Source organism: Pantherophis guttatus, chromosome 3 (assembly GCF_059756535.1).
Source record: "Pantherophis guttatus breed Tessera chromosome 3, ASM5975653v1, whole genome shotgun sequence".
NCBI lineage: Eukaryota > Metazoa > Chordata > Lepidosauria > Squamata > Colubridae > Pantherophis > Pantherophis guttatus.
Window position 1 is genome coordinate 23,368,582 of NC_142065.1, and position 72,089 is coordinate 23,440,670.

General features: G+C 38.1%; 1 protein-coding gene across 1 annotated transcript; it reads right to left on the reverse strand.

Annotated features, from left to right (window-relative positions):
- Positions 1-846: 846 nt before the first annotated feature.
- On the reverse strand, positions 847-54,033 carry SLC9A8 (solute carrier family 9 member A8). Its single transcript, XM_034413806.3, has 16 exons — positions 53,923-54,033; positions 47,346-47,524; positions 39,278-39,358; positions 36,378-36,436; positions 34,609-34,692; positions 33,472-33,573; positions 28,796-28,830; positions 27,812-27,955; positions 26,419-26,557; positions 20,279-20,384; positions 16,225-16,341; positions 12,810-12,892; positions 10,720-10,831; positions 9,405-9,625; positions 4,063-4,209; positions 847-1,603 (listed from the first exon to the last, which is right to left on the reverse strand). Exons 1-16 carry the CDS (start codon positions 53,934-53,936, stop codon positions 1,496-1,498), a joined length of 1,731 nt encoding a protein of 576 aa, XP_034269697.1. The 5' UTR covers positions 53,937-54,033; the 3' UTR covers positions 847-1,495.
- Between the last annotated feature and the right edge of the window lie 18,056 nt (positions 54,034-72,089).

Consider the following 72,089-nt stretch of genomic DNA (forward strand, 5'->3'; position numbering starts at 1 on the left):
ACACCTTTAAATTAAGAGTTTTGTTATGATCTCATCTTCTTGTCAGCACAGTGAAGGGTTACTTAAAGATAAGATTTTAAAATTTATCTGAAGTGCACCTACTGCAGCATTCCTGCTCTCAATATTACACAATGTTAGAGAACATGTTTGTCTGTGCAAGCTTTATCAGTCTGCCATGACAGCATGGCAGAAAAAACAAGGTTAGGATTAGTTACATGAGGAATATTTAGTTATGTTTGTTTTATAGGGCTGATAGGCCACTCCAATCACAACCAACTGAGGATAGGGGACTGTCTCAACTCTGTATTCCTTTCTATCTGCAGTGAATCTTGAGACAGTTTTGCGTATGAGGAAAAATCATGTGGCATAAGCTTTCAGAGGCTGTACCAGTTTGGTATACAAATGGGAGTTTATGTGGTTTGCAAAAATATCTCAATTTTCTTCAGGTGGAAAAAAAATGCATAATTTTTCCCTCACTTTTAGTGTGATAATATTCCATCAACCAATGATACATATTCATGGCAAAGTTCCAGTAATGTTCCCCATCCAGCTTTTTAAAAAGGTACAGTCATTGTATGATTGATGTTTTGCATGAGCACACATGGTTCTGCAAATCTAAAAAAAAATTAGATAGTAAGTAAAGACCAATAGTAAAATAATAATATAAATATGAATATGAATAATAAAAAAGCAGCTGAATTGTTTCCAGCCTTAGGGATTTCCTAGAAAAAGGAACTCCTTGCTTATTTGCTTCTTCTATGCTCTGGCTTCAAGCCACCCATCCAGAGTTGTGCTATGGAGCTGTTCTCAAAGGAAGGGAATGAGAAGGGTGTAAATTAAGCTTGATAGATTTCAAATAAAACTTTATTCTGTAACCAAATGATCTGTAGTTATGGTATGGAACTGTGTGTCAACTTGTTTCAAACTTAGAAATAACAAATTGGAACAAACATTTCTAGAAATCCCAAAGGCCAAGGGGCTTTAATTAGCTGCTTCTGTCTTCTGTCACTCTGTACCCTGAGTTCATTAAATATTTAAAGAGCATTGTAAAGATAGGCCTTAAATAATCACTTACTTGCTCACCATCAATATAAATTCACAGCATTGTCCTTCCGGTACAGGGCCAGTATATTGGCAAAAGTACAGTAAAGTGCACTAAAAATTTTTTTAAAGCTCTTCTACAGAATTTTCTTTAACGTACATTTACAGCCGAAAATCACAGACAGTGCCACCCATGTTTCTAATTATCCTATTATCCATTAATTATCCCAGTGTATTTGGGATAATTGCTGCCTGAACAGGTGCCATAATTTCAAAAGAGTTTTAAAAAATGGCATTAGAGATGATCTTGCATTCCAGCACAAGACACAACTTTATACTGGACAAAGAGTCACTTGACAACAACCTTACCAAGTTGTACATGGTATGTGTGTGAGTGTCTGCCTTAAAATTAAAGTTGGAGATGTCAGCAGAAGCGTGCACACCCAAAAGCCTGCTACAGCAACTCCTGCTCATCATCTTCTGATCCAGAAGGTCCTTGTCGTACCTCCTCGTACCATTTGTTGGTGAGGCTTTTCATCTGTATGCGCCCGTGATGTAGGTCCTGTGGTAAAGGGAAGATGCAGCCCCTTTAGAAAGTTAGAATTGCAGTCTTAACATTTTTTAGCAAAAATGTTTAAAAATATGTCCACCAAATGTTGAAAATGTAATAAAAAACCAGGCGTATATTATCACCTGTGGTAGACATGCCCAAAACCAAAAAATTTTTGGATGAAAATGCATACTTGGTTAGGAAAAATGTTAAGACAGCAGACAGAAAAATATGATAAAGGGAATGTATATTTGATATTACATGTTTTAACAGCAGCAAGAATTGTATTTGCACAACATTGGAAAAGCGAGAAAACACTTATGGAAGAAGATATAATTAAAAAAATATTGGACTGTGAAGAAATGGACAGATTAACACTGAAGATAAAAGAAAAAGAAGACACAGAATATTTTTGAACTTGGGACTTGTTTTATCAATGGTTGGACAACAGGGGTAGAAATTAGGAATTTAAGAAGTAGTACTATGTAAATGAATTGACCCAGATAGTACGCTGTTCATTAAGCACATATTGCATGTAAAGAGAAAACAAATAAAAAAATATAAAAAAGAATGTTATACTTGCACTTCTCCCTATGCCTGTGCATAAGGCAGTACAACTTCAATTCTGTAGCACGCACGGAATTAAATAGATCTGATATGCTAGGTTTAAAAGAAGAAAAAAAAACGCTATAAGACAGTACTATGATAACATTAACATGGATAGATGATGAGGAGTGCCCCTGAAAAATCTCAGGTCTTTCTCTCTCCATGTATATTTTAAAGCGGGAAGTCACAGAGAAAAAAAAAATAGAAAAGCCCCTCATTTGAAAATGTCAAATGGTAAGACAAGTTCTTTAGAAGTATGTGAATCTTCACATTGCTTGCTTGGTTTCCTAGAATCCCTGAATAAGATTTTGTCCTTTTGTTACAGCAATGTTACTTGCAAAAACTCCCTGCAAGGTAGCTTAAAAGGATAGGAACAAAGCACATGGTTTGCTTCATGCACAGAGCATATACATATTGTAGTTCAGACTTTTGGTCAGACTGTTCCAAGTGGGTCAGGATACGACGGAAGAAAAAACATTTAGACTATTCCAGATTTCAGCTAAAACAAATCCAGAGAAGTCACAATGGACAAGCAAGGCAAGGCTGGTGCACCTCTCTCCCTACCTTCCTATGTCCTGACCATCAATCTTGTCAGCCTTGCGCCCAACCCTCTGAGCTACCTCTACACTTGAATTCAAGTACAGCATGAGGACCACTCGTGAGGAGCAATTCAAGATCTGGGCAACCTATTTTTTCCAACATCTTCCTTCTTTACTGCCCCTCCCTACCTAGCCCTACCGAAGTGCTAGCTGCTGACACCCATCCACTTAGTACACCCGACTCACCCACCCTACCTCTCCTGTCACTGCTTGCCTTTCTTCCTTGCTGCCATTCTACTCACCTGCCAAACATCCCTGCAACCAAATGCTTGCTTTATTTATTTATTCATTTATTCATTTATTTATTTATTTATTTATTTATTTATTTTATTTATTTATTTATTCATTCATTCATTCATTCATTCATTCATTCATTCATTCATTCATTCATTCATTCATTCATTCCAAGCTATTTCTGTTGAAGCCTATGCACTCTAGATCTGTGCACAGATGAAACATGAAGTACCAATTTTGACTGGTGTAGGGAAAATTTTGTACATTTCAATGGCCGTAAAATACCTAAAGCAGACTCAGACTGATATGTCTCCTTTAAAAAGGCATTATATGACCACACATAGTGTTTCAATCATTTCTGTGCACATGCCAGGAAAAAGCATAAATAGAATCTACAAGGAACCACAGGGGCCTTTGTAGCAGAAAACTATGGTTAAATGTTTTGACACAATCCTAGATATTAAATGGCTACCTATTCTGGTGGGTTTGATAATAATTCACCATAATTCCTTGAGTTTCATGAACAAGAAACATATTTGCATGAATTTCCATTGTGCTAAACTGAAATGTTTTTGGTTTAATGTGAATGGGTTGAGGTCCATGGATTTTTAGCTTAGCTGATTTTCAGCCTAATTTTGGTTTAGATTGCAACTGTTGTTTAAGATGACATGTGAATAAAGATATGCATTCTGTTATTCTTGTTGAGGTTTTGTTCATTTGTTTTTTGCTTCCTTTATCAAGATTCCAATCAATTAAAAGGCACAAAGCAAGAAGAGCTCAAGGGAAGGACTATAAGCCAGAAATCTGTCAACAGGCTATGATTATTCTAAGCAATGCTTAGAACAACTCACGGCAGAGGTTGCCTGAACTCTAGCCAGTTAAATGAGGTTTCTATAAAGAGAAAGTCAAAATGTTAGTGCAGGAAACTTGTTTTCCTGGGTTATTTTAATACAAATAGCAGTCATTGTATTCTTGGACATCAAATTAGATTGAAAGTCAATCTGCTGTAGGATTTGTTTAGGCTAAACCTACCTCTTGGGTGAGCCGTCTGGTAAAGAAAGGATTCAAATATTTGACATCAAGCCACATAAAGCCTTTGAGATCCTGCCGCTTTATATAATGAGCTTCATATTCTTCCTCTGTCAGTTCAGATAAGTGTTCAGATTCAATGGTGTTTCCCTGAGAGGAGGTGATTATAAGAATAAAAAAAGCAATAGTTTTCTTTGAAGTTTATTTATTTATTTATTGGTTCGATTTATATGCCGCCCTTCTCCGGAGACTCAGGGCGGCTTACAATGTGTTAAGTTCCTTACACCCTACCAATTTATTTACTGTCTTTACATGCAATTCAATAAAATTGTCAATAACTTTATAGTTATGATGGAAAAATTAAGAAAGCCACTACAGAAAAGTAATATTCAAAAATTAAGGATCATAAAAGAAAGAAACCTTGACTTGCATTCAACCATTTTAAGAGCCAATTTCTGACTGCTACAGACTTTAAATGTGTGCTGTTTTATGATTTTGGCAGTTCACATTGCACCAAATGTGATAGAAAAGAAAGCAGCAAAGAACCTGCTAGGAACCAGTATTTCATTAGTCAGGTCATTAACACAAAAATGGCTTGTCTGTTTTGTGACTTTACCTTCCAGCTGCCTTTTGCCTGATCTGAATTTATACCAGCCACCTCAAAACAAAAGGTGGTTGAGGAAAACGCTGGCAGAAAATGTCCACATTGCAAAATGACCAGCGCTGTACATTCTGCAACTGCATTGCAGCACAAAGTAAAAAATTTAAATATTTAAAGGGTCTGGGTGGAATTACATCTGAGGATTCCGGCACAAATACACATTTAATATGAAGAAACACTTAAGTGAGCCTTATACAGACTGACATGCTTTCATATTACATTACATATTAAATATTACATATTAAACCTCCAAGTGCTTCAACGACCCTTTAAAAGGATGCAGATTACCAGCGGCCTGCACAGAATATAAATCCTTCCATTCCCCACTATCCTGTCAGAGCTGAAAGAGTTTCTTGGATGAGAAACGAAATGTCTTCAAAAGAAAAAACAAGAAAGTCCAGTTGCCTCCTAAAAAAGCACCTTTGGGACAACCATGACCTGGATGACTGAGAATCTCTACAGACTTTCATATTACAGTTTCAGAGTAACCAATGATTAATTTAACTGAGATTTACTGAAAGACAATACTAAGTGTGTGGTGTGGCATGATAGCGCTCCATTTGATTGCCTGCTAAGAGGACTGAAAAGATAGAACTCAGCTCTTTATTTTTCCAATCTCTACCATGCAGACAGCTGGTCATTTGCATCCTTTTAGAGCAGAGGTCTTCAAACTTGGCAGCTTTAAGACTTGTGGACTTCAACTCCCAGAATTCTCCAGCCAGCTTTGTGAGAATTCTGGGAATTGAAGTCCATAAGTCTTAAAGCTGCCAGGTTTGAAGACCTCTGATCTAGAGTCATTAGGAAGTTGGGTTTAGACTCTAGATAACTCTAAATTCTGGTTTAGTGCCAAAACATCAGAGATGCAGCATATTCCTTGACTGAGCAAAGCAAGAATCAGCTTCCCCAAAAATGCTGCTTTTCATTTGTTCCTCGCTTACTATAAAACTGGAGAGGAGTTCTCAGAGGCGAAGCAAGAAAAAGGAAAAGAAGAAAGAGAGAGCAAGGAAACCAAAAGACCCCTCTACAATCATCCTCTCTGCAGGGAATATCTGCCAAATGCCAAGATCTTATTGTTAAGATGTAAGAGGGAACTCGTTTAGCTGAGCTGAATCTACTGATTCTATTTACAATTCTGTATGTGTGGCTATTGCCTTCCCCTGTTTTCCATATACACCTCTTTCCCAATTAATTCCTTTTATAGAGAGAGATATGCAGCTTGATTAGTATGGATATTTAATGGCATGTATAACATTGCACAAAATTTAGGTACTAATGAAATCACATCAGAAGTAAAGGCGGGCAGCTAATCCTGTGACCCTGGGAAGGAGACAGAGAACAAATTAGTTTTATAAGGGGGTTTCTCATTAAAACTTTCCTCTTAAAAATGTAGCACTGCCTTTGCTTCTAAATTGGCACTAGATTTGTTATATTCTATGTTTCTGAGCTTTGGGCACGAAGATCCAAAGCATCTTTCTTTCTATTTGCCTAGAGCTGGGCTGAAGAAATCATGGGTAGAAGATAAGCCCTCCCCATTGGACAGACTAGGCAGTATTTTAGAGTTCTAACTGACTGATGGGTCCCCGTTATTAACTTTTACTGGGAAACTGTTAGAAAGCAAGATCTGCCAGGGAGGTTTTTAAATGACCCTCTCCTCCCAGTTTGTAAGACTAAGCCATAAACTGTGGTCTATAAGACACAATGGATGGTTTACCCAACATCAGAAACTAACAAGCTATGTAATAACTGTAGATTGTCTGTGAACACTGCAACTGAATGCGTGCAAACATAATGCTAAATAGTACTATTAATGCTACAGAAATAAGTATGAATGAACCTTAAATCTGCAGGCTGATTCTACTCCTTACTTCATATAGTATAACTACAGAATTAGAAGCTCTTGTTCCCGTTTTCAATTAACTGTCATTATGCATTTGGCCCACCATAAAATAATGATTACAGATAGTCCTCAACTTACAACTGTTCATTTCTCAATGGTTTGAAGCTATGGCAGCCTTGGAAAAAAGGACTTACAAGTCATCCTTGAAGTTACAATCATCATGCAACTTCCACAATCACATGATCACAATTCAGATGCTTGGTAACCATTTTTTATTTTCAACGGCTGCAGAGTTTTGCAGTCACTGGATCACAATTTGCAACAAGCCAGCTGGCTTCAATAAACAAAGTCAATTCTGAAAATCAATCCACTTAATGGACTGCTTGATTCACTTAAAAACATGATTTGCTTAACAACTACAGTAAACTGGTTGCAAAATTGGATCTGATCACACAAAAACTTGCTTAATGACTGCATTATTTAGCAACCAAAATCCCAATCCTAATTGCAGTCATAAATCAAGGACTGCTTGTAGCATTACTTATGGATTAGGAATCTAATTATGCTAATAAACCAAAGCTCAAAGATCTTGGGTTAACTTTAACCATGATTTATCTAGCTTCAAAAAGGGACGTGGTGGCTCCAGTAGCTAAGATGCTGAGCTTGTCGATCAAAAGGTCAGCAGTTCAGCGGTTCGAATCCCTAGTGCTGCGTAACGAGGTGAGCTCTCGTTACTTGTCCCAGCTTCTGCCAACCTGGCAGTTTGAAAGCACGTAAAAAATGAAAGTAGAAAAATAGGGACCACCTTTGGTGGGAAGGTAACAGCATTCCGTGCGCCTTTGACATTTAGTCATGCCAGCCATATGATCACGGAGACGTCTTCGGACAGCGCTGGCTCTTCAGCTTTGAAACGGAGATGAGTACCGCCCTCTAGAGTCGGGAACGACTAACACATATGTGCAAGGGGAACCTTTACATTTACCTTTATCTAGCTTCAAACATCATGAATAATGCTGATACGTATAATATTTCTATTATAATGTGCATCTTTGGAGTACAGGTATGGAATCAATTTATGAACAGCAAGCTGCATAAAACATATATTTGCATTTAGTTTACAATACAAATTTTCAGTACAAAGTCATTTTTCCAGAATGCTAGCTTGCTCTGAAAATCTTGAGCACTCGGTAAAAAGCAAGAGAGTGTCTCAGGTAAGGCTGATTGTTTCACAGAGCTTCTGCTATGCCAAGATAGGGGCTTTAAATAAGCATAGGCCCCCTTCCCAACTTCTGAATATAGATATGCATTTTTTTTTCTTATTTTTGACCTGCTTGGCAGTAATTTACATCTGCAGCTTATCAGTGAAGTACACCCTATCATCCTTTTGAAAAATGTGTGACTCACCATCTGTATGTTATCGTCGTCCACTTAGATGTGGCTCAGTCCAAATGGTAGCATTGTGTCTAAATTTCAATGGGAAGGTTATTTTACTTAAAGGTTGCAGACTGATCATTACACTGTGCTACGTTCACGACCTGCCTGCTGAAACAGTGCTATGTGTTAGGAAAAAAAGAGAAGCTTCCTGTGCAATAATATTCCGAAGACTCTCGCAGTTCTGTATCCCTTGCCTCTCTTCTGCCTCAATCTACAGAAAGCAGACTCCAAATTGGAGTGCTTTGGATGTACTATGGCTGCAATCAAAATCCTCAGCCAATAAGAAGAGTTCTGGTAGCTACAGGTAGTCCTCGACATACGATCGTAATGGAGCCTGCCCATTACAGTTGTAAGTTGTGACAGTTGTAAAATGGGTCAGTCACAGACTCGATTTTACAACTTTTTTTTTTTTGCAATAGTCGTTAACTGAACACAGCAGTCATAAAGCAGCTAATATGATTGGTAAGTAAACACTGTGGTAGTTAAGCAAACCCATGGTTCACTATTGGCACAGTTTGGCTGAAAACTAGATGTGCCTGTTTTTGGCAAAATTGTTGTAAAACATTCTCATGTGACCATGGGATGCTGCAAACAGACATAAAGGAGGCTAGGTTACCAAGTACCCAAAATTTGGTCACATGACCATGGAAGGGGCCTGACCATTGGGACCTCAGAACCAGGTCATAGGTAGCCCCAAGGTAAGTTCATCTTAACTTCAAATAGTCACTAAGTTGATAGGTTGTAAGTCAAGGATTACCTATATTACCTCTTAATAGTTTTTAAATTGATTTTAAATTGTTTAATTTGGACTTTTTAATTTAATAGTGTATTAATGTTATTGTGTATTTTACTGTTGTGAGCCGCCCTGAGTCCATTGGAGATAGGGCGGCATATAAATCACATTAAACTTATATAGAACCTAACGAATTTAAGGTAAAGAAAGGTTTCCCCGCACATGTGTGCTAATTGTTTCCGGCCCTAGGGGCGCTGCTTATCTCCGTTTCTAAGCCAAAGAGCTAGCGCTGTCTGAAGATGTCTCTGTGGTCAAGTGGCTGGCATGACTAAACACCGAAGGCGCACAGAGCGCTGTTACCTTCCCACCAAAGTGGTCCCTATTTTTCTACTTGCATTTTTTATGTGCTTTCGAACTGCTAGGTTGGCAGAAGCTGGGACAAGTAACGGGAGCTCACTCTGTTATGCGGTGCTACGGATTCGAACCGCTGAACTGCCGATCTTCTGGTCGACAAGCTCAGCGTCTCAGTCACTGAGCCCCCACGTCCCCATCTAACGAATTTAGAGGATGCCAAATCAGGAAAAGCAAATATACGAGCATGAAGAAAGGCAAAGAGGTTTATGCAAGACTCACATATAAAAGCATCTATCTCATTTAAACACGGAACCCGCGAAGCTCACCATTTTCTCTGTTTTGCTGAGATTGATATCCTTCTTGTTCTTCCGCCGGGCTTTAGAGTCTTCAATGTCAATCAGCCTGATTAAAGGCATTGTTCCTCCACCCAGCAATAAGATTGTGAACAGCACAATGATGATTGTGGTAGTGCCAATCAACTGCCGCTTCTCAATTGGTTCCAGGCCCAAGTGGAGGCTCAAGGCATACGGAATTGCCCCACGTAAGCCTAGTTAATGGGGAGAAAGCATATAAGCATTCCTCAGTCCCTCTAGAAATAATATTCTTCAAAGCTATCAAAATAATGGTTTTTTTGTTTGCTGTTTCAAGATTAAGGGACAAGCATCCTGGTTTAGGATAGCCTACAAGGAATTGCTTGCAATAAAGTATTTATTGGTACAAAGCTATGTCACTTCTACCTTCATAACCATTCATTCCTCCGCTCTGTCTCATCACCATTGAAATCTGAGGTTGCCTTATACTGCTTTAGACTTTTGTTCCTTGTATACCCAAGATCTATCTTCTCCAGAGATGGCAGTCTTTTTGCCTTAATGGCTCTATGTGGCATTCAGCAATGGACTGGAAATAAACTTATATGCAAATATACTGACACATAAATACAGAGATATCTGCCTCCCATTTAAACTGAATTTCCAACTGCCTGCCAAGATGTGTATAAGGTGTCTGCGTGCTGGGCAAAACCTGGGAGGAAATGTATCCTTACACATGCTACCAATGGCTAAGGAAGTACAGGAGAAGAACAATGGTGGGCTTGAGAAAAAGACAACATGTGGCTTTAAGGACAACATGTGGCTTTAAAGATAACACGTCGCTCATGAGTGGTCATATGTCCATGTATGACTTGGGACAAAAGTTCCATCTGAGACCAGCAGAAGTCACTCTCATTAGACTTTTCCCTCCTTGAAATTCCATATTCTTGGGCTTAAAATTCTGAATTCCCAGCTATTTTTGCAAATTTGCTACCTAGGACAATATAGAAATTGTTTTTACATTACATCTAGATAAGATCATGTGGAGGAAAGCTGAACTACTTCCTATTTTATGCAAAACGGCCAATACAGAATTAGAAATGTGCAGTGAAAGATTTATCTCTATCCCAAACATTTTTCTCTCCTGAAATGTTGGAGACAATTCCTTTATATAGTGGGAAATAGCAATAAATCAAATAGTCAAAAATAGAGAAAATGAAAGTTTCTTATGCAGAAACTCAGCATATAGTTTTAACATGATCTTATGAAGACCCAGTTACAATTATGACGCTATACAGAACAATAACCAGGAATGAAAACAGCAAGAACTTACCACTAAACCACATGATGAACATCATTTTGGGAGTGATCTTGTGATCACGGAAGAAATTGAGCAAATAAGAGAGGGGGAAAATATTGACTGCTCTACCAAAAAGGACAAGCACCTGTCAAGAAAAGAAGCAAAACTGAGCTTTTAATAAGAGAAGTAAAAATGGGAAAATGGGGATTGGGATTCATTTATGGGTCACCTCTATATTAGCATCAAGGGCTAATATAGAAACAGAATGCTAGCTTAGGTAGCCCTTAGGTTGGATTCAATAGGACTTTATGGGTTGAGCTTAGTAACATACCCATTTTTCTTTTCTCAGATGTGTTGCATCCCTTATATACCTATGCTTATCTTTATTTTATTCTTATTTGGAAGGGGAGGGGCAAACCCTCAATTTGCTATCCCAAAGGTGCTTTTTTAAGAGGCAACTAGACTTTCTGGTTTTTCTTTGAAAGATATTTTGCTTCTCATCCAAGAAGCTTCTTCAACTCTAAAGAAGCAGAAAAACCAGAAGTCCAGTTGCCTCTTGAAAAAGCATCTCTGGGACAACCATGACCTGGATGAGTGCGAATCTCCATAAACTATGACAGAAAGCTTAAAGCATGGTTAAGCAATTATTAAGCTAAGGCTCTGGTCCACTGTAAATTCGCTTAACAGCAAATGAAAACAGGAGGTTTTTATTTCACAGACATATATGAGAGTATACTATATAATACAGAGTATACTATATAATAGAGGGAAGAAAAGAAGCAAATTCATAGCAATCAGGTTGTATTCAGCTCGAAGAGTACAAGCAATATTTCTTTAATTCTGGGTGTTTTATACAGATAGTCCTCGACCTACAACCACAATGGAGTTCAAAATTTCTGTTGCTAAGCAAAAAGTTAAGTGAGTTTTGCCCCATTTTATGACCTTTCTTGCCACAGTTGTTCAGCGAATCACTGCAGTTGTTAGGAGTAACAGGGTTGCTAAGTGAATCTGGCTTCCCCATTGACTCGGGACACTGCAACCGTCATAAATATGAGTCAGTTGCCAAATGTCTGAATTTTGATCACATGACCATGGGGATGCTGCAACAATCGTAAGTGTGAAAAATGGTCACAAGTCATTTTTTTTTCAGTGCCCTTGTAACTTCAGAAGGTCACTAAACAAAATGTTGTAAGTCGAGAACCTGTATTGTGTTTTAAATGCTGTGAGCTGCTCAGCATCATGCCTTTAAGATGGGTGACTATATAAATTGAAACAGATAAATAGAATATGTAGGGTAAATAAATGCAACATCACTTTTACTCATTACTTATGAGTTTACAGTTAATTCCTAACTAGGAAGTCCTGGAAGTAAAATGCTAGACCAAATTAATACTAGCCTGATTCTATGAGGTAGTGTTTGCACTCCCCTAGCAATTAGCCTCTTCGTACTGAGACCTTTCTTTCTAGCCTTGACTGTCTCAGAATGAATAATAAATAAAGTGGAAATACAAAGTTGCCTTGTAACTGAGTCAGACCTGAGTTCACTGAATACTAACATGTCAGGAGAAGAATTTATGCTAGTCTACATTAACCAAAAGTTTAAAAAGAATTTAACTCTTAAGATTATCAAATGCTGTTATAAGGATGCATGCAATTCAATGTCACACAGCTGTAGGGATAACCCGTCCTCTTAAATTTTAAGACTGCTATGCAAATCAATGATAACAGTGATAACAGTGACCATTATATAGTGTACAAGCCCTTTAATCTCAAAACCCACCACTGTTCACCATGAAGACAGTGTCCAATGGCAAAATAATGTCCTATGCACCCACCGGCTCTTCCAGAAGAATCTAAATCAACTTTTAAGAGTCATTTTCATAGATCCTTTAGAAAGCTATTGTCTACAATGAAGGAAGAGATGGTCTAGTTTGTGTTATTATACACACACATTGCGTTGTTTTTAATACTGTAATCCAGATAGAGTCCAATAAGAAGGCAGCATGCAAATTGTTGCAATAAATTATAAATAAATTGGAGTTCTCTGTGACACATTATATAGCCCTTCTTGCCAGACTGGGATCAGGTGAAACAAATAAACTCTACTATAATTTGATACCTACTATGCACCAGATGACAAAGGACATTTCAAACTTGTGAGGGAAGCTAAAAATTGACAGGCCCAGAAATGCAAAAACACATGTTTCTGAAAAAGAAAAATCAGAAATGAGTATTCACAAAATACCATACTAATCATTCAAGTCCCTATGTTTAATTTTTTAAAACTTCAGTGAAATGTTTGAAGCAGATACAATCTCTTACATTCCTAAATGACAGAAAAAGAAGAAAAAGAAAGAAAAATAAGAAAGAAAAATGTTCAAAATGGCCAGATGCATAACCTGTTTCTTCCAAAAGGAAAAGGACTGACTAGGAGATTCTTCTCTCATTAAATTATTGCTTTCAGAAGGTCTGGGCCTAGTCCAACAGAAACTGAGCTTCTTCAACAAGGTTCTATTAAAACCCAGCATTTGATACATAAGGTTTAGCAATGGAGCACAGACTTTACAAAAATAAAAGACAGAAAAAACACACACACAACATGTAACTGGCTAACAGTGATGATTGGGGCCTGCAACAAAACACAGTATGATTTGTCTTGCCAGCAAAATTTTTTTTCAGGATCTCCTATTTCCCCCAGCTATTTCCTCTTTTCCTCTCTTAACAGATGTTCAATCTTCAGTGCCCCTGCATTTTAAACATCAGAAAGCAACATTCAGATCCAATATTAATTTAGCTTTAATAGCTCAGTGAAATGCCCATGTTCAAAGGACAAGTAGCACCCTTAATGATGGGACAAACCACAAGTCTGTTTCCCACAAGTTCTGGTCATGTGTCTCTGGTAGTATCTATTGTGGCTATTGCTGGCTATTGTGAAAGAACACAGGTAAAGAAAGGATCAGTGAAAATGTGATCTAGTCTAGCAATGCAGGTTTTGTGCTTGCGTTATCTATTTTTGTGTAGCACTGCCTCAGATTCCTGCATCCATGAAATGGTAAGAATTTTTTTTTCACCTCTGGCCCTATCATTAATACTATGTTTAGCTTAATATCTTCTAAATAATAAATAATTTTTTAAAAAAATGCCAGCTAAGAAAGGACAGAGTACAGAGAACCACATGAATTTATTGCCTGTAATTTTCCCCCCTTTTCAAATAGCTTCCTGGTACTGTATCTATAATCCTTTAATGGAAATGAAGGCATGTTGCCTCTCTATCATCTAAAAGTACCCTAGAGGCGAGAAAAAAGTCAAAGAAATCCGTTTTGTTATTAATCTTTTGGCAAGACTTAGCCAGAGCTTGGAGGAGAAGAGAGGACAAGATTTACAGCACATTTTATCCCCCTTGTCAGTAAAGGTGACTTTTCTGCTTGGCAGACTCTATATTAGTAGGTCTGTTCTGAGAACTGAGGTGAAGAAATGCTCCCACAGTTAAAGGAACAGCTCTGCTTCCTCTTACCTATAATTCACATTCTGAATGTCTTTGAAATCACAAAAAATATATAAATCAATCAATGATTACAAACGGTAATGTTTAAGGCTGCAATGGTATACATGCTTAGTTGGGAGTCCTATTGGATCAAATGGGGCCTACCAAATGTCTGAGTAGCTATACAAGTCATAATGTAAAATCTCCTTCTGAACCAAAGCAAGGACAGCAATATGCTGCCATCTGCTGAGACAAACTCCGCAACCTTCAAAACTATTTTTAAAATACATTTATCTGGCCAGGAGCATCTGAGACAGGGGTGTCAAACCCGCGGCATGTCGTCATGTGACGTATCATGACTTTTTCCCCTTCGCTAAACTGGGGATGGGCATGGCCAGCACGTGATGTATCTGGCCCGCGGGCCGCAAGTTTGACACCCCTGAATTCTGAGACATTAGACTAGATGAGAGAGGAGGAATTTGAGAATGAGTCACCAAGAACTGATAGGCATCTTCCAGAGTGATACTCCCCAGTCTTGCAGGTATTGCTGACACACTTCCCAAATTCTTTCATTACTGACTTGGGCAAGTGCAGGTTTACTATACTTCAGCCACACCTGCAGAATTTCAAGTGTCCCTCAAACATGGACCAGGAAAAAAAATCATTTGATTTTATCCATAAGCTCATGTTAACATACTGCCATTCCTATGCTTTAACACTGTTAATAAAAATAAAACATACTATATTATATGCAATTTATTGGCACATACATTGTTTGATGACTTTATGAGAAAGGGTCAGCTTTTCCTATAAAGTATAGGTAATAATATGAAATCAAATCCAATCAACATGGTCAACAACAATTTACTGATTGCAATAAAAATATTGATAAATAAAACTGATTGCAATAGGGGTCGGAATTTCCATTGCTTAGCAAGGCAGTTGTTAAGTGAGCTGTGTTTGATTTTACAACCTTTTTTTTTTGCCACAGTTGTTAAGTGAATCACTGCATTTGTTAAATAAATCATGGATTGTTAAGCAAACCCAATTTTTCCCATTGACATAGCTTGCAGGAACAAGCTGAGAAAGTCACAAGTGGCAATCAATGACCCCAGGGCGCTGTAGTCAATATACATGCATGCCATTTGCCAAGGGGGCCAATTTATTTTTCCCAAGCACCTGAAAGCAGGACACGAAACAATGGATGGAAACTCATCAAGGAGAGAAGCAACCTGGAATTAAGGAGAAACTTCCTAAAAGTGAGGACAATTAACCAGTAGAACGTCTTGCCTTCAAAAGTTGTGGGTGCTTCATCACTGGAGGTTTTTAAGAGACTGGACAGACACTTGTCTGAAATGGTATAGGGCAGTGATGGTTAATCTTTTTGGCACCGAGTGCCGAAACTGGAGCACGTGCACCGCAGCCCGGAAGAGAACAGCTGGCCGGTGCACATGCGTACGGCGGCCAGCTGCTCTTCCGGGTTCCGACGCATGCATGCGTACCGCCAACTGGCCAGGACGCATGCGCACAACGGAACCCGGAAGAGCAGCTGGCGACAGCACATGTGCCCATAGAGAGGGCTCTGCATGCCACCTTTGGCACACATGCAATAGGTTTGCTATCACAGGCATAAGGTCTCCTGCTTGATGGAGGACGCGTAGGGGGGGGGGCTGGAGTGGAAGACTTCCAAGGTTCCTTCCAGCTCTATTCTGATTGAAGTACCCACATTTTGATCACATGACTGTGAGGATGCTGCAATGATGCAAAGACCAGTCGTAAGTCCATTTTTTCAGTGCTGTTGCAACTTTGAATGGTCACTAAATGAATGGTAGTTAAGGAACACCTGTAGAGAGAACTCTCAACTCCATTGACCATAGTTCCTGGTCAACTGGCAGGACAAAAATGTGCAATCATAATTGAAACATATTTGATGTTTAAATTAAAGTATTTCACTTATGTAGTAGATTGCCACTGCAAAAACTGGTAGGATAATCAGGAAGCATTTGGAAAAGTCTGCTTTGATAGTAAGAATCCAAGCAATGGACAGCACCTACCACACATGAATGCAACAGTTCTCAGAGTCTGCTGCATTAGGATCTGTGTAACCGGAGAAAGATTATGATGGGTGTAATGAGACATTACGATGCCGGAAAACAAGATAGCCATGATACCTGGAAGAAAAAATTCACCATTAGATATACCTATATATAAAATCAGGTTTTTCCTTAAATTGTTACTAATTGCAATCCAATAAATAATCAGAACTGTTCAAGAATGGGGAAAGTAGTGTTTCAGGTTGAAAGCTCAGGTCTAGCAGCTGCACAATTCAACAACATGAGTTGGACCAGCTGCCCAGAGTAGCTCAACCCTTTCGCTCAACTGCTGAAGGAACAAAAGCACTTAAATATACATATGTAATATTTTCACAGTGTACTTCAAAATTGGGGACAGCTAGCACCTTGGAAGGACTTGGACTGCTTACACAGGAATTTTCTATTTGCACTGGGAGTAAGTGCTTTCACTTAAGTCTGATGAATATCGCTACTCTATGTGAAATATCAAATCTATATTTTTCTACTGTAAATAAAGACCCAACCCTAAAAATTACAAAATAATTACCCTCCCAATTACATAATTCCAGTTATCAGAAAAGCAATATAGTATATATAAAGGACCCAAAATATCACCACACTTTGAAAGTTGTTTCCATTAGGCCAACAATAGGCAAACAAATACAAGTTAACAGAATCAAGGAGAATAGACAAACTGAGGCTTAACCATAGATTATAGATATTGGTTTCATCATAAACAACATTCTCATTCTTTCAATATGGAGAATGTGGTAATGTTTGCAGGAAAATAATGCTAGGATTGAAAAGGCCTCTTTGCGACCAATCTTCCTCTCGCATCTATTGAATTTCAGCTTCTGAAGAAGACTATATTCTCCTCTTCCAAATTATACTCACACTCCCATATGACTAAGGGCTACAACTACTTACTATTACTCTAACATACTAAATAATTGGATCTTTCTGATACAGTAGAGCTTAATAGTTCAGGAAACCTTTAGAATTTTCAATATGTAGGAGATCTGATGCACTGGTTAGAATGCAGTATTGCAGGCTAATTCTGCCCACAATCTGGAGTTCAATTCTCATAGGCTCAAGGTTGACTCAGCCTTCTACCCTTCTGAGGTCGGCAAAATGAGGACCCAGATATTGGGGGGCAATAGGCTGACATTGTAAACTGCTCAGAGAGTGCAGTAGAGCATATATATAAGAATGTATATAAGCCTAAGTGCTATTGCTATAAAAATAAAACCTGAAAGATGATCTGTTCTCCACACAAGTCCTAAAACTAGATAGAGAACCCAATTAAACAAATAATTCAAAAACATTATACTTGATTTATTGAGGGAATTGATCCAAAGCTACTACTTCATTTCACATGCACTTCCTATATATTCTGTTCAGGGCTAGAAGAAATTATTCAAGCTACTCCAATGCTGCAGAGACTGAATGGAGATTCCATGGAACCAGTATCATATGGATCATACTACCAGATCCCAACTTGATGTCATTTGACACTGCTGTTTGTTTATTCCCAGAATACAAAAACAAACTTCATGCATAGAAAATGAAGAAGTCGTATTTGATATTATACCAAAAAAGAGAGATGGCAAAGCTGCTATAAAATGAGAATACAACTGTGATCTGATAACAGCTGACAGATTCAGTGAACCTCAAATTCATCATAATCCTTTTAGTTGCTGCATTACATAATTCATTTTATCCAATTCAAATCTAATATTCCATTGAATGATTATGATCCTATTAGTGAAAGTGCTCCAGAATTTTAATTACTAGTTCCATTACAATTCCCAAGATGTTATTTGGAATGAAACGGCTATAAAAAAACAAAAAACCAAGCGTTGGCTCTCCAGAGGTTACTTCAGGACTAGAGAACAGCTGTAAAATCCACTCTGAGTTGCATACGCAAAGTTGCAAGTGCTATCATAATTGGACAGAAGTGGTTATAGCTATCAAAACAGATGCTTTCTGATAAAATCAGCAGGCATACAAATATGTTTAGACTTTACAGTTGTCAGTAAGTGCCCATGGTGTTTCTTAACCAATGATACAGCAACAACTAGAAAAACAGGGGACAAACAGCTACTTGCAGGACCACATATATTTCACTCTGTGAGATGTTTGAGATTAATGATAGGCACAGTGTACTTATGGAGAGGCGTATTTGGGACCAAATTCTCTCTGCACCTGCAGATATATAAGGCGGCTTTAAATCATAAACACATAGTTTAAAATCTTGCTCTTTACAAGATATCATAGTAAATCTCTTTTGACTGAGGCCAAATCACAACATCAAAGGTTTACTTTGTAGAAATGGTCTATTATCCCAGACTCTAACATAACGTACAGTGTAGATTACTAAAATAACCACACTAGCTACTTAATTTAGCATTCTGTGCAAAAGAGGTTGTTTCTGATTGTGAGAAAACTTTGGTCCTTCAAAATTGTTATCGTCTTCTTCCTTTTCTCCTCTTCCAGTCCAAGCAATTTGATATACTTTCCAGATCACTTTTCTTCTTTTCTGGTTCAAGCAATTTGATATACTGCTAGTGTATCCAATTAAAATAATTACACATTTTTCTATCTACATACATTACTGAAGTAAACATTCCAACTCCAAAAATACAAAAATCCCAACCAAATAAAGTGCAGTGAAAAAGATTTATGTACCTGGATTCTCACTAACATTCAGGCTTCGTCTTCCTTTAATGTACGACTGAACAGTATCTTTAAATACAAGCTTAGTACAATTTTATTTTAGCTTAGTTTCCAGGCTTTTATGCTGCTTCAATTGCAAACTGGCTCTGAGCAGCTTACATGCCTGAGTTCAATAATTAAGATTAAAAACAACTTTTCTCTGCAGGAAGGACAAATTCAACACATTAGATCCCAGGTGTACCTGTAAAAGCGAAGTCTTAACTGTTTTACGGAACCGCAAAGGTCAGTGTCAATTCAATCTCTAGGGCAGTGGTGGGATTCAACCGGTCTAACAACCGGTTCGCTGAGCGTGCACTTGTTCTAACTGTCAGGAAATTTCTCCTTAGTTCTAGGTTGCTTCTCTCTTTGATTAGTTTCCACCCATTGCTTCTGGTCCTGCCCTCAGGTGCTTTGGAGAATAGCTTGACTCCCTCTTCTTTGGGGCAGCCCCTGAGATATTGGAACACTGCTATCATGTCACCCCTGGTCCTTCTTTTCATTAAACTAGACATGCCCAGTTCCAGCAACCGTTCTTTATATGTTTCAGCTTCCAGTCCCCTTTGTTGCTCTTCTCTGCACTCTTTCTAGAGTCTCCACATCTTTTTCACATTGTGCCGACCAAAACTGGATGCAGTATTCCAAGTGTGGCCTTACCAAGGCATTATAAAGTGGTATTAACACTTCACGTAATCTTGATTCTATCCTTCTATTTATGAAGCCTAGAACTGTGTTGGCTTTTTTCGCAGCTGCTGCACATTGCTGGCTCATATTTAAATGGTTGTCCACTAGGACTCCAAGATCCCTCTCACAGTTACTACTATTGAGCGAGGTACCACATATACTGTACCTGTGCATTTTGTTTTTCTTGCCTAAGCATAGAACCTTACTTTTTTCACCACTGAATTTCATTTTGTTAGATAGTGCCCAATGTTCAAGTCTGTCAAGATCCTTCTGTATCTTAAGCTTATCTTCCTGAGTGTTGGCTATTCCTACTAGCTTGGTTTCATCTGCAAATTTGATGTGTTCCCCATCTATCCCCTCATCCAAACCATTGATGAAGATGTTGAAGAGTACTGGGCATAAAACAGAGTCTTGGAGTACCCCACTGCATACTTCCCTCCATGTAGATGCAGTTCCATTGAGGACTGCATGTTGACTGCGGTTGGTCAGCCAGTTACGAATCCATCAGATGCTGTCTAACCCACATTTTTCTATTTTATTTAGTAGTAGGTTATGGTCTACTTTATCAAATGCCTTACTGAAGTCCAAGTAAATGAATATATATATATATAACTTCAGGGGAAATTGTTTTGCAACTTACCTGAGAGAGAAATTCCTTCTGCAAGTCCATAAGGAAGATATGCAAAGATAATCATCATTCCAAACTCAAGGGAAGGAGTTTTTCGTAAATCAATATGTTTCAGTACGTTAATTACAAACGGTTAAGTAAAATAAGAAGATGAAATGGAAAAGTCAGATAATTAGGAAGTTCTCATTTGTCATTAGAGCCCCATTAGAAAGCTTAGCATTTCATGTTGAATCATACAGTGCAATTATTTTTCTTCATACTGTTTAGCTGATGGACTTTTTCAAGTGGAATAAGGGAAGCTACCAGGTTATGGTGCTCTGTGCAACACGGAATTATTTTTAGAGGATTTTTAAAACTTCTAACAAAGTGCATAGAAAAAAGATTTTATTATAAAAGAGGGCCTTTAACTTTATAATATTAGGTATAATTAGCTTTATACCTAATAATTATATTTAAGAACTCACTTGAAAATAATGTTGTAGTTGTTAAACTTCTTAAATTTTGCAGACTTCAACAAAGTTTAAATATCCTTACATACAACTGTAACTCTCAGTATATGAGATGCTGAAAATATAATTAACAGTGATCATTTTCTAACAGATTAAGGTTCTAATGGCAGATGGGTAAGTGTGTCTGGACTACATATTTTTTAAGATAGAAAACAATTCCACAGTGAGTTTCTTTGTACTCTATATATGTGGTTTTAACTTATTTGAAAGCATTATCTAAACACTTCAATGGAATGAAAGTCAACATTAATTTAAACATCTAAAGACAACAGGTTGTCTGATCCTGCTGTGATCTAAAATCTTGATAATACATGAATGTAATTTCTCACACAAATTTCTAGTTACCAATTTGAGATAACACATAACACCTTTTGTGTTTTAACAAAAAGTTAAAGTTCTAATCTGAGATAAAACACAAAACACAAATAGCTAGAACAAGCTATGATCTCAGAACACATAAAAATGCTGACAACCACCATCAAGATTAAACCCTTAACAGAAGCTAGAAAAAGGAAAATAAAACTCCAAACCAAAATGTTCAAGGTGAACCCTAGAAGCAAAGAGGTACCTGAACAGGTTATAAAAATGTCCAGTTACTCACTATCTACCACATCACACAAGATCGCACAAAAAGGCCTCAACTTTAACATAAATTATGCTGGTTGATTAGAATTTGAAGCCTTAGAAGCACCATTTAAAACCACAGGTCTTGCCACAGAGACCTGACAAAACATAAGGTAGACAATTAGACCACCATCAAACAAAGAATCAGAACCAACTCAAAGTAGAGGACAGAGCAGCCCTCAAAAAAACCTAAAGAAGGACCCAAAGGTGCTTTTTCAAAAGGTAACTGGACTTTGTGGTTTGTCTTTGAAGATGCTTCACTTCTCATCCAAGAAGCTTCTTCAGCTCTGACTGGATGGTGGGGAATGGAAGGATCTGACCATCCAGTCAGAGCTGAAAAAGCTTCTTGGATGAGAAGTGAAACGTTTAAAAAAAAAAAAATAGAAAGTCCAGTTGCCTCTTGAAAAAGCACCTTTGGGACAACCATGACCTAGATGACTGAGAATCTCCATAGACATCTAAAGAAGGACCAAACCATCATCCTCTCAGCAACAAAAGTTATAATGGTCAGATCACAATACATACAAAAAACCAAATTACTGGAAGTCAGAAACCTACATACCAATAAACACCAACCCAGTACAGGCAGTAGATAACCTAATCAAGAGAACTCTAAATACTCCAACCAAGGTCAATCAGAAAAAAAGAACAGTGGATGAAAAGCTCTCATATTCCTACACTTCTATGGACACCCCAAAATATACAAGACTGAATACTTCTTTGTCCAATTGTATCATTTACCAGGGACTCCAAAATACAATATAGCTAAAGAGCTTACAAAAAAAGTTTGGAAGTTCGTAGAGGGGAGCAAATATTCTATCAAGCCACCACAGTGCCTACAGAAAATCAAAGACATAAAAATAGAAGATGAAATTGTGATTTCATTCAATGTCACAGCACTTTTTATATCTGTAGACAAAGAACAAGTGAAAGAATCCATGGCAGCAGACAAGACATTCAATCTAATCAAATATGCAAATATCAAAATACAGAGAATCATGGCATTCATCAATCTCTGCCTCACTCTCTATTTTCAATTATTGGAGAAATATATCATCAAATTAGAGGAACACCTTATATACAGAAAAGTGGAAGGTCTTACAAATACAAACAATGGAAGAATGGATGATTAAACTGAGGGATTGGCGGGAATGATGAAATTGACAGCTTTGATTACAGAAAAAGACTTCGACCAATTTTATTTTTACCAGGAAATCACTTTTGGACTTTTTGAGGAAAAAGATGAAAGAAATTAAATTGCGATTTTGGAAATAGAACATTAGAATTATATATTAGAATCACATAGCAGTACAGAAATAATGTTTGACTGTTGTTAATTTTAGAGTAAGAGTTTGAAGTATTCTTCATCTATATCTGTATCAAAAAAAGTTGGAAGTCATTCTTTTTCTATTGTCTTTATTTTTTCATTCCTTTTTGTTTCTGCACTTTTTTCTTTTAAAACTTTCCTTTTAATTATTTTTCTTTTTGCCTGTCTATTTTTACTATTTTTAAAAACCTCAATCTATATTATGTATATGCATATGCATATGTATATATTATATATATACAAAAAAGAAGAGCTGTGTAAGAACATTATTTAGATGATCACAAACGCACTGCAGCAATTCAGAACACCAGAAAAATTTAAACAGACTGCCTATACAACTTCCAACGAACAGGATAACCTCACAACTTTATAAAAAATTGGTTGATGACTCAACTCACAACAAACTCAAGCTATGAAATGCTTAATACTATCATACATCAAAAGCATCTCAGAAACAACAGACTATCGCAACCACATGGCATCACATAGCGATAACAATAGCATTTAGACTTATATACTGCCCCACAGTGCTTTACAGCACTCTCTGGGTGGTTTACAATGTCAGCTTCGTTTACGTATTGCCCCCAACAATCTGGGTCCTCATTTACCGATCTTGGCAAGATGGAAGGCTGAGTCAAACTTGAACCCTATCCAGATCGAACTCCAGGCTGTGGGCAGAATTTGTCTCAAAGATTGCACTTAACCACTGCGCCACCAGGGCTCTTTATCACATAGCTAACTATGTGACACCAACTAAAACCCTCCAAAACATTTGAAGTAACCCAAGACCCAGTAACCCAAGAAGTAAAAACAGGAGCAATCTACAACTACAGTATAAGGACTGTAACAATCTATGTATGTAACAAGCTGAAAACTAGCAAAGTGCATCCATGAATGGTAACTAAGAGTCAGAAGACATGATGAAAACTCCATAATTTCACAACACATGGGTAGACCTAACCATAGTTTCAACTCAAAAACTGTGAGCATCCTAGACCAAGCTAAATCCAAAACAGCTTGCCAGTCAGACAAATCAGCCAACAGGTTCATAAAGATAAATAAAGTTTACATGCCATTCAAAAGAAACAATAAAAAAGCTAAACAAGAAACAAAAGAACAAAGTAATCACCACCCACATAAAACGGGATTAGCAAAATTAACACTAGACAAACAATGGATCAATAATCAATACCCTAAACCAAGAAACTCCAACTCAGACAAACAATCAAGCAGTAAACAAATCAAGTTACTACCAAGGAAAAAAACAACATGCCCACCAACTCTGATAGGGCAAGCTATTGTATATAGCAATAGCACTTAGACTTATATACCGCTTCACAATGCTTTAAAGCCCTCTCTTTAAAGTGGTTTACAGAGTCAGCATATTGCCCCCAACAATCTTAGTTCTCATTTTACCGACCTCGGAAGGATGAACGCTGAGTCAACCTTGAGCCTGTTGAGATTCGAACTGCCAAATTGCAGGCAGTCAGCAGTCAGCAGAAGTAGCCTGCAGTACTGCATTCTAACCACTGTGCCACCAGAGCTCATATAAACAGAGCAAACCCCATTTCTTTCTAGCAGTGAAAATGTTATCTAGTTCGGTAATGAAATATCTGCAAGAAAACAACAAAATTCAGAGAACATCAAGGTTTACACAGTTCAACCCTGAGCTACATATAAATATTCTTTAGATAACAAGACAATGTTATCTATTGAATCCACAGAAATAAAAATGTTTTTTACTGGCTTATCATGAAAAATAAAAAATAAAACTCACCAAATTGTCCATTGCATCCCTATTTGCTCTCAACCAACCTCCCAATGTGAGATACTCTGTTCCAAATGTTCCAGATGTCAACTATTACAATCTTTGACTAAGGGCAATGGTGGTTAAAAGGGGAGCTGGACTGTAGTCTAAACTATTTGGAACTGTCCAATTAAGGCTTTCCTTTGTTAGACATAATGCATTTTGTCTAATCGATGGAATGCATAAAGCACTAAAATGACCAAAAATAAACATGAATTTCTCATAGGCACAGTCCAGCCATAGCAAATAACTTTACGTCTACTACTATTTAATACTCCTGCTGGTCAGTTATGTGGAATTTGGACTTATATAACATTACTGGAGGCTTTCTTTAATAAATGTAAAAACAACAAAGATAATTGAGAGTATAATTAAATGGGAGGTGATGAAGCTGAAGTCTGCCTCAATCTTTGATGCCTACAAGAGAAATCCTGAGAAGTGACATAAAAGTCTTCATGGCCTCAAGCATATCATAGCCTAATAGTTTTCTGTCAATTTTCAGCTGCTAGTCAGAAAAAACGGAAAAGAATTCATTGCTTAAAAGGCTAAGCAATAATAGGTTGAATCTTCATGAGAAGATGTCCAATGTCCTTAATATACTAAGTAGCCAGATTGTGGCTCAACAGAGAAGTATTAACATTAATCATTCACCAAATAATAAAAGACTGATAGGAAGGCATGTTCAGTGACAAAAATAAATCTGAACAATGAGAACAGTTCACGATACAACCAATTAAAGCAGTGGTTCTCAACCTTTTCTTTGCCAGGGACCCTCTTTAAATACCCTTTGTGGCCTCAGACTATGGCCATGACCCCACCCCCCCTGCAAGAATTAACTCAAGATTTAAATCATAACATTTCTTCAAACCTCTAGGGACCCCCTGTGACAACATCCCTCCCCTCCCGGGGCCCGCAGATCACAGGTTGAGAAACACTGACCTAGAGACATTGTGGGCTTCCTTTTACTTTATGTGACGCTGAGGGATATTTTAGTGTCAATGAATGACCCAGCCAAACTCTGTGATTCTATTATTTTCTATGTTTTCATACTGCTTAGCAATTGTCATAATAAAGATTACTCTTGTGTTGCTGGTGCTGTTATTATTATTCCTGTGTTCCTACAATTCCCCTTCCAATCTACACTGTAGAAGTAATGTAAGTTTTGTTACTTATCACTAGCATCTTAACCATTATCAACTCTTTGCACACAAAATAACTAAATTAAACATATATTTCAACAACAACAAAAGAATTATGGAATTCTATTGTTTATAGGAAAAGAAAAACTCAGACCATAATGGAACAATGCTTTACTTGACCAGATACTACTGGAACAGGAGAAAAGATGAAATATACAGTACATATTATAACAGAAAATCAATTCAAGCTGCTATGAAAAATCAGACCCTTTGTCTGACATAAATTCTACACTAAAGGAGCCAGGCCAATTAGCCGAATAGACTAATTAGACTAGGATAATTTCAGGATTCAATTCTAAAGCTGCCAACATGAAAATAAAAGCAGATATCTAATGCATTTGAAAACTGAAACATGCACTAACATGTTATTGAAAATATAATGACTGTACTAAAACTACAGCTGGAAAATCATATATTAGTCTCATCCATTAGCATGGTGTTTCTCAACCTTGACAACTAGAAGATGGGTGGACTTCAACTCCCAGAATTCCCCAGCCAGCAACACTGCATCAGCATAAATGATGAGTTATTATAGAGCAACTTGGGCCTTAATGAAAGTCTTGTACAAATATAAGTTTCATGCAAATCTGAAATTGTTACTAGCTAACACTTGCTATGAAAAATGTTATGTTTTAAAAGAATAATCATCTTCAGAAATATTTATTTTATCTAAAAGCAAAGGATATTAATGCAGAAATAAGACCAGTCAGTGTCCCCAGTGCTGCAGAACCAAAGAACATCTTCAGAAAGTAAGCCAGTGCTTGTAAAAAGGTTTGCCATCCACTTACATCAGATGTATGTTCTCTCGTCAAACCTTCTGCTGTACTGAGAATGATAATAAAAAAACAAAGACAACCAAAGGAATTAGAATCTTAAGTCTGGGATATGGAATGCAGAATCCATAATTACTTTATTTTTGGTGTTATTGTTGAAATTGCTCTTAAAATGCTTTCACTGTAATATGTCTAGGGGAATGACAAAAGACATTCACTCAAGTCAAGATGCACTATTTTTCAAAGGGAAACACAGCTGTTCTAAAGATCTGGATGCCTGCACTTGCTTTTTCTATTATTATTAACAGTGGTACAAAATAAGCCAGGAGGGTACCTACTTACAGCAAAAGAAATGAAATCCTTCTAACAGATCTTTCACAGACAAAGAAAAAAGGCAGAAGGTACAATATTACAGAATCGAAAATAAGATGCTTGCTCTTCTGATCCTCAAGCAAATGAGAAAATGGGAGGGAAATAAGCTTATATTTGGAGGGAGGGAGGGAGGGAGGGAGGGAGGGAGGGAGGGAGGGAGGGAAGGAAGGAAGGAAGGAAGGAAGGAAGGAAGGAAGGAAGGAAGGAAGGAAAGAAATGAATGAATATACTTCATTAAAGTACTTCCAGATCCTAATATGACTAAGATGGGAAGAATTAGATCCTTGACAAATCAGACAATATTAATATGTATGCGTGGAAGCCATCTATAGAAAGCTTTTAAAAATAAATAAAATATAATGATATCCTTAGGCACAGCATCCAATTAATCAAGAATATTTACTTTCACCTACATGACTTTCAAACCAAGCAATCAGAAAGTACCCATTTTGCCCAACATATCCTACTGATTTATTAAAAACTGAGCTTTGTAAACATCTACAAAATAACTCCATTTCTGGTCTCAAACCCAGAAACTAATACTGAAACAATTATAAGCCATGAAAGCAGAATGAATTTACACACCAGCTTCTCATAGAATTTTTAAAAGGAATTCATAAAGACTATAGTGCTGAAGAATGTCCCCAACACAAATTCCTGCCCTTATGTGTAATTAAATATAGGTTGTACTTCTGTAGCTCCTAAGAGAAAGAATAATTGGGCTGTTTTATATGAGAGTGGGTGGCAAGTATCAATGTGACAATTAAGGAGGAGTGATGGTTAAAAAGCATGCTAACCAAAAGAGCATAAGTGCATATTATGCATGTTTACTGCATTAAAATAAGTAGTGTTTAAAGAATCACATTACTCTTTGTCTAAATGAGCATTAATTTCAAAAGATTTTTTTTTGTTCCATATACATGAATGTACTTACTTTGTCAGGACAATTGAGACTGCATCATTGAGAATGCTTTCTCCAAAGACCAGCATGTTAAGCACAGGGTCCACATTAAGAGCATTAAAGATAGCAATAGTAGCTACTGGATCAACAGCAGAGATCAAGGAGCCAAAGGCAAAACTGTTAGGAAATACAATAAATACATTAACTTAATGTCTGAATTATTAAATGCTATTGAGGTTTGAGGCTTACTCAGCAAGCCTGAAATGCATCAATGGATTTAAATCATCATTATCCTGGACTGCATTAATGTTTTTTCTCATTTTAACAGAAGATGAATGTAAACTAACAATTATCAACAAGAAAAATAAAAATAGCATATTTTTTCCAAATATTTAAAATCAACCTGCTCAATGGCATATATTCATTATAGCAATCTAAATTTTTAATTTAATATTTATTATTAACAGGTTGCCTTCTTTTCTGGTTTAACAGAACATCCCAGACATCTTTTGAGAACTTTTATCATCACATGTATCCCTTCTATTTAAGCATAACATTTAAACAAACAATACACAACATAATATATAATTACAATGGTATCTGTCTAATCATTGCTGTTAATTTGTCAGATCCTTAAAATATAGAGGTTTGCTCTCTTCTAGTAATCTTTCAGACATTCTCTAGGATTTTTCAAAACTAATAAAGATTTAGACATGTGATGCAAGTCATCTGGTGCTGTATATTAAAATTAAGAAACAATGACCTCTTCTTTATATTTAAAAGGCTGAAGGCACATTGCTATGCCATATCCTCTTTGATTCACATTTCCATCTACCCTACTTAAACCCTAGTTAAGCATTATATCATCACTGAACTTAACATTGGCCACAAGTATAGCAACCAGCATCCTGTCTAACTATACTGCTCGATAGATAAATGCAGTCATTGTGTTCACTGCAGCAGCTTGAAGACTCTTACAAACACACGAAGATTATATAGATTTCTCTCAAAACTTACCTGTCAGTCATATTCAGTTTATAAATTACATCAGCCTAGAAAAATTGAGAAAAACAGAAACATCTTATAAATGTTAATTCTCCTCTTTTCCATCTATTAAGAAACTAGCGTATTTGCTCAAGGATCACAAAGTGAGTTTGCTTGTTTGAGTTTACAGATGGATTCTGTGTTTTCAAAAATGAGGAAACTGTCAGATTTACTTCCCATGAAAATTTTCTTGGTACGTAAATCTTCCATTCTCACCAAGGTATTGCCCTGATGTGGATTTTTGTATGTTTCAAGAAAAGCTGCCTTTTGGTCTTCCTCAAGAGCCTGGCGTTCAATAAAGCTGTGGTGAGCATTCCTATGACCTAACTCAGTGATGTTAACCTTTTTGCCGTTGCGTGCCAAAAGCAGGGAGAGTGCGGGGGGGTTGCACACGCATGTGCCCACACCATAATTCAATGTGCCCCGCCCCCTGTGCATGCATGCACAACCCCCCGCGCTCCCCCCACTTTTGGCACACGATGGCACGGTGGGCACGGTAGGTCTGTTTTTCGCCCTCCCCAGGCTCCCCAGGCTTTCTAGGAGCCTGGGGGGGGTGAAAATGGCCTCCTCCCCCCCGGAGGCCCTCCAAAGGCAGGAAACGGCGTTTCTCAACTTCTGGTGGGACCGGAAGGCCCAAAAATCAGTTGTCTGGCACGTGCATGCGCGCTGGAGCTGAGCTAGGGCAACGCTCACGTGCCCACAGATATGGCTCCGTGTGCCACCCGTGGCACGCATGCCATAGGTTCACCATCATGGACCTAACTAATATAGTATGCTGTCATCAAGAAAGGCTGAATTTCTCATAAAATATTGAAGATACTCATGCATTCAGCATGAAATGCAAAAAATCCTAAAGTTATTAATTTATAGCTCAATGAAGCACATATCTGCTCATTGCAGCAATTTCATTTTTATAAGATCAGATATGGAATTAAAGAATGGAATTAAATCATTGTAATTTATGGCCAGACCAACAAATAGTGCTTTCAGCACATCATGTCATCTTCAGTCAGAACTGAAGAAGTTTCTTGGATGAAAAGTGAAACGTCTTCAAGGAAAAACAAAGTCCAGCTACCTTTTGAAAAAGCACCAAACTGCCAAGTCTGAATATCGAAATTTAAAGATTATGGAATTAACCAGTTATGGTGGTCCCAGTGGTTATTAACACACTGGGTGCCATTTCCAAAAATCTTAGACAATACTTAGAATTTCCATCTGTCAATTACAAAAGGCCACACAGCTTGCATCTGCAAATATATTACATCGGTACATTACAATACCCTAAGTTCTTGAGAAGAACTTGATGCATATAAAGGCCAACACAGCTAAAGTACTGGCAGCTATGATTTCACATTGTTCTGAACAGATAATCATAATTTTTAAAATTTATATGCCACCTGACACTCAGCAATTATAAGTGGAGGGGACAATTTAAATTTAATTACAATATGTCTACAAAACAGTAGCAATAAGCATACACAGTTAAAACATGAAGCATAAACTAATGAAATGAATGAGCGAAATGAAAACGAAGATCAGAGTCATACTTGAAACAATAGCAAGATGATGTAGGATCCTTTACAAACTTACACTACTTTTCTAAGAAGACTTCTCCAACTGCAGGCCATCAAAGTAGTTATCACTCTGATGACAAAAGTGCTTATAGAATGAAGTTTCAGTAATAGATTTCAAGAGACAGGTGTATTTGTGCAAAGAAACCAATCTTTTAGCAACATCTTTCCATTTAAGATAATCAATCTGAGGCCTGCCTGGGGCAATTATTTTGTTTCATTTTTTAAACTGCTATTTTCTTCTTTTTAAATAATTACAGCTTTCTTTTAGCTAACCAGAATTTAATTGATCAGAATTCCATATAGAATTTGAATACATATCACAGCTCACTTTTCTGAACTTCTGTATGTGGACTTCAGTTCCCAAAATTCTCCAGCCTGACTGGCCATAGATGAGAATTCTGGGAATTGAAATCTACACACCTGGTACTTGTCAAGGTTGGAAAATACTGCTTTCAGAGCAGACTTTGAATAAATAGATATTAAAGGGGGGGATCGTTAAATATAAAAACCATTTCTAGGTGATTCTGTCCATCATATGTTCAAAGGCTGGAAGCAGTAGTCTCAATTGCAGATCCTAATCTCAGCTGAACTGTAGCTCCCAATAGTCCTAGCCAACATGGCCAAAGTTGAGAAATGCTGTGACTTTGAAGTCAGCAATGTCTGGTTAGTCATACTAGTCCCCAGTATTGAACTATCCTCCAAGTGACATGCAGTTCCCAAAATTTTAAGTCCAACCACAATATTACACTAGACACTATCTTTTAATGAGACAAAAAGGACAAAATCTTGTGGGGAGGGGAGTCATATTATCTGCATTTAATTGATTTTACTAAATATGCAGTACAAATTAAATTTAGCTTTTGTGCTAGTCTTGTCTCCTTTCTTGTCCTGGCTCTTCCCACTTTTTAAGAATGTAGCTCTTACCTCTGAAAAGCTCTACACCTCTGGACTAGATTATTTTGCAGGTCCTTTCCAACTCTTACCTTTCTAAAATATTACACGAACTCTCAGCACAAACAGTCCTATCTTAAATTTAAGTGCCTTCTTATTTACTACAAATACTAAATGCTGGTGCTATCACCTTGCTTTGCATTATGTTTGATAAAGATACAGTCTCTGCTATGGCAGTAATTAATTACCTGGGAGTTCCCCAGTGAGGATACTCTGCCTTTCCTCTGCTGCTCTGGGATTTAATTAAAACCATCTGAAAGTCAGACTAGAATACCTGCTTTAGCTAGGGAAACAATTACTGTTGTTTCCTTATGTAAAATGCCAGTAACCTGAAAAGCAAAATGATGTCTATGACATAGAAGATCCAAGGGAAGGATGGTAAATAACTCTGGGAAGTCAATTTCAGATTTTGAATAGCCAAAGAAGAGAATATGTCATTGGTTAGATATATGCAAGATTCTGAAATGCAGTATTTCCAGGAAACTGTAAAAAGCAAATATCATTGTGTCAAGCACTACTTGACTGATTGATTGTGCCTTCAAGTTAGTCTTGACTCCTGACAACCACCTACATTCTGCAGTTTTCTTGGCAAAATTGTAACAATCTTGTAAATCTTACTGTAAATAATCTCACTTAACAATCTCACTGTAATAGCATTACCAAAAAGGCATTAAGAGTTGTTAACCTAATTTTGCAAAGCTTCTTCTCCGGTAACATTGTACTGCAAACTAGGACATACAAAACCTTTGCCAGACCAATTCTTGAATACAGCTCATCCACCTGGAATCCACACTGTATATTGGACATTAATACAATTGAGTGGGTCCAGAGGTATTTCATGAGAAGAGTACTCCACTCCTCTGCTCACAATAGAATCCCTTATGCCACCAGGCTTGAAATTTTGGGCTTTGACAACCTGGAACTATGCCGCCTACGGTCTGACCTAAGCATAGTACACAAAATTGTCTGCTACAATATCCTACTTGTCAATGACTACTTCAGCTTCAACCTCAATAATACACAGGCAAACAATAGATACAAACTCAAGGTAAACCGCTCCAAACTTAATTGCAGAAAATACGACTTCAGCAACAGAGTGGTCAACGCCTGGAATGCTCTACCTGACTCTGTTGTTACATCCTCAAACCCCCACAGCTTCAACCTTACTGTTTATTGTGGACTTCACCCCATTCCTAAGAGGTCCGTAAAGGGGGTGTGCATAAGCGCAGCAGCATGCCTACCGTCCCTGTCCTACTATCCCCATTTATTTGTACTCATTTCCTATGTTCATGTTCATGTCCATGTTTATACTTATACCTGTTATCTTGTACATGTTTGACAAACTAAATAAATACAAATAAAATAAATAAGATTTTGAAAATGGTTTGCCACGGCCTTCTTCCTAGGACAGAGAGAAAAAGGCTGGCCCCTAGGTCATCCAGCTGGCTTCATCCATAAAGCATGACTAGAACCCCCAATATCTCGTTTCCCAGCCTGGTGCTTTAACTACTACATCAAACTGGCTCTCAAAACATTGCTTTGATCTAAAAATAATTGTATTTTATTATTAGCTTTTGCATAAGTTTAAGCTCTTATGAAGGGATTCTCCAATAAAAATACCATTACAAAAGTGTACATTAGAAGAAAAATGCAAAAAATTGAGATTTTCATAAGGGTAACATTAAAAATGCATTAGGTAAAGTTGTTTGCAAAGAATATGTGTGCTAGGAAATCTGTATACAAAATCCATACAGGAAATTTTCAGTTCCAACACTATGTGACTAGACTTCCTAACCATACAAAAGTGTTTCTCTTTCTTTTCCATTCCCTGATTCCATGTTGCCTAATCTGCTCTAGACAGAGGAGAAGGAAGGCAGTAGGCTAAGAGGAATTCCTTTTGCCAGAGGAGTGATATGTTCACTCCTCTGTTAGGAGAAACGCATAGGAAAATGCATTCAATTATTTTATTTTATTTTAAAAAAAGGAATGCAACAATGAAGAAATTGAAACAAACTTGGAATGGGAAAAGTATTGGGAGAAATCAAAATGGATATATTCATTTATCTTTACCAATTATTCCACAATGAAGTTCATGCATGCAAAGTTCTCCATGCACATTCTCACCTGACCAAGAAAGTAAATTCCTCCGCCAACTATGAAAGCTGAAATAGCTGTCCCAATCACAGAAAACAAGGTGATGGAACCTATGTTTTGGAAGAAGTTTCCCTAAAATAAGAAAATGCAAGGGAGATATAACAAGAGAGAGTTTTGAAAAGGCTATAAACCAAAAATCACCAGCAATCAGTATCAGGTCCTGAATCCAAGCAAATGTAAAAATTAATGTTATACATCACATAATTAGGGTAAAAAATAAATTCAATAAATACATGGGTTGGAGAAGCACAGGATGCATTTCCTCATCCATGTCTAAATATCGGTAAATCATAAATACCTGGCATGAACAAACTGGACTTTCAGATCCAGGGACATTACTATCTATATGCAGATTGAGGCTCACCTTTGCTTTCTTATTTCTTATTTAATAAAGTTGCCGTACTCAATGACAAAGCTGGGCAGAATAAACCAATAATAAAACCATATAATGAAGCAGAAAAGAAGGGACTGATTCTCTATCCCCCTGAGAAGAGAAAACCATCCAGGAAAAAAAGAAAGCTGTAAGAGTTTTACCACCCACTCTAACCCAAGACCTGAGGGGGTGGGGGAGGGGTTAGACACCATACATTGAATAGCCTTTAAAACTAAGAAAAGAAACAATATGAACTTCTGGGAAAATGCTGCTCCAGAAGACGGGCTCAGCATGCCAATTGGGCCTTTCCATAAACTGGCTATCTCTGATAATTTCTTGCCATTACTGAATGGACCCAACCATGGCACCCTATGTGTAGTCTTCAGCAGCTAGGAAAAGTGTGGGTCTAATAAAAAGTTGCCCGGTTTGTAATTTCAATATCCCTTTCCACTTCTTCAGGAATGACACATTCAAACTCATTCTGGCTAACCACAGAAACCAGATATAAAAGGCAAGCTTGGCATGTATTGGTCCGTCAATGGTTTGGGCAACATCAATGATTTCCATTAATTCCTGAGCTTTTAGAAGGTTTTAGATGTTTATAATGTTAATGAAATTTTATTGTTTCTGATTGGTGGATTTTGCAATATTATTTTCTGCTTGTTCTACTATTGTAATTGACCTTGAGTAGGCCGTATACAAATCATTATAACGAACAACCCAAAAAAACTCACTTTGTGCAATGAATACCCAGATTCAAATATAATCGGCGGAAGTAAAAGAAGAAAAAACATATTAGGACGAAACATTTCTTCCTCCTGCAAAAAAAGATTAAGGAATTATGAGATATATGAGAAAGGGAATAATACCATATTGGAACAAAGGTAAATCCAGCACTCTAATAAAAATAGGAACATTTTATTACAGTATGTGCCACCAAGTAAGTGTTGATTCCTAGTCACTAGTTCCTAGCGACCAATACGCTCCCACAGAGAGGGCCTCCTCAGGGTGCCGTCAGCCAAACAATGTCAATTGGCGACTCCCAGGGGGAGAGCCTTCTCTGGGGGGGCTCCTGCCCTATGGAACGAATTGCCCCCGGATATACGAAGGATCCCCGACCTCCGTGCCCTGTTATTCCAACAAGCCGGTCTGATGGGACAATAATTTTAATTGGGTTTTAAATATGGGTTTTAATATGTTTTATAAGGGTTTTAGAATGGGAATTTTAAATTCGGCCAAAATTGAATTATTTTAATATCGTTTTTAAATTTGTCTTGTATATTATTTTATTATGGCTGTTCACTGCCCTGAGTCCTTTGGGAGAAGGGCGGTATAAAAATATAATTAATTAATTAATTAATTAATTAAATAAATAAATAAATAAATAAATAAATAAATAAATAAATAAATCATAGAGATAGATTTTGTCCAGGATGATCTGTTCTTAACCAAGTCATTTAAGTCTTCCATTGCCATTTTAATTCAGCCCATCCAGCTTGTTGCTGGTCGTCTTCTTCTTCATTAGTCCCACCTTAGGCATGATAGCTGGCTGGGTGATCTTGTGAGTTATTCTCTCTCAAACCAACCCATCTCACAGGGTTGCACTTGGCGAGAAAATAGAAGGAGGAAGAACTGAGACACCTCAAAGAATGTACTACCCTAATATCTGAATTGTCAAAATAGGCAACATGATAACAAAGATACTACAGTGAAGTAATGTATTATTAATAAGTATCACCCACTGGCGTGAAGAATCTAAAATTCTATATTTAAAATTAGGGATCCTGACATTCAAATATATAATAGGGCAGGTTTTTTGATCGTTCAGGATGTAGTTTTTAACTCAATGTGACTAGGGTGGATTTTGGTTCTTTCTCACCTTTTGGTGGGCTTTAAAGGACTAAATATACTTACTTTCTCTCTTAATCTACCACAAGTAAAACAAACCTTAATCCTTCCCTTCTTAATTCCTTAAATCCCCTAAATTAGACTGAAAATTAGACTGAGATCACAAAAGGAGTATTGTTGACTGCAGGTTTCCTATCGGTGGCTTAGGAAATCTCTGTTTTATAAAAGTACAAAAACATTTTAGGGTTAACTAAAAGTGCAAAGGAGAAGAGGTTTCCCCCAAAAGGCTCAATAAAAACTGAGTGATTGGTAAATCCCTGGGAAAGGAGTTTATGGGATTCAAAACAGGCATACTCCATTTTTCAATGTTTATTAGGCATCCTGTTTTCATGGCAGAATAATGAGCTCAATTGCTGTGTGATTATAATTATGCCAGCTATCTCTGATGTAATCTATGTGTTGGATTATAAATCCTAGAATTACCAGCTAGCAGTTTGTACATCTTATTGAACTGAGACGACCAATAAAAAAATTCTCCCTCCTTTAGCAATGAAGAAAAGAATATTAATTGGGAGTTGGGCATTCCAGCTGAATTATTTAAAATAAATATGGCATCAATTATATGATAAATATATTGTAGAAATTGCTGATATACCTTCCAGTTGGCCAGCTTTTGAGATTCTATAATTTTTATAACTGCACCCATCAAGATACCTAAAAAGAAAAAATAAACAAAGAACAATTGATCTGTTCATGTGATAATTGAAAGTTGTAAGCCACTGCATATGAGTCATCTAAAAATAAGTATAGTCTCAAACAGTGGTCCTTCCTCCTCATCCTCATTATGCCTGCAATTTTCTCATAAAGCTCTGAATTCTGGGTTTATCCTGTCTGTCTTGGTGTTATTAATAACAGATCCAATCTCCTGAGAGACCAGAACAGGAAACTGAAAACAGCTCTGAGTTGCTATTACCTGTTCTGATATCAAAGAACAATTTCACAACCCTTTGAGTTCAGCAACTAAAGAGCTTAGCATTTCTTTCTTTCTTTCTTTCTTTATTTATTTATTGCATATACACAGCAGTTGTCATGTAACTTTAGGCAACTTTAAACAACCCAGTAACATGGAAAGTAAATAGGGAAATAAAGGGAGGGAGGGAGGGAGGGAGGGAGGGAGGAAATCACAAATACCTATAGTTGCTAGAGTCAAAATTCACCTCGCCCATATTAACACACACTGATGGCTCATGCCTTAGTGACTGCGGGAACAGTCATGTTTTCAGGGCCTTTCCTAAGGCCAGCAAGTTATCTGGACCTCTGTCCAGCAACAGAGAAGGAATTTCAGAATTTTAATTTTGAGCTTTTTATGTTGATTACAAAACGAAGTGAAGCAGCTAGCTTCAATTATGCTATTTCCAATTCAAAGGAAAACTGGTATGACACTATCATGACCATATTCATGTAAGTGTTTTCCCTTTGCTGTTATTAAAACTGTCCGGAAAACAGTTACAATGTTTATAGCAAGGTCTTGAGAGAACTGGATTTATATAAAGAGGAAGAAAAGACACATATATCGATGACACAATAATGATGTTAATGGTAACAACTATTTCTATGTATCCAAGCAAATGATCATTGCTTGTTTTGCTCTTCCCTGGAAACAAAACTGCTAACATTACCTTTTAACTCATTTGCATTCCCACCTTTTGACAACAGCAATAGCAAGAGCACTTAGACTTATATACTGCTTCATGGTGCTTTACAGCGCTCTTTAAGCGTCAGCATATTTCCCCCAACAATCTGGCTCCTCATTTTACCCACCTCGGAAGGATGGAAGGCTGAGTCAACCTTGAGCCTGGTGAGATTTGATCTACCAAACTGTGGCAGCCAGTGAGCAGCAGAAGTAGCCTGCAATACTGCACTCTAACCACTACACCACCGCAGCTGTACAGAATTTTCTTTGAAGGGCTCTGGAGTAGCACAAGAGTACCATTACAACATCTCAAGGAGGTGGTAAAAAATTCAGATTGTAGATTACAAATGTAATGTGGATTACATTTTGTAGATTACATTTAAACCAGCTTCATTCTATGGTTTTTAATACTGGCCCATTTCTCTCTGTCAGAAGACAGCAATGGCAAATCACTTCTATACTGCTGCCAAGAAAAACAGAGTATCCATGGAGTCCCCACGAGCCAAGATTGATTCATAGTCATCTTTAGTTCCAGCAAGCAGTAAATACCATATCTAGATATTCTGTCCATGTTATAAACTAAATAGGGTTGAGTTTAAATGTACTTGGATGGGAGACTATTAGGAAATTCCAGACTGTAAACTAGCCTGGAAAGTCCCAAAAATATCCAGGTAGGCATGAGGAGTTGAGCTCAACTTAAGAGAATTAATATATTTACCTAATCACAAATGAGGGAGAGAAAGGACCACAAGTTTATCTCATCATAAATTCTTTAGTTCACTCTGTGAGTTTTGTTCATAAGAACTCTGTCTGCCTCCTTCTAAGTGTGAGGACACATACTGTTTATGATGCAAGTTAACAGATTTTATACTTTTTCCTGCTGATGCCCTAGAAATGTAGCACAGCTGTTCATATATTTATAGGAACAATCTGTACAATGGCTGAAACAACAACCATAACCCAGAAAGAGATGGCTCTCTGTTTGGTACTAATGTTAGGGTTCTCAAAGACCAGCTAAGACCAATCCAATTACCTTCATATCTGTTGGTCAATACCATGCACCATGCACAATAGTTTAGCTAATAGTCACATTAGTTGATGACAATGAGAATTATTGGCCAATATCTGGATTTCAAAAAAAAATGTAAGTCATACAGGATGAGGAGAAATAACGCTCAGACTCAGCTGGGGAGGTGCTCTTCCATCCCAACTCTATTCTAAAATAGCAAAGCAAAATTCTCCTATGACAGCTCTCAGAGTATCAATCACTTATTAGGCAAGGTAAAAACAAGTCCCAGAATGCTCAAGATTACGGTATAACTTTCACAGCTCTGATCAACCTCAAGCAGAGAAGATGTTGAAACTGCCAACAGCAGTGCCAGATTTACAGAGAGGGTTTTGGATATTGCCATTCTTCCTTGCACAATAATAACCTGCATCCTTCACTCTCTTAAAACAAATATGTACAATCATTATGATTAAAGAACCTTCAACTTGAGGGATGTAAGTTAAAATCCTTGTTCGGTCATGATAATCAGTGACTGCCCTTCTCACAATCACCCATGTCCTGGCCATATAAATCTGTCTCATAAATTGTTTAATAAATTGACTTGGAACCAATCATATTATTTCTCCCCTTCACACTAGTGAACTTCACAGGATTATTCGGGGGGGGGGGGAGAGGGGGGACTACTTACACTGTGTTGAATCTTACAAAGGAAATATATTATAAAGGCAAATAACCAAAAAAAAAAAAAAAGCAAAGCTTGGATTAAATTACAATCTAGACTTTGAAAATATCAGTGACTGGTCATTTATTCAAACAGAACAGTATCTTTTTTCCTGCTACCGTCAGTACTTACCTAAAGAAACAACAGCAACACTCTCCGGCAAAAAATGCAGTCTGTATCTTATCAATAAATGCACCAATATGATGCAAATAGCTGAAGAAAAAGCAGACAATATTTAGAGTTATTTAACAACAAAATTCTTAATCAAACAAACTCTGCCATTAGTTAAAGTTAGTTAAATGCTATCTATAATAACTTTTTAATATTTTATATGGGCTTACAGGCACATTGTTCTGTGAGTTCTGATCAAAAACAATGTAACATGGTCATTGTCAGCTTCATGTCAGTTTTGAATAGAAGAAACATTGATGGTTTTGATCCAAACAATTCTTTCACATAACATATTATATTATATTTGGAAAAAGTCACTTCTAGGATTATTCTAGAACAGTTCACAATGAGATGTGCAGAAAAGAGCAAATACCGGTACCTATTGGGGGAGGGGCAGTTAGCTGCTAGGAGGAAGATCTAACTTCTCCCATTTGTGCAAGAAATCCTAGGATCCAAAGCTACGTATCCAATTATAAAAACTGTGTAAATTATTGCAATCTGTTATATTTTTAATTAAGAATCCAGGACAATAGATTTTCTTCCATGTAAACAATGAAGAAAGTAGCACCACTAAAAATGAGATATACAGGTCAGAAACTGCCAATCTTTTTAGATCAGTGGCCACATTTGTTATTATGAGAATCTGTTGGAGCTCCTGTAGCAAAATACTTGCCATAATGCGCATGGTGAACCATAAAAACACCTGCTTCCAGAGGATCTCCGCCAGTATGGTCTCTGTTGTGAGCTCCTTGATGCTCTCTGAACTTGGATGCTTTCTTGCAGATATTGCATTACCAAACTAGATAACAACATCAGTGCCAGAAGAGAGCAGGGGTTGCTCTGTATTTATATGCATTTTTAAAAATTTGGCAAATTTTAACTGTTTAACCAACTGTCCCATCTTTCATATTAAGAAACATAAGTAAATTAATTGTCATATCAGTTGTATGGTCATCCGCTATCTGATCTATTTACTTTTCCATAAATAATTGGATTATTTTTTTAAAAAAACTTAATGCTTTAACCTTAAGCTTCAACTTGTGAGTCCTTGAGTCCTTGTGGAGAAAGGGCGGCATATAAATCCGATAATAAATAAATAAATAAATAAATAAATAAATAAATAAATAAATAAATAAATAAATACATTTATTGCTTCTGAGAATTTTCCCACTGAATTAATATAACTTAACACCGTGAAATGCCTCTAGTCAATATTTCATTTTCCTATAGACATGTGGTAACAAATCTTAATGACTCTACAATAACATCAACACAAGTAACACAGACAAGCATTCATCCAGTTGTGAAATGTTGTAATTATTCTTGTGCATGAAGCATTGTGGGGGGTTTTTATGTTACAAAAGATTCTCCAAAATTTAATGTTGCAAGAATTTCACCACTCGTGAAAGGCTATTACAATTACAGTATGATATATACACCTAAACGACATGTTTTTCATATTAAAAACCGGGAATCAATAAGGAACTCCCCACCCATTCCTGTGTTATTTGTACCTCACATTGTGGATTATTTCAGACTACTTTTTCCCCAATTATAACATTTCCTTGAAATAGAAAAATAGGTACAATTCAAGGTTCTGGTTATCATCTTTAAAACCTTACATACCTTGGGGCCAGGCTATTTAAAAGATTGTTTCCCCCCCACATTACATCCACTCAGCCCACTAGGATGGGAAGTCAGGACAAGGTAACATCGAGTAGGGATATACCGGTAGTCCTCAAGTTACAACAGTTCATTTAGTGATTGCTGAAAGTTACAACACTGAAAAAAAGTGACTTATGACCATTTTTCACACTTAAGACCGTTGCAGCATCCCCATGCTGTGTGATCAAAATTCAGATGCTTGGCAACTGACTCATATTTATGACAGTGTCCCAAAGCCATGCAATCACCTTTTTCAATCTTCTGACAAGCAAAGTCAATGGGGAAGCCAGATTCACTTAATAACCAGGTTACTAACTTACCAACTGCAGCAATACACTTAAAAAGTTTGGCAAAAAAAAAAAAAAGGTGTAAAATGGGGCACCGTTCACTTAGCAAATGTTTCACTTAGCAACAGAAATTTTGGGCTCAATAGTGGTCGTAAGTCAAGGACTACCTGTACATCTAATGGGAGCATGAAAAAGGCCTTCTCAGGGGTAGCCCATTCTTTATGGAACATCATTCCTCCAAGGTACGATTGCCCTCCCAGCTTGTTGCTTTTTCCGAAAGGCCCTAAAACCGTGGTTTCGTCAGTAGGCTTGGGGACCACAAATGGAGATGGAACCGACCAAGTGGCTGATTTCATAGTCTTATGATTTCACTGTTTTATGGGGATATTTTTAATGGGTTTTCATTATATGATGCAGTAGTTCAGTGGCTATGACGCTGAGCTTGTCAATCAGAAAGGTCGACAGTTCAGCGGTTCAAATCCCTAGTGCCGCGTAACAGAGTGAGCTCCCATTACTTGCCCCAGCTTCTGCCAACCTAGCAGTTCGAAAGCACGTAAAATGCAAGTAGAAAAATACGGACCACTTCAGTGGGAAAGTAACAACGCTCCATGTGCCTTTGGTATTTAGTCATGCCGGCCACATGACCACGGAATCATCAGATAGCGTTGGCTCTTCGGCTTTGAAACGGAGATGAGCACCACCCCTAGAGTCGGGAACGACCAGTACATATGTGCGAGGGGAACCCTTACCTATTATATGATGGGTTTTTTAAATGTTGTAAGCTGCCCAGAGTCACCTATTTGAGAGTTGGATGGCTATAAAAATTTGTTAAATAAATGAATAACATTTTCAGAAAATAATTTTACTCAGTAAAATGCAGTAATCCTACTTGCAAATGTTACCCTCTTAGCACTATATGTAGTCCTCGATTTACAACCACAATTGAGTCCAACATTTCTGTTGTTAAGCGAGACATTTGCTAAGTGAGTTTTGCTCCATTTTATGACCTTCCTTGCCACAATTGTTAAGTGAATGACTACTTCCCCGTTGACTTTGCTTGTCAGTAGGTTGAAAAAGGTGATCATGTGACTTTGGGATGCAGCAACGGTCATAAGTATGAACCATTTGCCAAGTGTCTGAATTTTGATTACATGATTATGGGGATGCGTCAAAGGTTGTAAGTGTGAAAAATGATTATAAGTCACTTTTTCCAGTGCTGTTGTAACTTTGAATGGTCACTAAATGAACTGTTGTAACTCAAGGACTACCTGTGTATCTCAAGCATTTATTTTCACAGCATTCTTGTGATATAATTCATTCTGATATACATGGATACAGTTGTTACTTCTATCCAATTGATTCAAATCTGCATGTGGTACATGAATGAGAAAAATGAATCAAGACTCAAAAGGTTTTAAATCAACTTTCGGAAAAGCATTTTTATGAGAAGATAAAACAACAAGCATTCAAATTTGCCTGTCAAAAAGTTTTATATTTTAAACAGCATATCAGGTAACCACAGCCATAACCCAATCAAAGAAGAAGCCACTTTTTCTCCCAATAAACTGAGAAAAAATGCCCAACACATGAAGAGTTATTTTATCCAGACAGCATACTAGTATGGAAAAGACCAACCATGCACTGGATTTTACCTAAACAAATTACACTCCATCCTAATCACATATATCCGAAGGTAAATATTAGTTTATTTTGGAGGACGTTAACTTCCAGGAAATAGGCTCTCCTATTCAGATTTGAGAACGAATTCTCCTCTGGATTTTAGCTTCTCTTATTTGGTAAACAAACCATCCCACAAAGAAATGGACACCTGCTAAAAGGTACACCTCTTCTCAAACAAAAAAACCGAATCTTTTTATTTATCTTCGGCAAATAGAAATAGTTTTCTTTTCTACTTCTGCTCTGTCAACATTTTTAGCTAACAAAGAGTTTCATCTTATAAACAGCACATTTAGACAATGGATCCATTTCATAAGTAGCAGTAGAAACAGTAAATATTGGTTTTAATCCAAAAACGTTTTGGAATTCAAAACTTGCAGGGCATCCAAATCAACAGCAGCCTCATGCTAGTAACAGTAAACCAAGGAGAAGCAGCCAATATTCACCAAAAAAAAGTGGGGGGGAGGAAGAGGGTTGTAAGAAAGTCTGCAAAACTGTACAAAAAAGAGAAAAGCAGGGAGTAAGTTTAGTAAACTTAGATAAAAATGCAAGTTGTTAAAATATTTGATGACTTCATCAAACAAAAGAGACTAGGCCATTCCAGCCAGGCTTCTTCAAAAAGGCCTTATCCAGAATTGTTAACAGCATAAAGAAAAGAAACCCAGGTCTCATGAGATAATGGGGGCTCCGTTTAGTACTGTAGAAGGTATTATTGGACATAGCATGTGACATTACTGTGACAAGTGACACAACAGTCAAGTGAGAAAGACTCATTCAACAAGAAAAAAAGTGGCAAAGGGGAGAAAGAGATTACCAAGCAGCCATGTTTGTCTAGAACACCGATTGTTTTAGAGGTTATTTTGATAGTTATTTCTCCCCATCAATATTTTTTTTAGGAAAGTGTCTAGGTCTAGTCTTTAATAAGTCATTTGGCAAAGCGGGAAGCCATACAATGTTTTCAAATAAATAAATATAGGCCTTCTATGCCCTAAGTGCTTTCCCACAAGCACTGGACCTCAGGTATAATAATGTACCACCAAGAATAAGGTTTCCTAGCCCTTTTTTGCCATTGTTTCTAAAGCAGCCTGTTCAGCTTTAATTTGGACTACATTTAACAAGTATTAGCTGGTTTTAAATAAAAGTTTCCAGGAAATAGCCTCATCATGAATCAGATGGCTAATACAACTTCCTCTTTATTGCCTGCATTGTTATCAGTGGCTCCTAAGGTTTCATATCAGACTTTTCCTGCCCAACCTAGTGCTGTCATGGATTGAATTGGAAAGGTATGTGCTCTATTGGTGCTTTCTTAGTCACAGCTTATTTACAGTGTTTTTTTTTACAATTTGCCCTTTCACTGCAAATAGTAAGGAGTCATTGCTGAGACACACTCTGCAGTCAACATCTACCAACCCGTTTGCAAGTTATCCAACCCTGGAGCTTGAATAACAACAAACCCTTTTGAGTAGTAGAATAACATTTTGCTGCATCTTACTTTCTCTGCATATTTCAGTATAGCCACTCCTACAAACTCATAGTGCTTCTGTAAATAATATCCTTTGGAATTTTCATTAGGCTGAAGTGACATATAAATTGTAGGAAGAGAGAGGAGGAGTTGGTCAGTTTGGGGTAATGATGACAGCATCAGTAGAACCAGGGAGACCTTATGCACAAAGCCAGATATGGAGCCTTGGGTCTCTCTCTCAGCCCTAGGAAGAAAACAATGGCAGACTACTTCCATAACTTTTGCCCAGAAAACTGCCCGGACTCATCCAAGCAGTTACCAAGGGTCAACACTGACCCAAAAGCACTCTCCTCCAAAACCCTCCCCCCCACATCAAACTAGCATCTGTACAAGGAACTTATTTTGTTGTGACGTATTTTACAAATTTATTACAGGTAGTCCTCAAGTTACAACACTATGTTTAGTGACCATTCAAAGTTACAACAGCACTGAAAAAAATGACATGACCATTTTTTACGCTTAACGACCATTGCAGCATCCCCATGGTCCTATGATCAAAATTTAGACACTTGGCAACTGACTCGTATTTATGACGGTTGCAGTGTCCTGGGGTTGCCTTTTGCAAATTTCTGTTAAGTAAAGTCAGTGGGGAAGCCAGATTTACTTAACAATGGTGTTACTAACAACTGCAGTGATTCACTTAAGAACTGTGACAAGAAAACTTGTAAAATGGGGCAAAACTCACTTAACAACTGTCTTTTGGTCTCAGCTGTGATCGTAAATCGAGAGTTACCTATATAGAGGTGACCTAAATCTGCTTTACAAAAATTATTAGACTATTTTCAGAATATTTTTAAAATGTAAGAACTGATCCTATTAATTACCATTCCTCAATTTTTTTGCAGATTTTTTTAATATCACCAGTGCTTCTTGTCATGATAGTTCCCCCCCTAACAATTGTTGTTATTATATTTTTAACTCATCTTTTTTCTTTGTTTAAAAATTGATAAGGTACAGTTAGGAAGAAAATGACTCTAATAGTAATATAATATTTTTTATTGTAATTAAAAGTTCATGTGAATCTTGTATCTTCATTAGGAAAATTCTCATTTAAACAGGCAAATAGTGAAACTCCAGGATAAATGAAAATGTCTTTCTTATATTACCACTCTACTCACGCAAACTACAACGTAACTTGTAAATTGCCAAAGTAAAGCTTTGGCTGGAAATAACCTGCTATTCCCAAGAATCAACCTATCAAATTGTTTTCCCTTATCCTGGGAAAAATCATTAATTTGATACCCACACAGTATTAAGTTATCATGTATTTAAACATAACTTTGCTAAATAAATCACAATTGGCTGAATCTACATACTATATTAAATCCTAATTAATGAATTACAAATTTTATACATCATGGCTAAGCCAAAAGGAAGAACGCAGCCTTTAACTCCACTTACACATTATACCTCATCTTAAAATATTTACATTTTCATGATTTGTATGCAGCCATCAGCTACTTTCATGTGCAGCCATAGCAGTTTGCTAAATAGTTAGAGAAGCCAATGTGGCACAGGTTACATTTAGTTAAATGTGCTATGATGCTATTTCCAGAAGGTTGAATATAATGCACTAAGACCAATGGGCACATAGAATGGTTTATGACAGACGAGATCATCAAGAATCTGTAAACATTTAGCAAACCACAGATAACATTTGCCAAAATCTCCTGGATGGAGAATTTGAAACATTACACAAGATAAAGATCACTTATGAGCCACATGTGATTTCTGAATTGCTTATTTCATATCCCATTTGGTTATTCATATCCCATTCTGACAGCACAAATGAACACTGACAGTACAGTTTTCCATCATTTTTAAGAGGGAAATCAAAACTCTTAGAAAAAAGTTGCAATTCTCAAACAGCCCGCACCCTGCCAAAAAAGCTTTCTGGAAACTTATGAGTATACTTATTCATATGGCATAATCCTCTCAAATTCACACCTTTATCCTAATGAGTAAAATGGGGGGAGGGGGGAGACACTCCCAAAGTGTCGCTTCTGATAAAAGAAATATTTTTTGCCCCTGCTCTAACCATGTGAAATTTGATGTTCCTACTACTTGCTTATATGCATAATCAAAATGGTAAAGGAGTTCCTGTGGATTTTACTCTGCTGGTCATTGCTGACTATAATAGCAATAACACTTGGACTTATATACCGCTTCACAATGCTTTACAGCCCTCTCTAAGCGGTTTACAGAGTCAGCATATTGCCCCCAACAATCTGGGTCCTCATTTTACCGACCTCGAAAGGATGGAAGGCTGAGTCAACCTTGAGCCTGGTGAGATTCAATCTACCAAACTGCTGGCAGCCGGTGATCAGCAGAAGTAGCCTGCAGTACTGCACTCTAACAACTGTGCCACCGTGGCTCTTATAAGCATTATAAGGGGTAATGCTCATCTCCATTTCGAGTACATTGAACCAGCGCTGTCCAAAGACATTTCCATGGTCATGTGGCCAGCATGACATCATGAAGCACTATTACCTTCCATTGAATACATATTTATCTACTCTAATTTGCATGCTTTTGAATTGCTAGGTTGACAGGAGCTAAGGCAAGTACAGGAGCTCACCCTGTCATGTGGTGCTCAGATCTCAAACCTGGGCTGCCAGCTTTCCAGTCAACAAGCCCAGTGTCTTAACCACTGAGCCACTGCATCACCCTGCATGAGTAAAAAGGTATGCAAATTTTATTTCAGAAAGACTGAAGCTAATGTTCACATCTGCTTACTTCTATTTTGGAAATTAAAACAATTCTTCCACTCCACCTTTTCTTTATACTAGCAATACAGATCAGAAAGCATAACTGGAATTGTGTTTCACTACCTTCATTTTTCCATGATTGCTATCAAATGTAATTAATAAGAGATTACCTAATACAAGGAGACTAAAGAATATAGTCATGCCACTCGATTGTTCTTCCTGTTGAGCCTGGACGCCAGTTTGCACTGGGAGGATTGGTTTGGCAGGTGTAGGAAGCACTAGTTTTGTGGTGAGGGCCAGGGTGGTATGAAGGGTGAAATTGAATACATCATGGGTCACATTTGAGAAGCTGTAAGAAAATGCAAACCCAAGTCAGACTGCATAGAAACAGGACTAAAAATAAAAACAATGGCTAAAACACAGAAAACTGTGGAAAAACTGTTATTTAAGAAACAACTGCCTAACATTAACCTGTCTGAAAAGAACTGTGCTTTATTGTAGGTCTTGGATAATTGCAATATAAATACTGTGACTCCAAAATCTCTTGGGAAACTATTGTAGTAAAATGGTTAAAATAACTGTGTGTGAAGACTACAGTACCTGAAAGAACATTTGCTGCTTCTAAGAGTAAATACATCAAAGCAAAATAGAAATAAAGATAAAGACACCTACAAGTATATAATCTAGATTCTAGAACAAACAAAGAGTGCCTAAGAGACTGAACTACTCCAGGAGGAATGGATGGTGCATATTATATTAGTGTTCTAAAGTATCAGTAATAGCTATGGGATAGTTATTATAGCTATGCACACTTCAAAACTGATTTGGAAGAAATAATATTGGACACAAGTACATAATATCTCTCTGCTATTTGTTAAAACAGCCTCATTATATTAACTTTAATAAATTGACTCCTTAAATCAGGGCCCCTTTTTTCAGCTCATTCAGAAGCCTCATTCATGGAAGAAGAAGAAAACCTAACTTAAATACAAGGTATTACAAGATGCACAAAAAAGAGGAGGATTGAGTCTACCAGTTTGGAAATTATACTTTGCTGTCTGCTGTCTAGCTTGAATGAAAGAGTGGATGTTCGTATGAAATAGAAGGCTAATAGAAGAGAGTATTATGTTATACAATACAATACAATACAATACAATACAATACAATACAATACAATACAATACAATACAATACAATACCAACAATAAAGGAATGGTTGGTGATCATGATAGAACTTGCAGAAATGTCTAAATTGAACTTCTTGATTAAAGAAAAGATAGTGTTTACATTTATGGCTCACTATAAACCCTTTATTAGAGCCTTTTGGCATGAACCAGAAAAATGCACTTGGGACTCATGGTTCTGATGATTAGGAATAAAATGAATAGAAAAAAGTGAGGGTTTTTTTGTAATCCTAGAGTAAGGAATTACTTTGTAATCATATTTTTATTTGCTGCTAAGGAAATCAGAAACTTCTATTTCTTTTTATCTTTTCTTTCTGCACTTTTATCTTTGTTTTCTTTTTCTTGTGTTTTAGTTTATGTTGGTTTTTATAATTTCTTTAAAAATTTTAATAAATTTATATAAGAAGTTGCATTACTGAATAGTAGAAAACCATGTGCTCATGAGAAAACCAAAACACTTGTTCCAAACCACTTTAAAAGTGTATACTGTACAGCTCATATGGCTCTCCAAGGAACAGATGGTACAATCAGATGTCCTAAAATTTAGTACAAGACCAAGCATACCTCATAATCCAAAATCAAGAGAAAATAGTCAAATTGGACAATTTAAAGATGAGTTCTTAAAAGCCTTTACTTTGATTCAGATTTTCTTCATAGCTAGTTCTACATTCTCATTACCCCTTTGCTCACATGCTGACAAAAAGGTAAGAATGTTACATATTCACAAGTTTCCAATAGGCCTCTGAGTTTTATATTCCATATGTGATGCAAAAAATATCGCTAATTCACACTATACTCATGCTAATATGCTGAATAATGCAGGAAAGAGTAACCGAGATATGCCCTGCCTGCTTGTCTTGTATAATGTGATAACATGTAGAGAAACTACGTAGCTAAGGCCATTATCATATAACCATGATGGCGAACCTATGGCACGCGTGCCAGAGGTGACACACAGTGCCCTCTCTGATGGCACGCAAGCCGTCGCCCCAGTTCAGCTCCACTGCGCATGCACGCATGCCTTCCGCTGGCCAACTGATCTTCGGGTTTCTGCCGCGCATGCACGGGGGCGGGGTGTGTGCAGGGGCAGTAGTTTTTTGCATACTGGTTTGCCAGTGCCTTTTTAAGGCTAAGGGACAGTATCTGGCCCAATGTCACCCAGACAGCTTTGTGCCTAATGCAGAAGTAGAATACACAATCTTCCAATTTCTAGCCTGGTGTATTAATCACTACACCAAACTAACTTTCTGTTTAGGTCCACATACTAATAGGTATATTATTCTCTGTGCAAAAAGTTGGTAGTTATATTTATATGTAAAGTTTTGTTTGGCAAATTTCAATTTTCAATTCTATATCTTTGATATGGATAAATTCAGTATAAAAATACCAAGTATTCTTTAACAATAAAAAATGAGGGAAACATTTCATATAAGACCAATTGTGTTCATTCATATTTTTGCACTAATGCAAAGTCTGAAGTAATGCTATAATTCTTGCACTGATATCCAATAAGCAAAAGAGGATGCTATTCTTTTAATTATCATTGCAATCTGTAAGTTTCATTGCAACTTTCTTTTTATAACCTGGCAATATATCTTTCCTCTTCCACTTAGGTTGCTCTGCTTACAAATAATTATCATATCATGGTCAATATTTATTCATTTGTATCCGGTGTTTATTATTTTTACAGATAACTCAATAACTGCTATTTTCCCCACAACCCATGAGAAAGTGCATGACTGGCCCAAGGTCACCCAGCTGGCTTTCACAGATAGCTAAGGTGGGATTTGAACTCACAGTCTCCTGCTTTCTAGCTTGCTGACATAACCACAAGACCGAATTGGCTCTCATATGTGTTTAAACAGTATCAACAGCTTAACTCAAAGGTGTTTTTTCAAGAGGCAATGGGACTTCAGAGCTGAAGCAGCTTCTTAGATGAGAAGTGAAACGTCTTCAAAGAAAAAAAACCAGAAAGTCCAGTTGCCTCTTGAACAAAAAGCACCTTTGGGACAAGAATGAACTGCATGACTGAGATTCTCCATAGTTATCAATAGCTTAACTTCAACATTTCCTGGAACTTGTCTGAGAAATGACTCAGCCTTCCACACCTCCAACACTGAAGACACCTTTCAACTTCTTGTCCCAAAGTTGCTTTTTTTCTGGAGGCAACTGGACTTCTGAAAAATTCAGTTGCACCCTGGGGAAAAAAAAAGCACCTTTGGGACAACCATGATCTGGATGACTGAGAATCTCTACAGACTTTTAATTATACAATTTGGAGAATTATACAACTTTGAATAGTGTGGGAGTAGGGATGGATTTCCAGAGGGAAAAAAAATTGCAGACCACAAAAACCAGGAGCACTACTTCAGGTGATCCTGAGGACATAGGATAAATCTCCAAGTGCTTCAAAGACCCTCTAAAAGGATGCAAATGACCAGCTGTCTGCAAGGAATATAAATCCTTCCATTCCCCACTATCCTGTCAGAGCTGAAGAAGCTTCTTGGGTGAGAAGTGAAACATCTTCAAAAGAAACAAAACAAGAAAGTCCAGTTGCCTCCTGGGGAAAAAAAAAGCACCTTTGGGACAACCATGACCTGGATGACTGAGAATCAGCCTTTCAACTTGTTTGTATTATATTATATTATATTTATTATTTTATTTTATTTTATTTTAATTATTTTATTTTATTATTTTATTTTATTTTGTTAAGCATGTATTAGATAACAGATATATATATATATATATATATATATATATATATATATATATGCATATTCTTTCTAGCCAGGTTTTACCTACGTAAACTAAGTTGTTCTACAGCCCTGGTTCTGTGAAATCTCATTCACAAGTTTCTGGGCCTTTGACAAACTGCAACTCTGTGTTGCTCTCTGGGAGACTCAGATAGCTATTTCTGCCTTTTAAGGCGTCATCGGTGAGCCACACCCACTTCTCAGATATCCTCCCTGTAAAGGTACAATAAAGGTAGGTGAAACCCGGCTAGAAAGAATATGCACATAAAAGCCTACGAAAAAGAAACAGACACATTGTACCTTTACAGGGAGGATATCTGAGAAGTGGGTGTGGCTCACCGATGACGCCTTAAAAGGCAGAAATAGCTATCTGAGTCTCCCAGAGAGCAACACAGAGTTGCAGTTTGTCAGCAGAAAAAAGGCCCAGAAACTTGTGAATGAGATTTCACAGAACCAGGGCTGTAGAACAACTTAGTTTACGTAGGTAAAACCTGGCTAGAAAGAATATGCACATAAATTCTGTGAAATCTCATTCACAAGTTTCTGGGCCTTTTTTCTGCTGACAAACTGCAACTCTGTGTTGCTCTCTGGGAGACTCAGATAGCTATTTCTGCCTTTTAAGAAATAGCTATCTGAGTCTCCCAGAGAGCAACACAGAGTTGCAGTTTGTCAGCAGAAAAAAGGCCCAGAAACTTGTGAATGAGATTTCACAGAACCAGGGCTGTAGGACAACTTAGTTTATGTAGGTAAAACCTGGCTAGAAAGAATATGCACATAAAAGCCTACGAAAAAGAAAAAGACATACATACATACATACATACATACATATATATATATATATATATTTCACTGATAAAGAAATAAAGGGAGACTAGTATAGATCTATTTGAAGCTATTTAGCCCTCATCAGCTAGCCATACCCTTACTTGGATTCGAACTTGGGCTGCCTGCACGTTAGGTAGTTGTATTAACCTCTGAGCCACAAGTTCTCCTCCCTTCATCAGTTTGAGCCAGGGGAGAGATTAAGTGTTTTTCTATCAAGACACCTGATCTACCCTAGCATGTGATGTGGGAGGGAGCATACTGCACCCCTTTTACCTTTCAGCTCCAATCCAGGAACCCTCAAGCAGTCGCATTCACGAGAAACCATTTTACACCAATTTCTTGTGGCTCAGAGGTTAATACAACTGTCTAACATGCAGGCAGCCCAAGTTCGAATCCAAGTAAGGTTTTGGCTAGCTGATGAGAGCTAAATATCTTCAAATAGATCTATACTAGTCTCCCTTTATTTCTTTATCAGCGAAATATAAATTTGGTATAAAATGGTTTGTCGTGAATGCGACTGCTTGAGGGCTCCTGGATTGGAGCTGAAAGGCGAAAGGGATGCAGTATGTTCCCTCCCACATCTCCGATCACGCTTTGCTCGCACATGCACGAAGCCAAAGACACCAGCCTGAAGATGACGAGTGGGACCTCGTCAAAACATCGCCAAGATACTCTCAATCTTACATGGGAAAAGACCCGAATATACCAAGACTTGCATACCTGTACCCGTGAAAATCTACGAAAGCAAACAAATATATATATATATCAATTTTCTTACTTCTTCGTAGGGTTTATGTGTGTTTTTCTTCTAGCCAGGTTTTCCCTACGTAGCCAAGGTTTTTTTGTAGCTCCAGCTCAGTAGAATCACATCTACTGGGTATAGTATGTATATATATACATACACACATATATATCTTTAGCCAGATTCTTCCTACGTGTGTGTGTGTGTGTGTGTGTGTGTGTATTCTTTTAATTCATAGGTTCAAATGTATAATACTTTTTTAGCCAGGGTTTTTTCCTATGTAGATTAAGTTGTTTACTTGGCCATAGTGGGGTGATATCTCAAATCACCACTTTCAGGCTTTTTTCAGACATTTTGTGTTGTTTGTTCTGAGACTTATGGGAGACTGGGATAGTACTATTTCTATCTTTTAGATTTCATCGGCCAGCCACACCCATATTTTATGACTCCTCCCTGTAAAAGTCAAATATTTATTCTTATATAGAATCTTATATATAATCAAGCATGTATTAGATAACAGATATAAGTATAAACATGATTATGAATACATGAAATATATTATATTATACATATATACATATATATCACCTTTGGGACAACCATGATCTGGATGACTGAGAATCTCTACAGCCTTTCAACTTCTTGTTTATATTTTATTTTATTTATTTATTTTATTTATTTCGTCAAGCATGTATTAGATAATAGATATAAGTATAAACATGATTATGAATACATGAAATGGATATGAATAAAAGGGGACATTGGGCATCCCCCTCCCCCCGGCCCCAGGCTTCCTCAATCAGGAGTTTTTCAGACGGGCTCGACTCCGTCCCCCACCAGCCAGCCCAGCAATGACAGCCGAGGTGTCAGGAGAGCCGTATGTATGTCAGCATACCAAAGAAGACACCTGCTTGGAAAGGCCAGGATGGCGGGTGGGATCGTAAACCTCCCCTATCTGGAAAGGCCCAGGTGGCAGGAATGGTATGAAATGAGAGTGGCTGCTCTGTGGGGAGGCGGGGGTTCCATTAAAGGCGGCCCGCACCTCAAAGGCCCGATGTAGGTTTCCCCTCATGCCATTCTTTCTTTCCGTCCCCTCACGCGTTGCTTCTCCACCGACCTTTTCACCCGCCGCAAATCTGGCACCGTTGACCTCCCCCCTCTCCCCCTCCCCCTCCTCAGTCCCGACAGGAATTCCCACCCCCACGCCTCTTCCCCCACGCCTAGAGAAAGAGAAACCACTCACTCCATTTGCGCCATTCTTCAACTCTTAACGGTGGTGGTGGTTCTGGGGGGCAAAAGAATTATGTTGTTTCTTTCCGTCTTCTCCCTGCCCCCACCACCACCACCACCTGCGCACCATAGAGCGTTATAGAACTGCACTATGCGAGGCCGACTTCCGGGTTCTTGTTTGCGACGCTCTGGAACCGGCAAATGGGCGTCTCTATGGCAAACAAGAGTCTAGGGAGGACCGGAGAGGGCATTTGTGGTTTCAGTGCCAGCTCTTTCTCGGTAATTACGTCATCGGCGCATGGCTGGGGCGTTACGTCATGGCCGAGATTTGCATATCCGGCCTTGTACGGTGCCGCGTCATTTCTCCAACTGTTCAAGAGGCTTCCGAGCGAAGGAGCCCCCACCTGCTGCTCAGGTGTGGCCGTTAAATGGCACTTAACCAAGGACTCTTGGTGTGGAAAGAGCGAAACTTTTGAGGAATCGGTCAAACATGATTCCTTGGGAGTACCCTAACCATGGCGTAGCCAATCCAATTTTCAGGATTAATCTGGAACGCCAAACCACAATATGTTGGAATTACCATTCATATTGGATAAATCCAATTACTGACTGGGTTCTCACATCCCACTAAAATGTGATTGTTTAAATCAGAGGTCTTCAAACTTGGCAGCTTTAAGATTTGTGGACTTCAACTCCCAGAATTCTCCAGCCAGCATAGGTTGGGGACCCCTGGTTTAAATGGTGCTCTGTGTGGAATTCTAACTTGGATTTTTATTTTTATTTTTTTGGTTTTTTTTTTTGTGCCTTTTAGTCAGCTTTTAATTCCAAAAAAAGTTCCTGGAGTTTTCTCAGCAAGGTTTTTTGAAAGTGGTTTGCCATTAGTTTAACATTTATAGGATAGTATTTTAAAACCAAATGCAGGCAGTCCTCCACTTACAGCAGTTCATTTAGTGACCATTCAAAGTTGCAGTGGCACTGAAAAAAGTGACTTGTGACCATTTTTCACACACATGACCATTGCAGCATCCCCATGATCAAAATTCAGATCCTTGATAACTGGTTTATATTTATAACGATTGCAGTGTCCCAGGATCATGTGATAATTTGCCACCTTCTGACAAGCAGTCAATGGGAAAGCCAGATACATTTAACAACGGTGTTACTAATTTCAAAATCAAAATAGAGCTAAAAGAGACCTTGGAGGTCTTCTAGTCCAGCCCCCTGCTCAAGCAGGAGATCCTATACCTATCCTATACCATTTCAAACAAGTGACTGTCCAGTCTCTTCTTAAGAACCTCCATTGATGAAGCACCCATAACGGCTGAATTTAACAGCTGCTAGGATTCACTTAACAAATGTGGCAAGAAAATCCATAAAATGGGGCAAAACTGCCAACAAATTTCTCATATAGGAACATAAATCTGGGTCTCAGTAGTGGTCGTAAGTCAAGGACTATCTGTACTATCCATAAATAGTATGTGGCATTTTGCATCACTGCATTTTCCAGGGGAATAGTCAAAGAAACTATGTTTGCACAACATGTTCACACAACATGCAAGTCATAAATGGAGAAATCACAATATGGCTAAATATAATACGTGAACTGTTTAATTATTTTTAATTTGAATTATAATAACAAAAAACCCTAAAGATTATCCATGCCTGGTCCAAATACACTGTTGGAGATATTTCACTCTGAGAAAAGTAAATTAACAGATCATTAGAACATTTTTAACTTGGAGTGGAAAGCAAACTAAGATTGAAAATGATAAATAGGAAATTTAGAGCAGTCAAAGAGAGTTTCTTTTCATAGGTAATTACAGAGAGATTTGATACCTATGTATAAGTTTTTAAAAGATTATTTTAGGCAAACTGATAAGTGAGCAACAGAATAGAAGTGTTCCTCTTTATCACCTGAACTGCATGGGTGGTAGACTTATAGGCAAGAGACCTAAACAAGAGGAGGCCGCTATTTATTTATTCAATTTTTATCCTTCCTTTATTACTTTATAATTATTCCTTTCTCCTATTTTCACCACAACAATAACCATCTTTCTCTTTCCTTTGAACCTAAAGTGAAGTTCTGTTCTACTTCCCAGTCTGGTATATAAAACAATTCCTTCTGCTTTCACTCATTTCCCTTTTTTGGCAAAGCTTTTGAAGGTGAAAGGAAACACAAACCATTAGAAAGTAATACAATTACAAAATAAAAATAAAAGCCTACAGTATAATAAAAAGTCGGATTAAATTGAGAGAGAAGAACTTGATGTTTCTGATTCAACAATATTGTATCCATTGGTCTTAACTGGTCCAGCAGCAGTAATAAGAGGAATATGTAAAAGTATTGAACTTTTCAAAGAGACTGAATTCATGCATAGTGTTAATTCATAGGTTGTTTTAACTATTATTAATTAATTTGCAATTGGCTAAATCTGCACTGTATGCTAAATTATAAACCATGGTTTAAAACCATAAGGACAGGGTATGCATAATTTGTCAAGTCAAAATCAAATCATATTATGGCTTAGCACAATATTTGAATTCTGTTGTTTTAATTCTTCTTTGTACATCATGCCACATTATTGAAAGAGAAATGCATTTTTTTGCTTAGTTACCTAAGAATAGAAAATGAATAAAACAGCAGACAAACAACAAGTTTACCCCAGCTCTGGGATTTTCTCCAAATTCATCACAGCAATGCATAAAAGTAATCATTTTTGCAGAAGAGGTTCTATATAGAGTTTTCATTTGTGGTTGTCTGCTATGCAGGTAATAAGCATTAATTAAACATGCTAGGTGAATTCTTTTTCTTAAATACGGTCAAGAATTTCCTCCTCCAGTGCTAAGATGTGGTAGTAAATTAGTTGTGTTTAATCTGCTAGGTAGTCTAAACAGAATCCCCTGATAGAATATACGGAATTCTACGAGTAAATACGAGTAAATAACTTGATGTAGAGTAGATAGTCAAAAACTAATTTTGTATCTGTACTTTCTGATAGTTCTGATCTTTCAAAAATGTAAAGTACCCAAGCCTTGGACTTCACTTGGTTTCCACAAACAAAATGCTTGGGCTTGCAAAGCAAATGGAAGACTGATTCATTTAATTTTAAACTGCCTGGAGGAAAGGAAAGGAAACTGAGATTCACATTTAAATCAATTGTTTTTGTGTCAGTCATTTCGCAACAACCTTCAGGCTGTCCACTGAGAATAAATAAACAGGAAAATCATACTGAACAATGCAGGAAGTGCCCTACTTGAATTTAAAATCAGAAAATAGCCAAACACTTTATTAAAAAGTAAGCATATAGTGGGATTCAGAAATACATTCCCTGACCATTTGTTTTTCTTCATATAAATCATGTTAATGTGGCTTATTAATGAGGGCATATTATGTTCTACTTGTGCATTTTTTAAAACATTTTTTGTGTGTTTTCACTACTGTATAAAGCAGGGGTCAGCAACCTTAAATAGTCAAAGAGCCACAAACCTCCTAACCTGAAGCCCCCCGTTCAATTCTGGAGCTGACCGGAAGTCCGGTTCCCCCACTATAGAGTCTCCTCCTAGTCGGCATCCTTCTTCCTCTGCCAACCGGAGATCTGGTTTTCCCACCATAGAGTGTCCTCCTGCGCGGTGTCCTTTTTTCCTCTACCTGTCCTAACCAAAAGCCCTATCAATTGTGGAGCCAACTGGCGACAGGGAGCCGCAGCAGAGGGATGAAAGAGCCACATGTGGCTCCAGAGCCGCAGGTTGCTGACTCCTGATATAAAGATAGTCCTTGACTTACAGCCACAATTGTGATGGGATCTTCTGTTGCTAAGTAGGGTGGTTGTTAAGTAAGTTGCGTACCATTTTACAAACTTTTTTTATCACATATGTTCAGTTAATTACATGGTAATTAAGTGAATCCAGCTTTTCCCATTTGCTTGTTGGAAGCCTGCTGGGAAGGTCACAAATGGCAAACACATGATCCTGGGCTGCTGCAACTATCATAAATACATGCCGGTTGCACAATGTACAAAGTTGGATCACGTGACCATAGGAACACTACCATGATTGTAAGTGTGAGAACCAGTTGTAAGTCACTTTTTTCAGTGCTATTGAATATTGAAGAGCAAAAGCACTAGATTTATATACAGCCTCATAGTAATTTACAGCCCTCTCTGGGTGACATGGTGGCTCAGTGGCTAAGACGCTGAGCTTGCCGATCAAAAGGTCGGCAGTTCAGCAGTTCGAATCCTTAGTGCCGTGTAACAGGGTGAGCTCCCGTTACTTGTCCCATCTTCTACCAACCTAGCAGTTCGAAAGCATGTAAAAAATGCAAGTAGAAAATAGGGACCACCGTTGGTGGGAAGGTAACAGTGTTCTGTGTGTCTTTGACATTTAGTTATGCTGGCCACATGACTACAGAGACCTTGTTGGACAGAGCTGGCTCTTCAGCTTTGAAACAGAGATGAGCACCGCCCCCTAGAGTCAGGAATGACTAGCACATATGTCTTTCCCTTTCCCTTTACCTGGGTGATTTACAGTGTCAGAATATTGCCACCAACAATCTGGGTCCTTGTTTTATCGACCTTGGAAGGATGCAAGGCTGAGTCAACCTTGAGCCCCTTCCAGATCAAACTCCAGGCTGCAGGTGTGCAAGGAGTTTGCCTGCAATACCACATTCTAGCCATTGCACACCAGGGCTTCTTGAAACCTTGAGTGGTCATTAAATGGTTGTAAATAAAGGACTACCTATGTTTATCACACTATAATAGCCTGTGATATACTGTATAACATAACGTAAAGGTAAGCAGATCAGTGGTGGGTTTCTACTGGTTCACCCGGGTGAACTGGGAGCGGCAGTGATGGAAGGCTCCGCCCACCCACCCGGACGTCATCACGGATGCTCTGTGCATGCATAACCTATAACAGCTTGACATTTTTTCCTGTGTCCTTCCTTCCTTTCTAGTGGTGGCAGATGGGGATATATATTGATGGCAGGCCATGGATGTTGGTCTTGGAAGCAGGTTGAAAGGACTATGCAAAGGACTATGCTACTTCCAGAGAAAGTATAAAGCACGGGTATCAAACTCGATCGTGTCACAGGCCAGATGGTGATGTATCGTGACATTTTTTGCCTTTGCGGAGCCAGGCTGGACATAGCCTGCACGTAACATATCTGGCCCGTAGACCACCAGTTTGACAGGCCTGGTATAGAGGATCTCTGGATGTGATCATATAGCTGGGATAGAAAGTGTTTGCTGCAGCTGTCAGGATCACTTAGTGGGAATGTGGTTCCAGCTCAATCAGTAAACAAGGATGAGCCAGGGAAGATAATGCTGTGGGAAACTAGGTTGGGCAAAGAGCCAACAGTACAGTAGCAACAGTGTCAAAACCATCTAACTTTATTCTCATCCATTTGCATATCCTTCATCAAATCATCCCATTGAAGCAAATCCCAGACGCTGGTTATTTAATGATGAGTTGAAGTTACAATGGATCTCCCTATAGCTAATTCTAATCTATTTTTGAAGTTCTGACAGCTGCAAAAAAAAAACACCCTACTTTAATCATGTGGTTGCATTTTAGGAACTTGGCAACCAACTTGAATCTGACCACATTTTCAACATTTTTTGCCTGTTTCCAGGGTTTACTTCTGGTTTCTGGAAAATAACAACAGCAGCCCTGTTGAGGAAAATGGATTCACTTAACAACTGCTGCAAAAATGGTCATAAAATTGGGCATGGACCAGTGGTGGGATTCAAATTTTTTTACTACCGGTTCTGTGGCTTGGTGGGCAGGGTGTGGCTTGGCGGGCATGGCTTGGCTTGGAGGGCATGGCAGGGGAAGGATTCTGTAAAATCTCCATTCCCTCCCCAATCCAGGGGAAGGTTACTGCAAAATCCCCATTTCCTCCCAATCAGCTGGGGCTCGGGAGGCAGAGAATAGATGGGGGCGGGGCCAGTCAGAGGTGGTATTTACTGGTACTCCGAACTACTCAAAATATCCGCTACCGGTTCTCCAGAACTGTCAGAACCTGCTGAATACCACCTCTGGCATGGACACATGGTGACCTGTTTAACAGCCACCATAACGTATGACTATAATTTCAGACTCAATTGTGTTTGTAAGTCAAGAACTCTGTACTTACCCACCAAAAGAATTTAAGAATGTCCTTACATTAGATATATGGTTATGGGTAGTCAAAAGTTCAGCTTTTTGTACTAGGGCAGGGCAGTGCTTCAGATTCAAAGGCAAAAAAAATCAGAGGGCGGCGCAGAATAGTGGCATGGATGTAGGCCTAGTCTGCAGACCCTTAGTATCTTTATTTTTTCTTGGAATTTACATCTGCTTCCCAAAGCTGCAGCACAATCTCAGGAAAACCTGTCTGTTGTAAGTTGCCAAGAGGTGCTGCGTGTATGCTGATGCACATGATCTGAAGCAATTTTTTTCTCTTCAGGTCTCTTCACATCCTTACTTTAATTGGGATAAGGAGAGAATATACGTGAAGCGGAAGAAACATGCAGGTATTTTGCCCTCTCTGTGACTTACAAACAAGAGTCTGGAGCAACTCCAAGCACAGGTTTAAAAATGTAATCTATATAGAACAAATTGTGAGAGTGGAGAAAAGATAGAACAGCTCTGCTTCTGGGGGGTGAGGGGGAAGCCCTACTTTGCAGAATGGTAGCTGAATAAACATTTAAAAGAGTGATAAAACCCACATTGAAACTTTCTGTTTTGGTAACATAATGATGGGTAAATAATTTTGTTTCAGCAACTGATGGTTCTGAAGAATTTGAATTGTCTTTTTATTTCCTTAGTGGTTATAAAGTAATACATAGTGGTAAATTCAAAGGAAGAAGTATGTCGGAAAGTACAGGTCCGTTTCACCTCAGAAACCCAGCTCTGGTTTGTTGTCATTGTTCTCTGTGTGTAGCGTTTTTCACGGTGGCTTGTCTTTCTGAAGTTCTGTTTCCTCAGGCCACTCTTCAGTCTACATCAGGGCTGTCAAGCTCTTAGGCCCATGGGCCAGATGCGTCACGCACTGGCCACACCCATGCCCAGTTTAGCAATGGGAAAAAAGTCCCAATATGTCACGTGACAACGCTGTAAGTTTGACACCCCCTAGTCTACATCAATGATTTTGCTGACAGAAATCGCATTCATTCAATGCACAGAACACACAGCCATGTATTTCATGTGGGCCCAATTCTTCAAGCTTCTTTCTCAAATGTGTTGGTTTGTCTCATCCTGCAAGAAAAAAGAGTGAAATCTAACCTTTAGAATCAAGAGAGAAAGGGACAATACTAGATTTAAAGGGTGTTTAGAGAAATCCTTTCTATCAGCAAGAGTCATTTCAGGAAGTTCAGCACCATAAACTATATGGAATTCCTCTTTCAGTTAAGTGTTGCATAACTTTAAAAGGGAAATGTGGTTAGCAACTGTAAACCATCCTTCTGGTTCTCTTCTAACTTGGATAGCCCTGTATCCTCCATATACAATGATTCCCTAGCCAGTAGGAATTCTGGGAATGGTCATCTCAACACATCTAGACAGTGCAAACTTGTAAAGATTAATCCAAGTCCAGTATAGCTCAAGCCAGTCTTGAGTCAATCGCAGTAAACCTGGATTTTTACACATACTTTGGGAGTTGCAATACAGTGCCCATCTAACCCTCTCCTGCTCAAGTCTCTAAACTCCTGTGAACTTGTCCATCACTATTCTCCTTGACTTTTTTCCTTTCCACCTAACACTGTAGTAGAGCTGCTACTGGGATGAAAAAAAGGCTGGATGATATTTCTCCTCTCCAGTAGCTAAGTGTGCTAAAAACTACTTTCCCTAAAATCCTAATTTAGCGAGATTAGGAAAAGAGTGATGGCTTTTCTACCTTCCATTGCCGTATCAGGTGCACTGACCTCTTTGAGTGGATGGTGAGTAGGAAGGCTATGGCAGGTTAGAAATTTGACTCAATTGGCAGGTACTGCCTGTGCCTGTCATTTGCCTTCTATTCCTGAGATTGCTTATCTCAGGTCACTTTTGCCCTTGTTTACAGGCATACTGTATGCGCCCACTGCCCATATAGCTGCTTTTTAACTTTCCTGCTTCTGGTATCTGGTTATCTAGATGCTAAGCTTCCCTATCATAGCTTCTTAAGCTATCCCTATCATTTACTTAACAATTAAGTACATTTCCTTTTTCTTCTAATAAAACCTGCTCTTCAAATCCAAAGTACTTCACATAAATAAAGTAAACATTGCTTGAGTTAAGAGTCCCCCTTTCCAGAACACTGATAGATCCAAATACAAATACTTTTCCAACAGCAGACAGAAAGCTTGGCAACATTTTAAGGCGTTGCCTTCTGATCTGAATTGCAAATGATGGGCAAACTATGACCCCTAAATATTGTGTGTGTGTGTGTGTGTGTGTGTGTGTGTGACTCCATGATGGAGTCATGATTAGCAAAAGTTGGCAGCATCATTCCCAGCTATTTTGAGGCAGGAAACATTTAAGATGGATTCATACATAAAAATAGTTTGTATTTGGATCGAGTATTGGATTAACACAGACCCCACATTTTGGAAATCATAGTTAATTTCTTACCACAGTGGTAAGTTGACTGAGGCACTCCAGATATTTCCTGTATTAAAATTAGTAGAATTCCCAGAAAGCAATGTTTGTAGTTCAACAATATGTGAAGCTGGAGTGCCAAAGTTTGGCTTAATCTAGGCTTAGTATGTTGGTTGACTCCCGTTTGTCATGGGTTATTTAATCCTCCCCCCTCCAAATGCCCCCCCATCTATGAGTGAGACATGGACATCTTTAGTTTATATCAGCACTACGTCCCTCACTCCCCCTAAAATTGTTGTGAACTTTCTAATTGTCAAACCTCTGGAAACAGCACTCTTTAGTGCCTTGTTTCTTTCAAACTAAAAAGCAAATTTTTATATCCACCTCGAACCAGCCCAGTGATGCCCTCGACGTGATGTCCCAATGCCTGGAGGCAGTGTGGCTCTGGATGGGGAGGAACAGGCTCCAACTCAATCCTGCCAAGACGGAGTGGCTGTGGGTACCGGCGTCTCAGTTCCAAGGGAATAATCCATCTTTGGTCATAGGGAGAGAAGTGTTGCCCCCTGTGGATAGGGCGCGCAACTTAGGCATCCTGGATACACAGTTGACTTTAGAAGACCATGTCACGACCGTGACCAGGGGGGCATTTGCCCAGATTCGTCTGGTGCACCAGTTGCACCCCTACCTGGACCGAGATGCCCTACGCACGGTCACCCATGTACTTGTCACCTCCCAGATCGACTATTGCAATGCTCTCTACATGGGGCTGCCCTTGAAAACCACTTGGAGGCTTCAGCTGGTGCAGAATGTGGCCGCGCGGGTAGTGATGGGAGCGTCCTGATGCTCCCATGCCAGACCCCTCCTGCATGACCTGCATTGGTTACCGGTTGCCCACCAGGTGAGGTTCAAGGTGCTGGTGATTACCTATAAAGCCCTACATGGCTTAGGCCCGGGGTATTTGGCAGATCACCTGTGGCCAGCAACAGCTCCCCATCACCCCGTGCGCTCATATAGAGAGGGCCTACTTGGGGTCCCGTCGGCCAAACAATGTCGGCTAACGGCCCCTAGGGAGCGAGCCTTCTCTGTGGGCGCACCTACCCTCTGGAATCAGCTCCCCTTGGAGCTCCGGGTAGCCCCCGACCTTCGCTCCTTCCGCTGTGACCTTAAAACATGGCTGTTTCGCCAAGCTGGCCTGGACTGAATGGGGTTTTAATAGGAATTTTAGTTTTTATTGTTGAATTTTAATTGGACTTGTTGTTGTTTATTGCTGTGAGCCACCCTGAGTCCTTGTGGAGAAAGGGCGGCATATAAGTCCAATAATAAATAAATAAATAAATAAATAAATAAATAAATAAATAAATTCAATTAGATTTTGAAAATGCAAATGTGGATGCCCATAGCAAACCGCTTGTGCAAATTTGAACAGAATTTTATGTTAGCATTAGCACTTTAATTCTGTGTTTAGCTTAAATTTATCTTAAAACTTGATCATCCACTTTTAAAATCTTGAGATCAATAGCAATCAGGCCAATATATTTTTAATAGAACACTAGATATACTTTTATAGGTCACATTCTGTTTCTCTATGTATAAAAGTGCAAGGTTTTGCATCAAGAAGCAGGAAATTGTGTTTTTTTTTTTAATGTTAATTCTGAAGCAAGTCTTTAGCTATGTTTCTTAAATTCCTAGTAAGGTTTGCATAATAGATAGTATCACAAACTAGTAACCACATCTTAGCTTAGTACATTGTTTGTTAGTATATTACCCCCTGTTTAATTAATATCTGCACTTTATTTTGATCTATAGTTTAGACATTAGGCTAAAACATAGTGCATTTTGACCTAGGATCTTGTACAACTCTAATCAATGTATTTAGTTGTGGGTTCATTGCATCATGTGAATGCAGGCAATAAGGTTAACTGAGTAAACTATGGTTTAATTCATCGTAAGTGAACATCTTGTGAGAAAATAAATAAGCACATTGGCTATCTGAACCAAAATAATGGGATTCAACAGAAGGACTCAGACATCCCTCCCCCAACACCAAAGAAATTATTCTGGTGCACTCCACAATCAAACACGATCAAAACAAACATTACAAATATAAGAAAGAATTTATTAAATGCACAACTGAAAAGTAAGCAAATTAATTCTATATTTAATTTTAATTAAATGCAAGTACAAAATTATTTTGATATATATCCCAACTGAACATAAATTAAAACATTACAAATAAAAGGGCATTATTAATTGCATAAATAAGATGGTAAACAATTATATGTTTAATTTTAATTAAATGTAAATATATAATTAAGTTAAATTTAGATTTTTGGAACGCCACTGTGGAACAGAAATTAAAGACCAAATATAGCAATTCTGGAAAAGATTACATACCTTTTGATTAGCACATTGTCGAGTGGTTTTACTCTTGATTGCATGAAGATGGCTAGGCTATTTAAAACTATCATTTGAAGAAATTTTATTTTAAATTGTCTGTTTCTTTCTTACTTCTCCTTGAATTTGTGTGTAATATTATCCAACCAAGGGATAAATTTCCTAGGAAAATCTTACTTCCACTGTTTATAGTATTATAAAAAAAGCAAACCCAAACCAATAAGGTACTATATGTAGAATACATCAGTGTGTTCAATGAGAGGCACCTCTAAATATGCCTCCATAAAACTGTTCTGCCTTTTAAAATTAATATATTATTTGGGTTGCAGATTAAAACATTTTTATAGATGTCCATTAGAACGAAAATGCATGTATCCTGGACTTTCTCAATATTTTTGTTGTTTTGTATTCATGAGAAAAGCAGAAGTAGAAACCCTTAACTTACAGCTTCAAGTACAATTCTATTTTGTTACTCTTTTGCAGGTCAAAGTACAGCTGGTTGTAATATCCTCGAGAAATTGACAGTTTGGAATAATTACTATATGAACAGTAGGTCATCTGAAGTTCATTCCCATGATTATTCCATAGAAGGCAAAACAGAAGGCAATATAGTTTATTTATTTATTTATTTATTAAATTTATATACCGCCCTATTCCTAAGGGACTCAGGGCGGTGAACAGCGAACGATAAAAATACATGTAATACAAACGTTAATAAAAAAAAAACAATTAAAATATACTAAACACTCTGGTCCTAGATAATTCAAGACATCCCAGTTTAAAATAAAATCGAAAGCAATATAAAGGGAAAGTTAGGCCAGGCCGGCCTGCTGAAACAGGAATGTTTTGAGGGCACGGCGGAAAGTGCGCAGATCCGGAATCTTCTGTATCTCTGGGGGGGAGCTCGTTCCAGATGGTGGGTGCCCTCACAGAAAAGGCTCTCCCCCTGCGGGCCGCCAGTCGACACTGTTTGGCTGACGGCACCCTGAGAAGTCCCTCTCTATGGGAGCGTACTGGGCGGTGAAAGGCTATTGGTGGCAGAAGGCGGTCTCGTAAGTACCACGGTCCTAAGCCATGGAGCGCTCTAAAGGTGGTAACTAAGACCTTGAAGCGCACCCGGAAGACCACAGGGAGCCAGTGCAGCTCGCGCAGGAGGGGAGCCACATGGGAGCGCCATGCTGCTCCCATAACTACCCGCGCGGCCGCATTCTGGACCAGCTGGAGCCTCCGGGTGCTCCTCAAGGGGAGCCCCATGTAGAGAGCATTACAGTAGTCCAGGCGTGAAGTGACAAGGGCATGAGTGACCATATTTAACGAGTCCCGATCCAGAAAGGGACGCAACTGGCGAATCAGGCGAACCTGATAAAAAGACCTCCCGGCCACAGCCATCAAGTGTTCTTCTAAAGACAGCCGTGAGTCCAAGAGGACGCCTAAGTTGCGAACCCTCTCCATGGGGGGCAATGACTCATCCCCAATAGTCAGTGATGGCACCAATTGACTATATCAGGATGTCGGAAACCACAGCCACTCAGTCTTGGATGGATTGAGCCTGAGTCTGTTCCTCCCCATCCAGATCCGTACAGCCTCCAGGCACTGGGACATCACTTTAAGGGCATCATTGGGGTGGTCCAGGGTGGAGATGTATAGCTGAGTATCATCAGCATACTGATGATATTTCACCCCAAAACCACGGATGATCTCACCCAGCGGCTTCACATAAATGTTGAACAGAAGGGGTGAGAGAACCGACCCCTGTGGCACCCCACATACAAGGGGCCTCGGGGTCGACCTCTGCCCCCCTGTCAACACAGACTGCGACCGATCAGAGAAAAAAGAGGAGAACCACCGCAACACGGTGCCCCCCACCCCTAACCTAAGTTGTGGCCTCCAATCTTGAAAAACATTTATAGCTACAGTAAATGCAGATGGTTATGAAAGAATAAAGCCCTATATAGTATTAGAAACTACAATTCAGTGGGTGGAGGCTTTTATTTACCTTAAGTCAAGAACAACTGCCCTTGATGTGAAAATAAGGAGTCGGTTCTGAGATTTTTATGCTTATAATACATTTTACAAGCCAGTGTTGGAATCAATATCATTGGTAAATTGATATTGTGACAATCTCAGTGACAACATCTGCCTGTAAAAAGATTCACCATATAAGCCCATGAAACAAATCCCCAAAGCAAAATAAGGCATCATAATGCAAAGTAATACAATACAATGAAAGACAATAGTCATTCAGAAGGAACATATGCTGAGCAGGGAGATGGGTGTCCTGTGTATTGGTCATTTATGGGCTGGTCAAATCCTTGGACCTAAATCTGAATTATCTGGGCAGCACACGAGATACCCTCAGGTGGTGCTAACCAATTACTGTGTCATATTCTTCTGATATTTGTTTGATATTGATCATGTGGGGCTTCCTGGACTAATCATAAATGCACTATTCTTAAGAATTCAGAACTTTCTCAAAATATTAGAATTTCATTTAAAATGGTATAGATGTAACTAGAAACATGCCTTTCTCTCATGCACGTGTAAACCAGTGGGCCCAGTAGTATTCTTTCATTTAGGAGTAGATACTTTGAGACATTATTTATAATACAATATATAAAATATGGTATGCAAATAGTTTTTTCACATACTCTACTACTATTATCAATTTAAGGAAAAACATAGCCTTTCCCGTTGTTTTAATTCTGTATGAAAAAAGCTTGGTTTTTAAAGTATGATTTATTAATTAATCCAGATGGTTAGGTTAAAATTTCATGCCACAACATTCCTTTGATGGGAATAAACCACAACATTCCTTTGATGGGAATTCAACTAACTGTGACTTATTCACAAGTCCTATCTTAGAAAACTGAAGCTGAATCAAGGGAAAGAAAAAATTATCTTTGCTATTTGGGTGGGTGGGTGGGGACAACCTGTAACTTCTTTCCTCAGAATCTGCAAAGGGATCTGAGTAGCGTTATAATAAAAATACCAAGTTTCATATAGGAAGTATTTTATATATGTGGTACAGGTACTGAAATATATTTTAAAATGTTGGTAATACAGGGTAAGTGCATTTTTCAAATGTACAGTATTTTTCAGATGAGTGGGGGATAGGCTCTCTGGAGCAGTGTAAACTAATACAAACACACAGCAACCACACGGCAGCTGTCTGTAGTGGTTGAGATCAAGTAGGATCCATATGGGGAGTCAGAGGTGATGCAAGCTTTGCGTCCCTTGTATCAGATGTCACACTCAAGCCCCAAGAGCATGTAGGTTGCAGCACAATGATATGGCACTATTGACGTTCTGCTAAAAGAAGCAAGATTTTGCAGATACTCTCCTTCAATTTCTTATGATGTAATGTATGTGACGTTCTATGAGAATTCTGGGAATTGAAATCTGACAGATCTGAATGTTACCTTGCTGAGGACACCCGGTTAATAATTCTTGCAGGATATAAGGGTTTAAGTCTATAAGTCAGGTTGACAGCCTCAATATGATCAAAGCTCCATTTGTTTTTATGTGCAACATGAAAAAAGATGATGCTTTGATCACAACATTGCAGCTGCCATCTTGACTTTTTTGACTATAGCTTGAGGACACCCTGGTATCATAGCTGGCTCATGTAGGTCCACTTATTGTGAAGAAAATTGGAGATTATGCAGTTCAGTGAAAGGTCACGATTATGCTCCTCTATCATTTCACATACAAATACTAGTCATTGCGGCAGATGTAGGGGGTTTTTCAGCCTAAGAGAAGGGGCAAAAAATAGAACAGAACAGAATAACGGAGTTGGAAGGGACTTTGGAGGTCTTCTAGTCCAACCCCCTACTCAGGCAGAAAACCCAATACCATTTCAGACAAATGGTTGCCCAATCTCTTCAATAGGTCTCATTCCACATCTCTCAGCATATCCTGGCTGATGAATTACTTCATTGTTCTGCCCAATGGTAATTACGACTGGCTATAATTTTACTGTGGAAAAAGGGGGAAATGTTGATTTGCTGCTGAAGTGCAAGAGAACAAAATTGTTTCACTTGAGTTTGTTAGAATTTGGATTAAATTTAGGTTGAAATGGGCTAGGCTGTTCCCAACTATGCCTCTTTAACACATTTTTTTTTTTAAAAAAAATACTACATAACATTGTATGTACGGAAGTATGAGCTATGACTTAGCACTGGTAAATCAAGTTCAGACAACTATTTATGAATCAAAATATATGTAGCTTTAGGTATGCTAATTTTCCACCTGTTTCTTCAAGAGTTGATAAAGCTAAATTTAGCCTTTTCGGAGAATTTAGCTTTTCTAACTTAATCCATCCATTAATGGTTTTAAAAGTGAGGGGATTAGTCTGGGTCTAAGAAGGTAAATTAAATAATGATGGGCTTCTCTACTTCTAAAGGAACTGTTCTCATTTCCCCTGGGTCAGAGCGCAGATCCCTCAGATGAATTGAGTGATCCCTGAGGAAAAGCATATTATCTCTTTTACAGAAAACACCAGGTGGCAGAGGCTATGCTCTCCTGAAATTTGTCAGGGAAGAAAGCTTCTAGAAACTCCTAAGAAAGTGGTAAGAGACAAATGGCACATCACTATTGATTAACCATTGATTAAGTCTTTCCCAAAATCTTATAAGGAAAAACATTTTCTTTTCTTTTTTCTTGTCTTTGCCTTTAAGGAGCTAATTAAGAAAATGAAATAGAAATAATAGAAACAAGCTTAGCAGCATCCTCATAAGATTGAGTACTGCATTGGGGTTATGCTTAAGCAACACAAGAGTGGGGCTGGAAGCAGTGGTGAAATCCATTTTTTTTTACTACCGGTTCTGTGGGCGTGGCTTGGTGGGTGTAGTGTGGCTTGGTGGGCATAGCTTGGGGTTGGCAGGAGAAGGATACTGCAAAATCCCCACTCCCATCCCACTCTGGGGCCAGCCAGAGGTGGTATTAGCTGGTTCTCCAAACTACTCAAAATTTCCACTACCGGTTCTCTGAACTGCTCAAAATTTCCGCTACCGGTTCTCCAGAACCTGCTGGATTTCACCCCTGGCTGGAAGGCATATCGGACTATGTCATGGTATGCTTAAGTTTTTAAATAAATTAGATTTGATTGGGTCCATGAGTATAGGTAGAGCACTCTGGGCCCCAACATAGTTGGGGCACCCATATCTATAATAGTCATTGGTAAAATACTTAGTGACTACATGCAAGGGGTCTGTAATGGTAGTGGGAATGACCTTGAGAGCTGAGGAAGAGAAATGCTGCCTAAAGAGCCATGTGGCACAGGGGTTAGAATACAGTACTGCAGCCAAACTCACTGCTCACTCCAGGAGTTCGATTCTGAGTGGCTCAAGTTTGGCTCAGCCTTCTATCCTTCCGAGATCAGTAAAATTAGGACCCAATATGCTGACTCTGTAAACTCCTTAGAGAGGGCTGTAAAGCACTGCGAAGTGATATATAAGTTTTATTGCTATTGCTAGGGAACAATCAGCCAAGAGAGGGAGGAGCTCATAGAAAGAAATTTAGGAAAGACCCATCTTAATTGATTAGGCTATAAAAAGAGACAGTGGGACATTTTTACTTGCAGAAGATTTTTACTTGAAAGATTATGTTAAGGTAGACATATAATAAAATAGAATTAGTGTATCTGTCATGTTTCCTGTCTGGGAAGATTGATAGGATTTAACCTGGTGCCTAGCTTCACTACAGTAGTGTATCATCCTTGCCCAAGGCTCCATTCTGAGAAAGCTGCTTTGAGTCATGCCAATTTGATGTTCATGTAAGTTAAATAAATAAATACAAGTATGATTCAGACTAAATCTTTATGTAATACATAAATGCAGTTGTTTTAAGAAGTAATTGTTACAGTATGATAAGATTGTTTCTAAAAGATAAGGCATTAAACCAAGCATAATAGTTATAACTGTCTTGATTAAAATAAACAACTGCCAATATTCATTACACCTTGTTCCTACTTGTTCTTAGCAACTGCCAAAAAAAAGGACCAACTAAGCCAGTTCTACTATAATTAGGCACTCATGGAAAATTTGTTTTCTTAAAAGCAAGCAAATGCTGCCAGCACTAAAACAACCAAAACCTGTAGAGTTGTTTTAAGATACTCCAATTGTCCTTTTTTTCTCATTAATTAATTAATTTAATATATAAAATAAACAAAAATAGAAATAGGAAATTAAGGGAAGGAAAAGGAGACCGGAAAAGAAGGTGTGAGCTACAAGGGGAAAAAAGAAAAAAAAAGGCGTTGACTTCAGACTTTTTTAGCACAGTACAAGATAAAAACACTTGAGCTTCAACTTTTTGCTTTTGCTTTTGCTTTTACACATTAATATATAACAAGCCATGAATATAATGACAAATCTATCTGAGCGAAAAAACCAAAGCCAACGTTTCATTTTTTTTTAACACAAGCACAAAATCCAGAAGTGATACCCAAGTGAAGAACATACTTAAATACTCTTTGAATAAAATAATCAATTTAACAATTTCTCCTTTATCTTCCTTGTTATGGAAATTGTATGTATTTCTATTTGCACCTAATAATCTTTGTGAACTATTGCCATCAATTTTCCTGAACTTTGGGCCCAAAAGTTACATCCTAGTATCTGTACAAATCATTTTGAAGCTCTTCCTAACTGTTTTAGCTCCTAATAAGCTGCAGTACCTACTTTCATTGTTTTGCATGCAGGTAGTTCTCAACTTACAACCACAACTGTCAGTAGGATTTCTGTTGTTAAATAAATCATTCCCGATTTTACGAGCTTTTTTGCCTCCCTCATTGATTTTGCTTGTTGGGAAGGTCGCAAATGGAGATCATGTGACCCCAGGATGCTGCCACGGTGGTTTAATACATGCTGGTTGCCAAATACCTGAATTATGATCATATGACTCTGGGGATCTTGCAATAGTTGTAAGTGTGGATCAACCATAAGTTACTTCTTTAGTGCCATTGTAAGCAGTGGTGGGCTGCTGCCTGATTGGACCGGTTCAGCAAACCAGTAGTTCTGACGATCAACTGGCCCCGCCCACTGACCCCTGCTCTATCCTGTCCTATATTTCCTTCTTTCTGGCTCAGCTGATTCACACGGCACAGCTGATTTCCACGCCTCCACTGTTCTACTTACCATGGCTGCCTTAGAAGGTAAGCAGCTGAGCTTCAAATTGCTGTATTTTGAACACTGCATGAAGTGTGCGTGCGCACGCAAAGTGCATGCTCACAGAACCGGT

Bases quoted from the DNA above. Each gene is read 5' to 3' on its own strand.
- SLC9A8 (XM_034413806.3), bottom strand. The intron at 16,342-20,278 runs GTAAGTTGCAAA...TTTTTCTTCCAG, and splicing joins AGAAGGAATTTCTCTCTCAG to GTATCATGGCTATCTTGTTT. The intron at 10,832-12,809 runs GTAGGTATCAAA...TTTTCTTGACAG, and splicing joins CCTTTGTCATCTGGTGCATA to GTGCTTGTCCTTTTTGGTAG.